Source organism: Vitis vinifera, chromosome 1, assembly GCF_030704535.1.
Source record: "Vitis vinifera cultivar Pinot Noir 40024 chromosome 1, ASM3070453v1".
Lineage (NCBI taxonomy): Eukaryota > Viridiplantae > Streptophyta > Magnoliopsida > Vitales > Vitaceae > Vitis > Vitis vinifera.
The window spans coordinates 22,959,926-23,032,014 of record NC_081805.1 but is presented as its reverse complement, the minus strand read 5'-3'; the positions used below and the strand labels follow the sequence as shown (position 1 = coordinate 23,032,014).

General features: G+C 38.2%; 3 protein-coding genes across 7 annotated transcripts; 1 reads left to right on the top strand and 2 right to left on the bottom strand.

The window, feature by feature from the left end:
• Positions 1–17,158: 17,158 nt before the first annotated feature.
• LOC104878662 (cyclin-L1-1-like) lies at positions 17,159–30,127 on the bottom strand. Of its 4 annotated transcripts, XR_009466725.1 has the most exons (11): positions 29,887–30,126; positions 25,886–26,070; positions 25,683–25,764; positions 25,277–25,417; positions 24,996–25,165; positions 20,043–20,316; positions 19,233–19,662; positions 19,079–19,117; positions 18,855–18,938; positions 17,426–17,650; positions 17,159–17,324 (listed from the first exon to the last, which is right to left on the bottom strand). XR_009466725.1 is itself a non-coding variant. In XM_059740054.1 (10 exons), the coding sequence occupies exons 2-9, from the start codon at positions 26,035–26,037 to the stop codon at positions 18,868–18,870; spliced, it is 1,359 nt and encodes a 452-aa protein (XP_059596037.1). In that variant the 5' UTR covers positions 26,038–26,070; positions 29,887–30,126; the 3' UTR covers positions 17,159–17,700; positions 18,855–18,867. The 4 variants fall into 4 exon arrangements, 3 of the variants coding, with proteins under 3 accessions (XP_059596037.1, XP_059596023.1, XP_059596067.1); XM_059740054.1 differs by having other exon boundaries at positions 17,159–17,700; XM_059740040.1 differs by having other exon boundaries at positions 17,159–17,650.
• On the top strand, positions 29,314–32,572 carry LOC109124176 (uncharacterized acetyltransferase At3g50280-like). Its single transcript, XM_059736946.1, has 3 exons — positions 29,314–29,394; positions 29,981–30,085; positions 32,081–32,572. Exons 1-3 carry the CDS (start codon positions 29,314–29,316, stop codon positions 32,570–32,572), a joined length of 678 nt encoding a protein of 225 aa, XP_059592929.1.
• A 5,048-nt stretch (positions 32,573–37,620) lies between these two features.
• Positions 37,621–69,166, bottom strand: LOC100241074 (putative pentatricopeptide repeat-containing protein At2g02150). Of its 2 annotated transcripts, none has more exons than XM_010656418.3 (3): positions 66,366–69,166; positions 50,510–50,734; positions 37,621–38,900 (listed from the first exon to the last, which is right to left on the bottom strand). In XM_010656418.3, exon 1 carries the CDS (start codon positions 68,969–68,971, stop codon positions 66,704–66,706), a length of 2,268 nt encoding a protein of 755 aa, XP_010654720.1. In that variant the 5' UTR covers positions 68,972–69,166; the 3' UTR covers positions 37,621–38,900; positions 50,510–50,734; positions 66,366–66,703. The 2 variants fall into 2 exon arrangements, with proteins under 2 accessions (XP_010654720.1, XP_010654723.1); XM_010656421.3 differs by having other exon boundaries at positions 50,510–50,730.
• Between the last annotated feature and the right edge of the window lie 2,923 nt (positions 69,167–72,089).

Below are 72,089 nucleotides of genomic sequence, written 5' to 3'. Positions count from 1 at the left end.
TATGGCATCAAAAGTGTGGTAGATAAGAAATTGGGCAATACCAGATCATCAATCATCAAATGTACGATCCTCGTAAGCGGGGATGAGCATGCAACTCTGTGAAAATCTACAAATCTCAACTTAAACCGAATATGCCCCAGTATGGCATCAAATGTGTGGTAGATCAGAAAATCAGGTGACATCAAATCATCAATCTCATCAAATGCGTGATCCTCGTAAGCGAGGATGAGCATGCAACTCCGTGAAAATCTACGAATCTCAATCGAAACGGAATATGCTCCAATATGACATCAAATGTGTGGTAGATCAGAAAATTAGGTGACATTAAATCATCCATCATCAAATGCGTGATCCTCGTAAGCGGGGATGAGCATGCAACTCTGTGAAAATCTACGAATCTCAACCGAAACGGAATATGCCCCAATATGGCATCAAATGTGTGGTAGATCAGAAAATCCGGTGACATCAAATCATCCATCATCAAATGCGTGATCCTCGTAAGCGGGGATGAACATGCAACTCCGTGAAAATCTATGAATCTCAACCGAAATGAAATATGCCCTAGTATGGCATCAAATGTGTGGTAGATTAGAAAATCAGGTGACATCAAATCATCCATCATCAAACATGTGATCCCGGTAATCCAAATCCACAGTTGAATCGAATCCAAACATCAAAAGGACGTCTCCTTAAAGAAGAAGCATGATGATATCCAAATATCAACCAAATCTCAAATACCTGTCCAAGTAGGGGCTGTCGAAGACGACATATGATCCCATGGCCTCAGGGTGGTCTTAAGATATGGGACGTAACGTAGGCTAGGGTGATAAAGTAATAGAAATGAAGGGAAACTAGGCACAAATACCCAATGATGAAAAACCCATGCCCTCATGTATAAAATGCAACATGTATAGAAAAGCTCGTGAGCCATGGACCTGAAGGTGCCCAATATGAATATAATATCAATAATGAGACAATGAAGCGAATCAAACTAATAATGAGATACGCAAAAGTGATGCAAGGGAAATATCAAACCTGTAATAGGTTAGTATAAGAAAAGGACAAGGGAATGAAGCGAATCAGATGAATCACAAACAATGACAAAGATGATAGCGAAACAATGAATATACAAAGAAAAGTGATGATCAACTCAAGTCAAACATAGAATGAAGTCACATCAATAATGAATGTAATGATGGAAAAGACAATAACCCAAAGTCCTTAGGAGAAAGTCATTTATCTCACTCTGAAAGAAGTATGACAAAGCGAATACAAAGAAAAGAGGATATCGGAAAGTTCACATACGAACTCTCAATAACAAACATACTCGATAAAGTGACCCTCGGATATCAACATACACACCCAACAATGGAGAATACAATGCACATACACACATGTGCTTATTTTTCTTTTCTTTTCATTTTCATTCATTCATTTTTAATTTTTTTTTCAGTTTTGTTTTTATTTATTTATTTATTTATTTTACATACATACAAATGCATATACCTTGAACATAAACAAATGAACTCCAAAGATGATACCAATAATAGATAGACACACTCTCAAGTGATAAAGTAACAAAAACTCTCTTCGATGAGATGACCTTCTCAAACTAAGGATCTCTGAATCAATGTCCGTAGGACAGATAATGGAAATGATGTGACTATCCTCCATGCAATGAACTGAGGAGGATCACCACTCAGGGTGGAGAGAATAGGAAGCAAAACAAGCAGTAGATAGAATAAAGAAGAATAGATGAAGAATACAAACAATGAGATATGAAGGAATGCAGTAATGCGATGGTAGGAAAAGAAAATGAGAGAAAGATGCACCCGTAGGCCCAAGGCTCATGAGACTTTCAAACAATGCATGCATATACTAAAATGCCCTCATCCCGGTGTAAAAATGTGAGTAAGGCAATAAGAAAGGAATGTTATAATGCACATGCGAGGCTCAATGGGTTAGCAACGATTTGTATGTCAAAAGGGAATAACAAGGTATATGGCTAACTGAAATTATGGCCACCCATCCTACGATCATGGTCTCAAACATAATACCTCTTTAGCTGATCTACGTTGGTCAGCTCCGAGAATCGGTTTCCATCTAGATCCATCAACCATGTATCGCCCTCAAGGGTCAGCTCCCTAATGAAGTAAGATCTGCTTCAATTGGGTTTGAACTTCCTTCTAGGATCTCTGATCAATCCCCTGATGACCTTTAGAACCAAGTCACCTCTTTATAGCGGTCTAGGCTTGACCCGTTTCTTAAAAGCACGGGCCATCTTTCTCTGATAAGCACGAACATGGTCTGCTGCCCTCAATCTCCTCTCATTTAGGAGATTGAGCTGGTCTAATTGAAGCTGAGCCCGTTCTGCCTCTGGAATCTACTGCTCCAATGCTACTCTCAATGAACCCATCTCTATCTCAATTGGTAGCACCGCTTCCATATCATACACCAAGGAGTAAGGTGTGACTCCTGTAAAAGTGCGAAAAGAAGTCTGATAAGCCCACAATGTGAAAGGGAGCTTCTCTGACCAATCCCGAGAAGTCTCAACCATCCTCCGCAAGATTCTCTTAATATTCTTATTCGCGACCTCTATTGCCCTATTAGTTTGCGGTCTGTACGCAGACGATCTATGATACTGAATACTGTATCTCTGTAATGAAATGTCAACATCTGCTCTAAAATGTACTCCTCTGTCCGAAATCAGCTCATGAAGGACTCCATAACGACAGATAATGTGTGATCTGATGAAACTAGCAACCTCAGATGATGTCAATCTCGCATACGAAGTAACCTCCACCCACTTGGTGAAATAATCGATAGCGACCAAGATGAACTCATGTCCATTGGAAGACTTTGGTGAAATCTTCCCAATAATGTCTGTACCCCATACTGAAAATGGTCATGGCGATGTCAGTGCATGTAACTCCGAAGGGGGTACATAAATGAGGTTCCCATGAATCTGGCACTTTGGACATCTCTGAACAAACTGGCAACAGTCTTTCTCCATGGTCAACCAAAAATAGCCAATCCTCATGATCTTACGGGCTAACATGTGCCTTTCCATGTGTGGTCCACAAACTTCCACATGAACCTCTCATCACTCGATCGGTAGAGGTGCGGTCCAAGTACAATAGCAACATCCCATCAGCTGATTGTTTGTAACATGTGCCCTCCCATGTGTGGTCCACAAACTTCCGCATGAACCTCTCATCACTCGATCGGTAGAGGTGCGGTCCAAGTACAATAGCAACATCCCATCAGTTGATTGTTTGTATAATGTCTCTCCACAGATCATAAATCGAGTGGCCAACTGTCTCAATGCTCTCTTATCCTTGGCCGTGATGGCCTTAGGATATGCGTCAAGTCTCAGAAACCAGTATATGTCATGGTACCAAGGCAAGCCATCATCAAACTCTGCCTCATCAATCAAGCAACAATAGGTAGGAATAGATCTCAACTTAATCAGTAAATGGTGAACAACGGTATTTGCAGGAATATCAATCATGGAAGCTAGAGTAGTTAAGATGTCAACAAACTGGTTCTGCGCTCTAGGCAGATGTGTGTATCTCAAATCATCAAATATCCCAACCAATAGCTCTAAGTATGCATGGTAAGGCCTAAGCTTCACATCTCTAGTCTTCCACTCGCCCTGAATCTGTCTCAATACCAGATTGGAGTCAGCAAACACTTCCATCTGTCTGATCCTGAGCTCAAGAGTTGTCTCTAATCCCAATATGCAAGCCTCATACTCAACAATATTGTTCGTTGCAGGATGTCGATTCGAGAATGCCAAACGAACAGATCTAGGAATGTGGTCACCATGAGGGAATATCAATAAGACACCTATCCCATATCCAGAATGGTTGGCTGCATCATCAAAGTACATGTGCCAACCTGACAGACTAGTCACAACAGCAACATTATCATCAATAACTTTACCATCCGAAACCGGTAGTGAGACTAAGTGATCTGCAACAATGCTCCCTCTAATAGACTTCTGAGTGACATAATGAATGTCAAACTTAGTCAGAAGTACCAACCATTTCATGAGGCGACCGACCAAAGCAAGCCTATCAAACAAATATCTCAAGAGATCTAGATGGGATATCAAGTGCACTGAATATTCGGTCATGTAATGTCTCAATCGGAGAGTGGCCTAAACCAATGCCAAATAGTAATGCTCAATCATGACATATCTCGTCTCATAATCTAGCATCCTCTTACTTAGGTAATAAATGGTTTGGTCTTTACCCGAATCATCGAGCTAAGCTAACATGCAACCCAAAGCTACATTTGAAACCGACAGGTATAAGAGTAAAGGACGGCCTGGTGTAGAAGGCATTAAGACTGGAGGTGACAACAAGTATTCTCCGATCCTCTCAAATGCATGTTGACACTGATCATCCCAAACAGTAGGTTGACTCTTCCTCAAGAATCGGAAAATGGGCTCACATATGTCTATCAATCTGGCAATGAATCTGCTGATGTACTGAAGTCTACCCAAGAAGCCTCTGATATCTATCTGGGTCCTTGGTGCAGGCATGTCAAGGATGGCTCTGATCTTATCCAGATCTGCCTATATACCTCTCTCACTGACCATGTATCCTAAGAGATTCCTAGAAGTCACTCCGAAAGTGCACTTCTTGGGATTCGGTCTCAATCTGAACTGTTTGATCCTCACAAAGAATCTCTCCAAGGCTGCTAGGTGATCTACTCTATCTCGGGATTTCACTATCATGTCGTGTACATAAACTTCGACATCCCGATGCATCATGTCATGGAATAGAGTAGTCGTTGCTCTTTGATAGGTAGTTCCTGCATTCTTCAACCCGAATGGCATGACTCAGTAGCAGTAAGTACCCCACTCAGTAATGAAGGACGTCTTCTCCATGTCATTTCGAGCCATTAAGATCTGATTGTACCCGAAAAATTTGTCCATAAAGGACAACATCGAATAACCTGTCGTATTGTCCACTAGCATGTCAATATGTGGGAGAAGAAAATCATCCTTAGGACTGCCCTTGTTAAGATCTCAGAAATCAACACAAATTCTCATTTTGTCGTCCTTCTTGGGAATAGGGACGACATTGGCCAACCACTCGGGGTACTCAACCACTGATAAAAATCCTACACTGAGTTGCTTCTGAATCTCCTCCTTCACCTGCAAGCTCTAGTGAGGGCGCAATCGTCTCAACTTCTGCTTAACTGGTCTAGCATGGGGCAGGAGTGGTAAACGATGTTGGACAATAGACGGATCAAGGCCTGGCATGTCCAGATACAATCTGAGCAACTGGATGAGGCTTTCTCTCATCTATAGATAAATCTGATCCGATCCTTAACTCCCAAGACTGATCTGTTGTGCCAAAATCAAAAACCTATGTGTCCTCTATAGCAAGTGAAACTCTTTGATCAATGGGGTCCGAATCAGAAGCAAACGACTAGTCACCATCTAAATCATGTTGTGCAATCTCATCGTCTATATTAAATATATGTGATATGGGTGAGGAAGGTGCAGATAAAGTGATCATAAGAGATAGGTAGATACTCGAAAATGCTCAAATCCATAAATGAAGAGTCATGAACATCGTTAGAACGGGAGACAAATCCCAATAAAACATCAAAGGAAAGAGGTGGTCCACAAAGTTGACGCTCCCTCAATTGAGCCAATAGGGTCATTAAACAAAACATCAACTATATCGTCCTTTGTAAACTCTGAAGCAAGAGTAGTTAGGATCTCTTCAACAATCTCGATGGTAGACACCTCAAAGAGATCGAATGGAGTAGCAATCTCAGGCTGAACTATCTCCCTGATCTGGCTCATACTCATCGCGAGCATCTCGTCAATGTACTCATCATGTAGAACAGCTCCATCAACTATGTCTCCGATCTCGAAAAATATCCCGTGCTCATTGATCTCATCTGGGAAATAAAACGTCACAAGGCTCATACGATCAAGAGATGACAAGGTGACCAACATAGATGTCGAAGTGCTAGGAGCTCCGTCACTCAACTGCAGCTGGTGGACAAGACGTTGAAGCTCGGCCTCTTGAATAGTGCCGAGTCTCCCAATGATCCCATTTGAAGGCATCTGTGGCCCTGACGCCCTCACGAAGTAGTCTACCAAACTCATGGTGTACGGGCGAACAGGATAATAAAACGATGTATGAGTCAGTCAAGCCCTCACCCTCTTCTTGTGCAATCTCGCCATGTATCTGTAATCGGCCTCAGTAGGGATGAACTCGAGTCCGAACAGTACATCATGATTTGGGATAGCCATGAACTCACTGGGCCTGTACTGGCGTCGCCCCAATCCCATGCCTAGTAAATAAGACATACTTCTCATCATATCGAGCACCACCGTGCTGTCGTACTGATCAAACGACATGACCACAAAGTCTCAGCAAAAATCCTCCATCTCTAAGGTCTACACCTCGTCGAATGTGAATCAAGTCATAAATAAGTCGACATCACTATGACTAATATGAAGCACTGGCTTAGCAAAAATGAACATATCTCTCGCAAACTGCACTATGACGACCTGACCATCATGAATGAACTTCACCTTCTGATGAATGAAAGAAGGAATGACCCCAGCTCTGTGAATCCAAGGTCGGCCCAAAAGCAGGTTAAAGGATGTAGGGATCCTCAAAACCTGGAACAAAGTAACAAATGTGGCCAGACCTATAAGTAGCTCAATCTCCAGAGTGCCGATGACCTCCCTCCGAGTGTTATCGTATGCTTAAACTGTCTGAGTGGAGGAACCAAAGTCAGAGGGCGCATAGCCAAGGGCGATGGCAGTGGCTAGATGGCAAACATTCAGGGCCGAGCCATTGTCCAAAAGGATAGATAGGACTCGACGGCCTGAACAATCGACAGATATATAAAGTGGACGTGTGTGGTCTGAGCCCTCCAATGGCAAGTCGTCATAAGAGAATACTATGCAATTGGCTCTACAAGTCGTCACCATATGGATCAACCTCTCCGAAGTGGTGGTAGTCTCAACTCCGTTCTGGCTCAAGGCTCGAATCAATGCATCTCTATGAGTGTTGGAAGATGCCAACAAGCTCCAAATGGAAATACGAGCATGTGTGCTCTATAACTGCCTCAGAATCTTGTCATCCTCCCTCTTGACCTTCTCATGGGAGGACATCCCCTCCAAGGGTCTAGCGGTTGTGAGAGGCTGCTGTCGTACCACCCTACCCCCACGAATAACATATTGTATATCAGGAATGTGAACATCATCAACATATGGAGTTCGAACCTCCTCAACATCTGGAATTAAGACAAATGACGTTTGAGCACTGTAATGCGGGAAAGTCAGTGACACAACAGTGGTTGTCTGTATTGACGCTGCCTTAGGAACTAGTCTGAATGGTGTGGGCATCCGATGGCCCAAAGTCACTCGGCCTATCTCATAAATCTCGTCTGATACTATAGGCTCTGGCTTTAACTTATTCCAACTCATCATGTGGATGTGATCGTCAAGCTCAGCAAAGTCGATGAAGTGTATGCTATCAGTCGGAGGGAAAACCGCGTGTGTAGTGTGAGACGATAATGGGTTTGTGGTTACACTTGGCTGACCCATGTGAACCAAACCCTGATCAATCAGATCCTGGATAGCATGTCTCAGAGTAGTATAACGATTTGTCTCATGTCCTGACCCCTGATGATACGCACAGTGTAGATCCATCCTGAATTGAGGTGGGACAAGCTAAGGCAATGGTCTGGGTGTGAGAATCATCAACAATCCGACATCCGTGAGCTTCCGAAGAACCTGGCTCAACAACATACCCAACTGTGAAAACTGTCTCTGTGTCCTCAAAGCAAAAAGAACAAAGGTTTGTTGAGCTTTGGGCCTGGGATAAGATGTTGTAGGTCTCGCGGTAAACTATGTTGCATAGCATGGCTGCCCTGTGGCAGAATATGAAACAGGAGGCCTCTCTATGCTTTATGCGGCGTGGTAAGGCAATGCTAATGTGGAAGGCATGTAGGCCTGATCATATGACCGTGAAGGTACTCGTGGCCTATACTACTGAAGATGATACGAAAGGCGAGTCCCAATGAGCTGTGGAACAGGAAGATAACAATTGGGAGACCTGTGACTGGTAGAACTGATAGCACTCACATTAGACGATCTTTGTCATCTGAATGGTTTCTTCCCCTTAACATCAGTAGGGGAAGAATCTGCCCATAAACATCTAGAAATACCATCTTCAACATCATAAAGGGCTAATACCAGAGAGCCAAGGTCTATGAAGGGTACCCCGACCACATGTCTAGCAATCTTGGGCTGTAGACTCCTAAGAACCATCTGTATCTAATCCCTCTCTAATGGCCTATCAATAATCTCGGCTATCTTCCCGCACCAGTGGGAAATGAATGAAGAAACGAACTTGTCCGATCTCTGTCTCAGAGCCTCAAGCTCTCTCCTCGAAACATCTATGACAGTATTAAGTGAAAACTATCACAAAAACTCTTGGGCCAAATCATCCCATGTCCTGCACTGTGAGGACTCCAAATACACGAACCAACGCTGGGTCACTCCACTCAGAGATAGTGGGAATAAGCTAATCATCTATGACTCGTCCAATTCGTGGGCCCTCATTCCTGTGCTATAGAGCTGAAGATGGATGCGAGGACAACCAATGCCCGTGTACCTCTCAATGTCAAGCATCCTGAACTTGGACGGTAAACTGGCCACTGACATACCCTTTAGATCATCCCAAACAGTCGAACCGTCGGATACTCTCAACTATCTCATACGCTGCTCAATACGGTCCATACGTGTGTGAGCATCATCAATGACCATGGTATGTACTGCTGCAGGTGGGGTAATCTCAGAATGACCAAGCAACAGATAAGGTGAGGCTTGTGGTACTATTAGAACAGGTGGTGGTGGCGAAGGTGGCAACGAGTCATGAGGTGTCTCATCCTGAACTACGGGCGGTCTACTCTGCTGACTGCCTATCTCTTGCCTGAGATTGGCCAAGACCTCCTGAATAGAAGCCATGGCGGCCATGAACTGATCAACCGTGACAACTTACTGATCCATGTCTGATCTCTCTAAAAATCCAACTAATATCCCCTCTACTCTGACCCAATATGATAAATCCAGACTAAGAACCAAGTGTCGATCCTGGAACACGAGAAACGGAATAAAGGTACGACACAGGGAAAACATAGAAGAAATGTTAATCTGAATTGAAATGAGCAAGGCATCAAAGTGTAGACGCACTGTTCGATCGTAACTCAAACTTGTACTGATCTCGACCCACTCTCAACTGTAGACTAAAAGAGGGAGTACTGAATCCAAACTGTGACCAAAGAAGCTTTGAAGGCCCTTAGATATGCACCCACGTGTAGGGAGGGAGTCCTAATCGAAGGATCTATGGCTCAACCTACAAGGTCAAGGTGGCTCTAAAAGCATAAGGGTGGACTTTTAAAAGATCCCTAGCAGAAGCGATCATACCCTCCAGCGGTACGCAACCCTCTGCACGCCTCCAAAGTGACGGGGCGCTTCCATGCAAGGTGTTCATCACCTCCACACATGCACTACCTCGACATCCCAGGGGGTTTCCTATGGCGAAACTCTCAAAGCTCTCAACACTTAATGGTCAACTAGAGTGCACAGTGAGCGGTGTGGGTGCATCCAAAAACCCTATGAAGCTAAAACAAAAGAGGAAACACACTGACCCCGCAAATATCCATGAAACCTAGCTCCGGGCTATACAGGTCTTCAATGATCAGACTCCAATCGACATCAATGTGTCAGTCACCTCCAAAATGCTCCCAAACATCAATATAGCCCGTCGCTAGACCCTACTCCTACCTCTAGCTCGGTCAGAGTAACAAACACACACAATGTCTCACATTTGCAAAAGTGAGAGCCGGAATAAAGGAAATGACCGAAACCAAAGGGTTGGAGGTAAGGGGATAGATGTGCAATCCACACGGACAAACAACATGCAATCACACAAAGGAGGACAATCATGCAACATACATTCAAGCAAAGTACAGATATATCACCCAAGTCCACACAAGTTATGACATTCAAGACGGACAATGACAAAGACAACATGCTCAAAGATGATCAATATAACATACAAGCCAGAGAATCAATATGTCAAGTCAAACGATATACAACAATGAATCTATGCATGCGAGGTGATCAGAACAAACATGGCAAAATCAAAGTCACTATGCTAAGCAAAGCGAAATGATCAATCAATATAATCAGCATGTCAATGTCCCAAATAGATATAGCAATGAAGCATAGAAAGAATCACTACATCAGAAGCCTCAATCAAGATAATCAATCATCATAATTAGCATGTCAATATCTCAAATAAATACAATATCCAAGCATGCATCCAATGATATCGAGAGCTCTCAATGCAATCAAGAGGTAGGTACCTACTGATCGACCAATCAAATGTCACATTTGCTTCATCATAAGTTCAAGCTTGGCCCTCTAAATGATCCCCAGCGGAGTCGCCATTTTGTGGACCCCGCATTTTGCACGATGCATTCCCACTCAATGGTGAACTCGTTTTTTATTTGAAAAATGATCTATTTATTAAGAAAATGACTTGGAGTCGCCACTTATTTTTGTTTTATTTTTAAAGAGTAAACAAAATAAGAAATAAAACCCTAAGTGAAACTTTTTATTTGGAAAATATAGTATGCGAAAAACCAAATTGAGGCTCGAGGGTTAGGTTACTTATTGGGAAGGTACCGTAAATACCGTAGCACTCCTCTAAGTCCCTAAAAACGGGTCTCTACTAATAAAATGAAGCACGTGTGGCAATTGGTTGATTAAACGTGGATACCAAAAGATGATCATACACTGGGAGCCAAAACAAAGCGTAGAGAATGGTCAGAGTGAGAGCGGACACGTACCTTGGCAGCAAGCGAAAATGGGGTTAGTGCACAAGAATGAACGTAAAATATATCACATGCATCACCAAAAAGAATATGAAATCGCCTATGGCACACATGACATTTCACTCAATTTCATTTTTATTTTAAGTAAAACTTCTTTGATGTTGGGCTTCCTACCAAAGCCCAATTTATCTTGCATGAATTGGTCTGACAAATTTCATTATTTCGGAATTATGAAAAATTCATTCTTACTTATGTAAAATCAAGAGAAACAGAAGGTTATTTGAAAACCAAAATGAAATTAAAACTGTTCGAGAGAAAACTAGATTTTTGAAATTTATTTAAAAATTGGAGTCTCAAAAATTATTTGAAAATTGGAGTCTTGGGAATTAAATTTAAGAATTCGAATTTTGGAAATTAAATTTGAAAGAAATTGAAAATTTTAAAATTATTTGAGAATTAGAGTTTTGAAAATTAAACTAAGGAATTGGAACTTTGGAAATTAAACTTGAGATAAATTAGCAAATTATTTGAGAATTAGAGTTTTGAAAATTAAATTTAAGAATTGGAAGTGGAGATTAAATTTGAAAGAAATTAGAATTTTAAAAATTATTTGAGAAGTAGAAACTATGAAAATTAAATTATAAAAATTGGAATCCTGAAAATTATTCGAATGTGGAATTTTTAAAAATAAATAAATAAAATGATGATGATGATAATAATAATAAATAAATAAATGTGAGAATTGGAATTTTGAAATTTGAAATTAAGTTCGAAAATTGGAAAATTCATGTTCATTTATTTAATTATTATTTTCGTTATTATTATTATTCTATTTATTTATTTTCAAAAATTGTAAATTAAATTTAGAAGTCGGAATTTTGAAGAATTGTTTAAAGATGGATTTAAAAATAAATAATAATAATAATAATAATAATAATAATAATAACGAAAATAATAATTAAATAAATGAGCGTGAATATTGGAATTTTTGAAATTGAAAATTAAATTTGAAAAACGGAATTTTGAAAATTTGTTTAAGGATGGAATTTTTAAAATAAATAAATAAAGTAATAATGATAACGGAAAAAAAAAAGTGCTAAAACAAATGAATGTAATAATTGGAATCTTTGGAAATAAATTTGGGATATCGAAAAATTTGAGGGAATGATAAATAAAATAAATAAATAAAATAATGAAATGGATAAAATAAAAAAAAGGTACAATGGTCGGCATTGCAGGCCTGAAGGTGGCTATGCAACGTGTGGGCCCGGGATGGAATATCTTATAACATAATAATAATAATAATAATAATAATAATAATAATAATAATAAATAAATAAATAAATAAATAAATGTGAAGATTGGAATTTTGGAAATTGGAAATTAAATTGAAAAATTGGAAAATTGGAATTTCGAAAATTGGGGGATTAAATGTGGAAATCGGAATTTTGAAGAATTATTTAAAGATGAAATTTTAAAAATAAATAAATAAAATAATAATAATAATAACGAAAATAATAATGATTAAATAAATAAATGTGAAAATTTGAATTTTGGAAAGTGAGAATTAAATTTGGAAATTGAAATTTTGGAGAACTATGTAAAGATAGAAAAAAAAATAAATAAATAAATAGATAAATTGAATAGTAATAATAGGGATTAAATGAATAAATGTAAAAATTAGGATTTTAGAAATTGGGAATTAAACTTAGGAATTGGAATTTTGAATAATTATTTAAAAATGGAAGTTTTAAAAATTAAATTTGAAAATTTGAATTTCGAAAAATTTTGGAAATTAAATTTAAGAAAATAGAATTTGAAAAATTATTTGAGAATGGAATTTAAAAATAAATAAATAAATAAAATAAAAACAATAATAACAACAACAATAATAATAATAATAGTAATTAAAAAAATAAATGTGAAAGTTGGAATTTTGGAAATTGAAAATTAAATTTGAAAATTGAAATTTTAGAAATTAAATGAAAATTGGAATTTTTGGAAATTAAACTTTGATATTAAAATATGAAGAAATAAATAATAATATTAAAAAATAAGTTGTGGTTTTGTTATTAGGAGTGGTTAGATGGCAAACTATCCGGGACCACCATATATTAAAGAGGTTTGGGAGCAAGCATGCATGTGGCTGCATGCATAAGAGAGAGAATGGGACTATGATATGCATGTAAGGGTCTCCAAAAAGCCCGCAGCCCGCGGCCCGCTTTAGGCCCGGCCCGACCCGTAGGCCCGCCCCTTAAAAAAAAAACTACAAAAATAAAAAGTATTAAAAAAAATATTCATTTCAAAATTTTATTCATTGAATGTATAATTACATTTAAAAATGTGGGAAAAGTTTACATCACTACAAAATAAATACATCCCAACTAGGTTGGCACCTATTTATTTGTCAATCATCTGTATTTTTCAACCACAAAAAATAAAAATAAAAATATAATATACATTTAGTCATTATTTTCTGGCGGTGATGGCGAACTATCATGCATCCATGAAGATCTTGATAATTTTAAAGATTTCATATCGGCAAGCATCTCTGTTTCTCGAATGGAATCGAACATCCTTTTATCTGCTATTTCCCAATCTTTCACACATATCCCTGCTTCAATAACATCTGGCGCTAAGTTGCATCGTTTTTTACTAACTACTCTTCCACCTGCACTAAAAGCAGCTTCTGATGCAACTGTACTCACAAGAACTGTTAGTACATCACGAGCAATTATAGAAAGCACAGGATATTTGTGTTGATGTGATTTCCACCATATTAAAATATCAAAATCTTCTTGATCTTCAAATGAAATTATATTAGTATTAAGATATTTATCTAAATCAGATGTATTATTTGAAGAACTATTTGTTGTCTTTTTTCGACTTTTCAACATTTCTAGAGCTCCTTTATAAAAAGATGAGGAGTTTGTAGATGTAGGTGGTAATTTAATACTATTAATATTATTACCATATTTTTCTTTATAATAGTTATATAAATTATATAATAATGAATTTATTTCATTTTTAATTTCTTCAATTTTTATTTGGTCATTAAAATAAATAATTGTTAACCATTCATCCAAAGCTTCAAATTTCAATCTAGGGTCCACAATTAAAGCAATATAAAAAATTAAAGGTATTTCCCCCCAATATTTTCTAAATTTTTCTATCATTGCAAATATTGTATCATTAAATATTTCAAAACTTAAATATTTTTGAAGTACAATAAAAATATTAGTTATTTGCATAATAACTCGATTTGAAGTTGGATAATATACACCACAAAAAATGTTTGTTGAAGTATCAAAAATTTCAAAAAGATCTCTTAAAAGATCTGCAATATGCCAATCATAATCACTTAATGCATAAATATCTGCTTCACAATCATTGTTAAGTAATTGTATTTCATATAATTCGACTACTTTTCTATATTTTGTAATATTTTGTAAAAGTTTATATGTGGAATTCCATCTAATGGCCATATCCAAATTTATATTTTTTCTTTTCATATTTAACATTTTGCAACAATCAAAAAATAATTCATGTTTTGCTTGAGAACTATTAATACTATATGCAATGCCTCTAATTTTTTCCAATGTATCATCAACATTTTTTAATCCATCCTTTACAATTAAATTTAAAATATGTGCACAACAACGCACATGAAATATTTTAGCATAATCTTCTTTTACTTGCCAATATCGTTTTAGTCTATGTATTGCTGTATCATTATTAGCAGCATCATCTAATGTTATTGTCAATATTTTATCACGAATGCCTAAATCTATAATTTCATCATTTATTAAAGATGCTATATTTTTACTACTATGTGGAGCATTTATTAATTTAAATGAAATTATTCTTTTATTTAATTTCCATTCATTATCAATGTAGTGAGCAGTTATACATAAAAAACCAGTGTGAGTTAAAGATGTTCAAATATCAGATGTTAAACAAATATTTCCTTCAAAATTTGCAAAAAAAATTTTTAAAATTTCTTTTTGTGTATAAATTTTTTTTCATAATATCTCTTTTAACTGTATTTCCAGACCAACCTTTAAATTGAGGATTAATACCTCGTTGAATTGTTCCTACAAAATCATGAGTTTCCATCATGTTAAAAGGTTGTTCTGCTCTTATTATATAATCAATCATTTCTTCACGACAGTTAGATTCATCATAAGAAAATGTTTTTAAATTTCCACTTTCATTTTTACCTAATTGCATATAATTTCTAATATCTACATTATTTTTAGTTTTACAATTTTCATGATGTCTTTTTAAATGACTTGTGCCTGCATTTGAGCCACCAGTAAGAAATTTATTACAAATTTTACATTTTGCTTTTATTTCTTTTTTTATTATTTTCTAAAATTATTTCTATTCTATCAAAAAAATTCCATATATTTGAAGTAAATTTTTTGTTTGATGATATTTCATCACATGGACTAGATGAAGAAGCACTTGTCATATTATAATTATTGATCAAATATTATGCCAAAAATAATAAAGTAATAAATATAAAAAAAAAATGTAACAAAAAAATAAAGTAGTAGGGGTGAAGTATATTACTCAATTAGAGAACCGATGCAGAAATTCCGAGCAAATTTGAACTCTTGGAGCCACCAATACTTGTTTTGCACCACCAACAATATTGTATAATTTGAGGGAAAAATAAAAGAATTTGAAATATTGTAGAATGTGAGAGAAATAGAGAGAATTTGATGAAAAAATGAAAAGGAAGAACATGTATTTATAGGAAGGTTAAAAATAAAAAAATAAAAAAATAAAATAAAAAAATTGGTCATGTGACCGTTGGAGGCTTAGCTCCAATGGTCATATGACTCACATGGGCTGGCTAGGCTCCAACGGTCACATGACCGTTGGAGCCTTTAATTTTTTTTTAAAAAATAATATACTTTATTTTTATATATATATAATTAATTCAATTAATAAGCATAAAAGGAATGTAGTTCAGTTGGTTAGAGCCTTGAAATTTAAGCATGAGGGGAGGGGTTCGAATCCCCCCCCCCCCCCCCCTCCCTTCCTTCCTTTCTTTGAAAGCCATTTTGGCTTATTTTAAAAAGCCCGCGGCCCGACCCGCTAGCCCGCGGGCTCATAGGCCGGGCCGCGGGCCTAGCATTTTAGCATGGCCCGGCCCAGCCCGAGCTAGGCCACGGGCCTCCTATTTACGGCCCGGCCCACCCGTTGGAGACCCTTATATGCATGAGAGAGAATGGGAAGATATTTGAGTGGAAGTAAGGGTAAGGAAAAATGGGTTTGCTGGTTGCATACGTATGAGAGAGAATGGGAAGATATTTGAGTGGAGAAAAAGGTAAGGAAAAAAAAAAGGGTATGATAGCTGCATGTAACTGTTGTCTTTCTCTAAGTTTCAAATGCAAAAAGTGCTCGCTACACCAGTTCTTCCATTTCCTAAAGCGCATCTTTGGCAGCGACCGCAAGCTGAACCTTCTCTAAGCCTACCCCACTGACTCTTAACACTTCTTCAATCCACTCGTCTCCAAAGTCGTAGCTCCTTCCAAACACGCTCATCATCACATTGTTCAAAGACCCAAAATGCAACACTTTCTCCACCTTCACCTCACATTTCTTCTCCATCAAAGACCTAAACTCACCCACCATTTTCAACCCAATAGTCCTCCAAAACATCTCGAAGCCAGTTGTTCTCCCTGGATTGAACAAATGGGTGGCCGAAATCCTCCTCAAATTTCTCCAGTACACCCCGAATGGAGCAAAACCCATTGCTCGGTGGAATAAAAAAAACTCATAAGTCGACTCCTTCTCTACTAGGTCTTGTTTTCGCCTTCATTGGCTCTCTGACTCATAAGGTTCTTGCCAAGCTAGCTCGTGTTTCTAAAGCTGCTCCATTGATGGCTTTTTTCGGACTCATAAGTCTTGTTTATCTCCACTGCTCACCTTCCTATTGTCTAAAATATTCAAAAAAAAAAAAAAAAAAAAAAAACCGCATAGAGAGCTAAAAACACCAGATTCGCCTCCTGGGAACACGCCCAACAAAATAGCCAACTTGGCAAACGGTTAACCCAACAAGTGGCCAATCCAACTATGATACTTAGCACCTCAAACACACCAGAAACAAAAGAGGAAAAACAGAAATAGGAGCCATAGCAAAAACGGAGAGAAGGTCAAATAGGAAAACAAGCAAAACAGGAACGTGTAAAGCCTCATTTCAGGTAACATAAATGGGCTAATACAGGTAGAATCCACAAGAAACAAGAGCAGGATCTTTACTCATCAAACTCCAAGAAGGATTAACGCATATTTACCAGAGAAAAATAACGATACCAAAATATAAAGCCAAGACAGAGCATGCATACAAAGAGTAGATCCAACAAAGCAAACGTATGGCCCCTGGAAAGCTCCCCTCAACAAATCAATGCCCAGTAAAATAGCTGAAAATGAGAGTAAATCAATATGGAAATGAGAGATAAGAAGCTCACAATAGTCGTACCCAGAAAGCTCCTTTCAGGTAAAGAATTGCTTGGCTACCCACCTCCACTTTCTCGTCCTCTGTTTTTTTTTTTCTCTTCACCTCAGGAACCTCCTGAGCTTCTCTTCCCTGCTCCTTCTATCCCGCCTCTTTCTTCTCTTCCACGCTTCCACCTATCTCCCTGCTCCAACCATCATCTTCTGAAGTTTCAACCACCACCATGGTAATGGTCACATCCTCCCCCACGTGTCCCACGCTGCTTGCCTCCTCCAACATGAGGTCCCCCCACTTCAAAAACGAGAAATTTTCAAACTCCCAGGTGGTGTCCACAATGGGGTCTATAGATATATTTGAATATTAAACTTAACAAAAATAAATTTCTATGATATTATAATTTACATTATAAGTAAAAACAATTATATTAAAAAAAATCTAATATACACCTCAAAGTATACACAATGTTTACAAGGCAACAAGACCAAAAAGAAAAGGAAGAGCAAAAAATCACCTTCTTACTTACATCTCAACTAATCAATGAAATCGAAAATGGACCACGATGTATAACATACATGCACCATAACCCAATCCGAAAACATGTACAAAAAAAACCGTAAAATAACTTGATTCGCTAATTCAATATCTTCAAAGACTCTTATGTTTCTTTCCTTCCATAAGATCCAAAAAAATCATAAAGAGACTGCATTGCACGCCTTTTTTCCTTTTCTTTTCAACAAAGGAGTCATTCCATCTAAGTATGATTTCCTTGATATAAATTATAATGCATCTGGATGCAAACCACTTAAAAAAAAATGAAATCTCACTCCATGTTTAGCATTATGTAAAAACCATTATAATTTATAATTTAGTAGGTAATTTTTATTTCTTTGTTAATAATATTTATGATTAAAATATTTAAAATCTATAAATAAAAAAATATATATTATTTTATATTGTCAACTATATAATTTAATTTGAAATTAATTCATGGATTACCTATTCAACCTCCTCTTGATAGTTTTAGTCCATTAAGATTATACAAAAACTGCTTTGAATTAAAAATTATAATATTCAAAATTTATAAATAGAAAAACTCCAATTAGCAGCATGAATGAAATACCATAAATGCCTTCTTCACCAATATGACTCCCAAACCCTGATGCTATTCAGCTTAGGAGGAAGAGGAAAGAAAGACAGAATTTTAACATCTGCCATATGAGGCGTATAGGATATGGGACAAGAATTGGATGTATTTTTATTCACTTACTTTTGTTCATTAAAATGAAGATCTAATTAAAAAAAAATTCATTAAAATTTATGATAACATGTGATAACTTAGAAAACAAATATCTCTAAAAAAATGGTTTTACAGCAGCTTGCTTTCAAGAATTAAAATTCCCAAGAAACAAATAACCCCTTCTCTTGAGTGAAGCACATAACATACGTTTATAAGTGTATATCATGCTCTAATAGTTGGGTTAGAAAAAAGGTACACCTTGGCTACTGGTTCAAGAGTAAGGATGATGTCTATGGCGATCCTTCTCCCTTGAAGAATAAGAGGAGCTGTGGTAGTCCCGATCTGTAAATGAGGGAGAGTTAGAATTTATATGCATTAAAAAGCACTAAGCAAAGAAAAAAAATATGTTAAATAAAAATGATTTTCTCATGTTTGAATTTATTAAACTAAACACGACCTTCGTAAGAATGTTAAATGCATACCTCGAGATGAGTGACGCCTTGATTTCTCTGAATGCCCTCCTGCACCAGTAGTGAACATCAAATCCACAGAACAAATATAGTGATAAATGACTACATTTCTGGACTTTCGACCATGTATACATGTAAGGAAAGAAAAGATTACTCTCAAACTAACCTGAATCTTTTCCTCTATCCTTAGACCGATGTTTTCTATCCTTCACCTTCTCCCGGTCCTTGTCAATCTCATCACGCTCCCGTTCCCTATCAGAATCCCTTCCTCTATCACGGTCCCGTGCTTTTGTTCTTTCCCTTTCCCTGTCTCTGTCCCTGTCCCTGTCCCTTTCTCTCTCCCTTTCCCTCTCTTTGTTCCTTTCCCCACTTGCCTCTGTTCTATGCTCAGACTTGGATGGTATGGGCTCTTCTCTACCCTCTCCCTCCACAGCCATGCTCTTGGGATCATCATCACCCTTTTTGGATTCCTTCAACATGTCAAGGGCTTGTTTTACCATTGAATTCTTGGACCCACCTGATTCTGGATTAATCAACGTGGAAGCTGCTTTGGGAGTGACAGTAGCATTATTAGCCGGGCCACTCTGCAAAACTTCCTGCAAAATAACAATTGTCCACATCAATAATATAATTCCATTTTGTTATTTGGAGGGGGTCCTGCAATCAATTAACAGCATCCAATAATGAGTAAAACTTCTGCTACTCTTGCCGTCATTAACCTTTCTCTAGGCACAGGCATAGCTGGCAGGTACAATGGTTCACCAAAAAGAGCAGCACAACTATTCACCTGTTTTTTCTTCATTTTCCTTCAGTCTTTTTTTTTTTTTTTTTTTTGAGAAAATGTCAAAGTAGTGCCTGCCCTACTGATGTATGAAATGCTGTTTGGGAAGTCAGCTCATGCATAAATTGTTGACAGAAAAACATAATTACAATAAGTTAAGCAGATGGAAAATAACAAGGGGAAAATCATAATCACCTTTGAAACTGGCTGAGTTTGTGAATCTCGTGACTTGTTAGAAGATGTGAAAGAATCTCCATCCTTACACACTGGGATATGCTGTGCCTTTGGAAGGCTGTACAGATGAGCCAGGACTCTGCAAACCTCATCAATTGCAGACTTCTCTGCATCAAATACCTCCCACCATGGTTCATTCTCAGGAAGGGGTACTTGAAACCTACGAGCGGCCGCATATACAACCCCACAAGCCACCACCTCACTCTTAAATTGAACACATAAGGTTGTGCGCAAGCTGTTCAAAGGAGAACAAACACATAATTCAAGAAACAGCATATTGAACCGGACTACAACTTCTAGTGAAAGACAAGATACAAACGAGGACAAATACCATTAAAGCACCACAAACCATTCAGGGAATACAACTCGTGTTAGGTTTACCCTATTTTTCCAAATTATTCTAACTCTGAGGATTTATGTGTCCTATTTCATAATTACATTTTACCTAGAGAGTGTAGTTCTGATATGGGCCATCACATCTTTTCTCAATGTTTCATTCCAGATCCTTTTAGCCTTGCCTTCCATAAAGTCTTCATTGAATATTGCACCTCCAATTAAAACCATATCATTCTTTATTGGCGTATGAACATCAGTTTCTATTACACATGATCAAACATGTGTCACATCCTCTCCACCTGAACAAGGTTGAAGCTCCATCTACTTCTAACAAATCTGTTCATGTCTAGTTCAATATTCTCCTGTTTTGCAACAGACTTATTTAAACATTCTATCTTCCTTATGCTCATTTGAGCTATACTTGTTTATCCCTCCTTCAATTGTTCACATGCAGCAACATGCATACAAGTCCACCATGTCTTCATCTGGCACATTTTTGTGCTCTTTACTTTTTCTCACCACAATATTTCTTGAGAGGCTGCATCATATGCTGTCTCCGCAGCTAGAAAGACCAAGAGGAGATCATTCTTCTTCCCCAAAGTTTTTGTTGTCACTTTAAAACTAACTTGAAGCAAGATGACTTTCTAAAAAAATTTTAATCTTATTTCTTTGCGTTAGCCGAGCTCAACTTTTCTATTCTAGAGAATTAAAACAGAACTTGTAATTTTGATGTCTTTACTTTTTTAATATATATATTTTTAAAATTTTTCTTTGTGGGTGGGAGAGCCCAAGGGATCAGAAACAAACAATTCATAAAATGAATTTTTAATTACAGGAAGGACGAGCCATCCTTCAAGGAAAATACAGCATCTAACAAAAGGAATACACATGTCAGAAAAAAGAAATGACAAAAGAAGACACTAAAGGGCTACAACCCAAGGCAGGCATAAAATCCCCTACAAGAGTTGAAGGATTCTAACTGCAAGGCAACACACTGCCAAGACGGGCATGAAACCCTCAAGGTTTGTTCACCAGAAAGAAGAAAATGGAAAAAGAAATTCTATTGAAGCAGTCAAGAGTATTGTGATAATTTTGCAAATCATTTAAAATGAAAGCTAATGTTAGAGGTTATTTGAGTCTTATATAAAATTCAGGAAGTTTTTCCTTGCTAACAATATCTCAGTATAAGTTCTTATACTTCTAAACTTTCAAGTTTCCCTTAATTTACAGTTTAATTTGATTAGAAGTTCCTGTACTTTTTCCAGTGATGAGAGGTTTAGGATTTCTACAAGAGAACAAAATATTGTGTTCTAATAGGCTACTGTATAGAATGTTTTGGTTCTATCGAGTTTTTAGGTTGTTCTAAAGCTTAAAAAACAAACCTAATAATGTAAGACGGAAATAGAATGAATAATAATAATTTTTCTGACTTTGCAACCTTTAATAATGAGATTTTATAGTTTTATCTTTTATGTGAGTATCTTATAAGGTCTTTTTCTTTAATAAGTGAGTAAGAAAATATTGTTAACAAAAGGAATAGAAGCTATACACCACAGTACACAGAACCTATAAAATGGGTGCCACAAGGCAAAAACAAAACAAGGAGAGAAAACAAAAGATCACAGCTCCCACTCTCATCTAGAGCCCATCCAATCTACAAAATAAATTAAATGCATTAAGGCTTCCCCAATGTACAAACTAACCCAAGATACAAGATTACCAAGGAAAGTGCAATTTAGCTCTTGAACCGCCAGCACCTTCCTTTCGAACACCCTTTGGTTCCTTTCCGTGCAAATTGTCTAGACCATATGGGAGTAGCTCTCCAAACCTTCTTATATTTCCTCCCCACAAAGGAGTCATGCCAACTTAAAAGAGTTGGCTTGACTGTAGAAGAAAGGAGCCAAACAATGTCAAACAAAGAAAATAGAATATGCCAAAGAACCCTTAATTCAATGCAATGAAGGAGGATGTGATCTATCGATTTCTCTTCACCTTTGCAAAGGATACATTCGTACACCTACGACCACCCTATCTTTTGAAACTCCCAGGTCAACACCTTGCCCCAACTAGCTTCCTAAACAAAAAAAAAAAAAATTGCTTTTGATTTTTTTCTTTTTTAGGATAAGTAAAGAGGAGCAAATATATTAAAAAGAAGCGTCAAAATAGCAACTCAAGGTATACAAGATAAATACACCCACTCCCACATAGTTGAAACAAAAAAAGCTACCAAAATGGAGGTATAAAAACATCCCCACCCTCATCAAGAGTCCAACCAATCAATGAAACCAATTAGTGTCGAAGAACCATCCTTTATAAACAACTTAGTCTCTGACCAAAGAAAACAAACAAAAGAACTTTTTAATCTTTGGATGGAAAGCACGTCATCTTCAAAAGCAATTCTATTCCTTGCCTTCCAAACTGTGCAAAAGATGCATAAAGAGCTTGCTCTCCAAACTTCCTTTCTCTTTTTGCCCACAAATGACCCATCCCAACCCAAGAGCATTGACCTAGCTGAAGAAGGAAGCACCCACGACACCCCAAAAATAATAAAGAACATCTCTCATAAAGCCCTTGTCTTAACACAATGGAGAAGGATGTGATCTATAGACTTTTCATGCATTTGGCAAAGATAACATCCATTCGCTAAGGTTCATCCTCTTTTCTGGATTTGGTCCAAGGTTAGAGCTTTTCCCCACATTGCTTCCCAAATAAAGAAGCTCACTTTCGGCTGAACTCAAGACTTCCAAATGATTTTCATGGGAAAGAATCTGGAGAACTTGACTCTAAGGCTTTGTAGAGAGACTTAACTAAGAACTTGTCACTTTTTGTCTCCGTCCAAAGCACCCTATCCTCCTTATCCCTCTGCACTATCTTCCCATTCAGACATAATAAGAAACTCTCCACCTCATCCACCTCCCAACCATTGAATGGTCAAAAGAAGAGAAGGCTCCAAATCCCCCCTCCATCGGAAAAACTCCAAACATCCTTAGATACAGCAAGAGCATATAAAGTGGGAAATGAATCACACAAAGGTATAGCCCCACACCTTTTATCCTTCCAAAATTTCACCCTCCACTCATTACCAACCACAAAGGAAAGTCTATTGCTAACCAAGTGTCACTCCTTCCTAATTGTTTCCCATAACCTTACACCATACTCATCCCTTACTTCCCGAGAACACCAAACTCCTTGTTTCTCCCCATAGTCCCTCTTGATCACTTAACTCCAAAAGGCCCCTCTCTCGTTCCAAAAAACTCGCTTTTGATGGGACCCAATAATTCCAAATGATAGCATTTGGGAAAGGAATTGCATGTGCAAACTCTAGAATGGAGTATAAAGACTTAATAGAAATGGCCCCATCCTTGGCATTCATTCATATCACTCTATCCTTCACTACCCTTTTCATTAACTTCCCTTGAAGCCTTGAGATAAATGCCTTTACATCATCAAACTCATAATCATTCAAATGTTTGCCAAAATGAGGATCCCAATGGCCCCCTTACCCAAATCATCCCAAACATCTACCACCCATGCAACTTTGACAAAGCTAAGGCATACAAGGAGGGGAAAAATCATACAAAGGGGTCCACCCCCGCACCACCTATCCTTCTAAGACATCCTCCTCCCATACCCTATAACCAACTAAGTCCGGTTGGCTCCCATTGTTTCTTAATGTTCTTCCAAACTCCTACCCCATACCCCTTCCTCACTTTACAAGAAGAGCAAACCCCCTCCCTTCCATACTTCCCTTGAATGATCCTTTTCCAAAAAGCTTCTCCTTCAAAAGCATATCTCTAGTGCTAATTTCCTATGGACGCCCTATTTTTAGTGAAGAAAGGATTTTGATTCTTAATCGCCCCTTTTTTTATCCCTGCAAACAATCAACCATTTCATTAAATGCATCTTTTTCTTGAAAAGCTCCTCCTCCCAAAATCTCTAAATCTTCACTAGCCTCAATCTGACCTTTCTAAGCATGTCAAATAGACACACAAATAAATAGGCAAACTGGATAAGGTACTCTGAATTAGGGTCAACCTTCCCCCTTTTGAAATATATTATCTTTTACACAATGAAGGTCTTCTACAGAATCTTTCTTCCACGCTATCCCACACTGCCTCTACTCTAAATGGAGCCCCTAAGGTAAGACTCTAAGGTTTATCTATCTTTTTCTTCCCTCTATCTCTCTCTCTCTCTTTTCTTTTCTTTTTTCTTGATTTACATTCTTTACTTCTACCATTTTTTGATAAGTCTAAAGTAATGCAAAAACTTTCTTTACTTCTACCATAAACCCTACCTCCCCACTATTCTTCATTTACTTCCTTTACTTCCCCTATTCTTTCTGTAAAGCCTAAAAAGGTGAAGCCATGTTCCATCTTTTAATTGATGGTAGGTACTTACCATAGGATTGTTTGTTGTTATGCCTAGTTGGGACTCTCTTAATAAAATTCTCTATTTGCCAATTTGAAAATGGAACTCGAATCCAAGAATCACAAATTAGCAGTACATATAAACTAATTATTTACATGGATGAATACAAACACATATTTGTTTTATTTATATACTCTGCTGTGAATGTACCTATCATTTGCAAGATTCCAAGCTTCTTGTCTCAATTCTGGAGGAGTTTTGAGGGTGGCAAGGTAGTTTGATATGAATTTATGAGGATGCTCCACATGACAAATAAAACCCATCTCTTTCAAAATGTGCCTTTCAGTTCTGCTCAAATCAGTCTTCAATTCTGCATATTTCTGTTAACAAAAAGCAAAGATAAGCACACGATTTAGGAAGAAAACACATCAGGACTTCTAATAAATAAAATATACAATCTCAGACTTGTGTAACCAATATAGATTCAAAACCTTAGAAAATGGGTCCAAGTGCACAACGGGTAAGTTCTCCCTCCTGCATTCCATTCTGTGGAAAACAATGAGGACTTGCCTTGCTTTTCTAGGGCTTTCCTCCAGCTTTGATGCTAGCCAAACACAACTAGCAGCAACTCTCTACACAAAGAAAAAAAAAATGAAAGGAACAAAGAATTATGTTCCACACCAGTACTATATTAAGAAAAAATAGAAGAGAAAGCATAAAGATATAGTGTTGTTCTCAATTGAGCTACGCCCTAAAAAATGTAAATTAAACTTTCAAATTTTAGAAATTCCATTACTTGATATCAAAGAAAGCAAAGACCTCTTAAAAATCCAGATGTTTGGTCTAGTGGAGGTCAGTTTCCCTAGAAAAGAAAGATAGTTAGGAGGAGGGATAAACCTTCACATTGAAACGGGCAAATGACTTCTTGCAGTAGAAGCGATGGAACAAAACCTGGCCAGTGGCCATTACTGCTTGAGGTCTGACATGATAAGATTAAGGTAGGCAAACAAGTGGAAAATAAGAGATATGAGAATTGCATGTAACAACTGCATTTTTATAAAAAAATAAAAATAAAAAATAACAAAAATATAACAGGATACAGTCTCAACAAAATGCCGCTTTCTTGGATGAGATCGCAACCATAAATTCTAAGGGTTGTTTCAGTTGCTTCATCTATACCATCTTTCCTAGAAGGTGAGTTCTTTAGCTGCTCATCGGTTAGGTAGAATGTGTCAATTGCCGTGTAAATCATAGTTGATAACTGAGATAGGCAACCTTGAATAAACTGTCACAAAGAACCCATCAAATTTCAATATTTCAATATTTCAATATTTCAATATTTCAATATAAACAAAACACATATAAATTGATAAAAACAAAAAAGGAGGGGGGTGGGGACCATAGTTTTAAAAGGTGCACTTTAAGTGTGCATAGGCTCAAGGCGCAACTACTACCTAGTTATGGTGCATCACTTGCCAAGACATGTAACCTATTGAAGAGGAGTGTCTTATCGACTTTACTCTTCCTTTTTAAATGCTTTTATTCTTGAAATTTTTAATTGTATATTGAAACTTGCATAATTTCATTATTTTTTTATTGAATGCTTCTTTTAAATGTTTGGAATCTAAAATTTTTTATTGATTGGATTAGATTTTGAATCGTATTTTATAAGATTGATATGCATCCCAGGTCACATTTCACTTCAATCAAGAGCACGTCTTGCGTTGCGCCTTGCACCTAAGCTATAAGAGATTTTTGCATCTCAGGTGCGCCTTGTGCCTTTTAAAACTATGGTGGAGAGGGCACCTGTGACTATTTTCCTAGATAATGTCAACAACTCAATATAGCTCAAAGAGAACAGATGATAATTTAACCAGGAAGAGTTCCTTTCTTAGCTGCTCTTGGTTTTTCAATTCAAACAAATTTTCCTTAAAAGTAGATTTTAAAATTTTGAATGGTTTGGGACCAGGAAAAGCAAATTTCCACTCAACTATGCTACAACTATTTGGCTTGGTTAATACAAGTTTCTAAAATTTTTTATATTTGAAAACAACTTAGAACTTAAGGCCTGTTTGGTCCTTGTTTTCAAGAATTGTTTTCTGTTCTTGAAAAACTGTTCTTGAAAACAAAAAACACAAAAAACTTGTTTGGGGAAGAGGGTGTGTTTTTGTTTTTTGTGTTTTCTGTGTTCTCAAAAACCACTTTTTTTAGAACAATAAAAAGATGTTTTCATTGTTTTTTCACTGTTCAAAGAATAAATTGTTTTTCGTATTTTCTTTTCCTTCTTTTTGTGTTTTCTTAGCTGTTTTTTGTGTTTCCACAAAGGTGAGCTCCACCCAACCACCACACCCTCACCCGCAAACCCTTTCTTCTTCCTTAAATTATTGAAATTAATATACTTACACATGGTGACAAAGTCATCATTTGTTTAAGAAAATATAATTGATGTAAAAATTTCAAAATGGAATAATTTTAAAAAAAAATTTAAATGAATTGTGCATATGAAAATTATTTATATATTTATAATATCAAGTTAATGGAAGAAAATACTTTATTAATTAAAAAAATAACTTTCAAACATGTTTTTGGTTTTACTTATTCTAAAAAACTTTTTTATTAACTCAACCAAACATGTTTTTTTTATTTTTGAGAACAAAAACTATTTTTCAGAATTCAGTTCCCAAACACAATTTTTTTTTTAAAACACAAAAAATTGTTCTTAAAACTGTTCTCAAAAACTGTTTTCCAGAACAGTTTTCAAAAATAGCAACCAAACAAGCCTTAAGATTCAAAATTTAGTTAGCGTTTCTTTTCTTGGAAACCAAATAAAGGAATCCCAAAACAGATTTTAGTTGAACTTTAAGACGACAAAATAATTCATTAATTAATGAAATAACGTGCATTAAAGATATTAAATTGTTGTTAATAACTTTTGCTTTGGTTTGTGTGTTCTCGGCTTCAATGAGAAATCCTCTCCTAGAATGGAAATTCAAGGGACTAAAGAAGAAGAAAAGAGCAGTTTGGCATATGGCTCCGATTTACTTATTTGGGGAGAGTGCAACCGAAGAATCTTCAAAGACGAAGAATTGTCATACCAAAGGCTAAGGGTTCTCTTTTTTGGATCCCTTGTGGAATGGTCCAAACAGTTGTTGGATTTGGAGATCCCCTCTCATCTGAATTTTCTAGAGACTATTTATTGTGGCTAGTCTTACTCTTTTCTAGGTTTCTTCTTTCTTTTCTGGTGCTTGGGTTGTTTTTTTTTTTTGTGCAGCTTGTATACATTGGGTGCGCCCCCTTTTTTTGGCACTTCTTATTATAAGCTTTTGTCTATAAAATAAATCAAATAAATAAATAAATAAAAAGATTAAATTGAAAAGACAAGAAAATTGCAAACTCATGACCTCCATAAAACCATATCAAATAAACACCACATAGAATAAAAAACATTACAAGAAAGAACAACAGGTATTCTGATAACAATTATTTAAAAATAAAGAAAGAACGAAAGAAAGACATATATACAATTTATAAGCACCAATATACCTTCCATTTTGTGTTTTGCAATCAGAGGTTCATGGTGCATGCATGATGTAGTTATGTTATTTTTCAGGGTAGACTAATCGGAGCTATTTGGGGTAAGTAATACTAATCCACTTAACATTGTACTATCCAATTTTTGGAGTTGTGTATTTTATCCCAACTATTTGGAATATGATACTAATAGTTTTAAGTGAAAGGCTTTCGAAGGTGTTTTTCAGGCGTGCCTTGAAGCACTGGCGTGGCAAAAACGCCTCAAGGCAATGAAGAAAAACCAAAACTCCAGAAAGGATCTCGCCTTTCGCAGTGTGGCTAAGGCATGCATTAGATGCACCTTTTACGTGCCGAGATCCATAAAAGAAATTCAAAATAAATAAAAAAATTTGATCCACAACATCTATGTTAGCTTTTCTGCCTAAATGCATTCAAAACGATTAGCTTCCTAAATGCATTCAAAACGATTAGCTTTCTAGATGATCCTTCTAGAACATGGTGATTATAAGAATCTTTCTAGTTACTTCACTCTCTATTTCTATTTGAGAGAATCCTGAGGAAAAGCATTTTGTTTCCACCAAGCTAAAACAATATTTTGATGTCTCTAGTAAACCAAAGACATCCTTACTAGCTAGTTTGCTTCAATTGCCCCTCTACAAATACAAACAAACTTAGAATTGAAGATTTAGTTACAATTAGAAATCCACTTTTCTATCTTCATCCATGGATGCTTTACTCACACTCATTCAATTGGAAGTATTGATCCAATTCATAAAAATTATGTTTCGTGATTTTATAATCCAATTTCCAAATTTCATACAAGTCATGAGAATGTGTATTCTTCCTCGAATCCATCATTGAGAGGTAAAGGATTACGCCTCTGTGGGTCTTTGTGACTCAGGTGGCCTAGTTGGAAAAAAACAAAAATTGAAGAAAATATCAAAATTTTAACCGAAAATCCCATGGATAGTGGGTGAGAACTGAGAATAGAGAAAAAATGGAAGAAAAACCTTGGCTTCTCACTCAGACAACACCCTCTTACTCCAGTGACACCGAATCTGCCTCGTCTCAGCAATCTGTACGTTCTCCGTCTCGCCTCTTCCCTTTCTCCTTCATCCTTCCTACTTTCTTCTCTGTCCAAGCCTTCTCCACTACGACCATTTTTTTTTTTTTTATCATTTTCTTGTTTTTACATTTTACCTCTCCATCAGCTTACATCTTGTTTTATTGGGTATTATACTTTAACATATCTATTACAAAAATTAGGGTCTTTTAAAGCTTTGAGGCTTACGCCTCGACTTACCTACCGGATTAGCCTCAATAATGGATAGTTCATATATATATGGAAGCAGTAATTTCAGGTCCCAATTGGGATTTTAGGGATTTCGTTTCTGAATTGCAAATTTCACAAAGGACTTTCAATTTTCCAGCCAAGTTTCGATATGTAACCCATCAAAGAAACTTTAGGGTTTAATCAAGAACAAACAAAGACAATCCAAATAGGAACAAAATCAATAAGAAGAAAAGTAAATCATTTTAGCAAATAGAAAAGGGGAAGTCACAGACTCACATGATGGAAGGAGGCGATTCCGGGAGAGACGTGGCGGACACAATGAACGGCAAAGAAGCCTTGCTGGCTTCGATATGTTTCGTGGGGCAAACAGTCGCAGAGGTGCGACGGTGGCCGGGTTATGACGGCGAGTAGCAGCCAGATGTCAGCGGAAGACGGTGAAGAAAAGGAGCGGAGGAAAGCTGAAGGCAGAAGAAGCGTACGATCGAAATTAGAAGCTGGAGGCAGAACTTCTAAGCTTTGCCAGCTTTCAATTTTATAATATTTTAAATAAAATATTATTATTATTTTATAAAATAATATTGAGCAGTTTTAAAAAATTATTAAAAATAAAATAATATTGTTCATTTTTAAAATTATTAGTGTGAGATTTTAAAATATTATAATTTAAATTTAAAAATATCATTATTCATTTTTTTAAAATATATAATAATAATATTTATTTCAAAAATTAACAATTAAGTTAGATATATGGGTCTATAGAATAGGTAAAAAAAAAAGTCAAATAAAATTATTTTTGAAATTAAAGAAAAAACACTAAGGTGGTGTTTGTTTTTTGGCTTTTTGTTAAAAGTAATTTTGTGGACCCCGCATTTCGACTTGCTCAATGCGTTTTCCACTCGAATGGCGAGCTCGATTTTTATTTGAAAAATTGATTTTTATTGATTATTTGAAAATGACTTGGAGTCGCCACTTATTTTTATTTTATTTTTAAAGGGTAAACAAAATAAGAAAGAAAAACCCTAAGTGTGACTCCTTATTTTGGAAAAGGTGGTCTGTGAAAAACCGGATTGGGTTCGGGGGTCAGGTTACTTATCGGGAAGGTATGGTAAAGACCGTAGCACCCCTCTAAGTCCCTAAAGTCGGGTCTCTACTAATAAATGAAGCCGACGTGACAATCAACGAGAAAATCAAGGAATACTCGAATCAATCATGCACATATGAGAGTCAGAAAATGCATATAGACTAACCAGAGTGGGAATGAGTGTGTACCTGAGCAGTGAGCCACTATGCGCTATCAAGAAAATGAGATTAGTACAAAACAATGATCACAAGATATAGCATACATGTCATTAAACTGAATACAAAATCATCAATAGCACATGTGTCATTTCACTCAATTTTATTTTGATGGAAATTTATTTGATGTTGGGCCCCCACCAAAGCCCTTTTATTTTGCATGAATCAATTCCGTAAATTCCATCACTAGGAATTACAAAATTTGATTCTTGCTTATTTTAAAACATTTTGAAAATAAAGAAAATGCAAAAGTGGCTTGCCGGAAAGAAAATGGCAACCAAATTTTATTGAAAATGGGATGTTGGGTATCTAAAAAAACGAAGGATGAAAAAGTAGAGGAGTCGGGATTATTTGAAAAGCTGAATTTGAAAGGATATTTACAAAATGAGATTTAGAGAAATCATTTAAAAAAACGGAGGATGAGAAAAATGGCAAGTGACTCAAGGTGGCCATGCAAAAATGCTTGAGTGGGGGTGTTGATTGGAGCATGAATTAGCACTGATGGTGGTGATCTTGACACCTGGACTATCATGCAGAGCTACCATTGCATGTGGTGATTGCCTGTTAGGTACTGAACCCATGACCTGATTGTCATCACTTCTTTGCTGACGTTGCACAGATTGGACATGAATCGCTGGGTGGATAGTGTTCCGTGGCTCATTTCATGGCTTGATTTGTTCTCAGGTTCGAAGGCTACCCACACATTGGACTAATTGACCAGAGACCGGAAATGAACCCATTAATGACCTTGAAAACAGAAGATCTCCTTCTGTGACTCCATTAACTGCATCAAACCCTTCCACACTGAGTGCCATGAAAGAGGTAGTTTGAGAACCAGTGTGAGCGGCTCTAGTGGGCATCAATCTTGTATGCTAGACCAAACTTGGTAACTGATCCTGGGCTGGAAGGGCCTGAACAGCAATCGGATTCCTTGTTAGATGTCTTGGTATTGACGCCAATCTTCCATATCATCAAAATCAAGTTGTTCGAGCTTCACAAACATATCAAGATCAGAGGGTGGCCTCGAGACTAAAACTTCCAACCCCACTCTAAGGCTGGCACCATCCAAGACAGATCCAGAGCAAACAAGATGAGAGTCTACTGGCTCATCTGAAACTTAGTTCAGTCTCTGGAGCAGTTGCGGCACATCTTTGAATGATTTATTAAACCAAAGTTCACTTCAGAAGAGACTAAGGAGCCCTGTTACCTGACACCATGGGACTTGGCCATGCTCTTCGTCAATTATATCCGAAAGGGCCTTCTCTTTAGCAAACCACCTGATGTGGATGATCCACAAAACTTCATGGCAACTCTCTTAGACAGGCTCAAGGATTCCCTCGCTCTCACACTCGACCATTTCTGTCCACATGCAGGCCACCTTGCAACAAAGAAGGAGGATAGTTTCCCCTCTTACATGGTATTTGCAGATTATAACAACAGTCCCGGAGCGCAATTCATCCACGCGGCTGCAGACATGACAATATCTGACATCCTTTCATCAATTTATATACCCCAAGTTCTCCAATCATTCTTTGATCATGATAGGGTAATTAATCACGATGGTCACACCTTGTCTTTGCTATCAATTCAAGTCACAGGGCTTGTGGATGGCATCTTCATTGGATGTTCCACAAATCACGGCATGGTTGATGGAACCTCTTTCTAGCATTTCTTCAACGCATGGTCTGAGGTATTCACTCTCTAGGAACTCCCAATGCTTTTAATCCCAATGACAGTCCTTCTGTAGGGCAGCTATTCCAGCTATATGTGGTGCAGCCATGCTAGTTCCGGAGACCATTGCAAACCCTTCTCCAACATAATTGGCCTCATCCGTTCCATTTGGAGACCAGGCAGCCCAAATGAGAGAACCTGGAGCTAGAATATCTAGTTTGAGAAGATCCGCATCTTGGAAGTTGAAATCTCTTATATTGGGTCCCCGAGCAGAAAATAATGCCACCTGAGGTGCTGATTTGTGGAGTATAGGTGTTGGAAAGCTGGCATGGATGGAAGGATTGGATGTGGAGGCAATGGTGGTTGCAGCGGCATATGTGGAATGGGTTGTAACAGGTGGGTGTAATGAATGGAGGTAATGTGATGGATATGTGGGCAGTAGGTATGAGACATGAATTTAAGAGTGAAGATGTGAGTGTGCGGAGTGAACGCATGAGCGTGAGTGGTGATGAGTTTGAGTGGGTTTGGGGTGACGGTGTAGAGAGAGAAAGGTAGTGAAGAAATGGGTATGTTTGCATGGGGTATGAGACCTGGGTATAAGGTGAAATGAATATGACATGGTTATGCATGGCCATGCAATGGCCACACAAGAACATGATGGAAAGGGAGTGACGGATGTATGAATAATGGAGAGCATGAAGAGGTATGGATGGTGAATATGGGCATGAAGGGCACGTCAAAGCGAAGGTGAGCATACACATGGGAGAGCATGGGACATATGTATGAAGGTTATGAGCAGTTTTGGAGGAGCATGAAGGGTATTGACACGAAGCATGATGGAAAGGTGATGACGTGGGGAAATAATGGGCGTGCGTGTGGGATAGTGAGTGAAGGGCAGTGGTTGGCATGTGAGGGTATTAATGGGTCTTAGAAATGGGTTATGAAGGGTATGAGGGAAAGGAGAGATGGATGAATGAATGATGGGTATGGTGGAGTATTGAGACAGTGGTTTTAGAATTAGAATTTTGACAGTTTTCATCTAGCATGACACCATTAGGATCATCCACTTTCTGCTCAAGTTTGGTTTCAGCAATGACAGTTCTCAACCCAACCACCCTTACTATGGAATCTGCAATTATCCCATTTGTCCTCAATCACTATTATACTCTTCACTTTCATTGGTCTTCTGCATACCAATAGAGCAGCTGCCAGGCCATTTGAAGTCAATCCTGTCAAGTGCAAGATAGCCATATTTCTTGCAGAAAAGAACCCATTTCCTTGCAAACTCTGAAGTTTCAGACAGAGCTTCAAATGTCAGCATAGAAGATCCATCATCTAAGACATAGCAAGAAGCTTTGTCGACTGGGTAGTCAACTGCAAGAATAGAGAGGACAGTATTGGCTATAACAAAAGGGAGTTCCTTCAGAGGATCAACAGTGCTGACGAAAATGCCCACAGCAGCCAACTGAGATGACTCTCCTTCTTAGTAGGAACCAATTTCTGAGAGCTTCGTAATGACATCAACTACAGCTGCATGTCGGTCAGATTCTTACCCAATATCAAGACGCACAAAGGGAAGTCTAAATATGGACACTTGTCTCAGAAAATTGAAGAGCCTCATCAGGTTAACCATTCTGAGCATGACCACTAATCAGGGAAGTTCATGATACTGAATCCGATATTGGCATCCCACTGGAAACCTGTCTTGCATTCTAGGAATTCCCACACTTTGTGCACCTGTGAACAAGCGTACTAACTGCGAATGAGGAAGGGTCAAACCCAATTTTCGTCATATACCCATGAACCTGTTTACCTAATTCCTCTGCAGCATGATCTGTACATGCACCAGGAACCCTAGAAAAAGTGAACTTATTGAGCCATATCCCAGATTTCAATAAGTCTAAGAACAGTGCAAATCCCTCTTTCCTCGTTCACTCCTTGAAGTATCTATCAATCATTGTTATCCATGAAACCACATCTCGGTCAACAGTTTCATAAAAAATATGCTAAACTTCCCCTGTACTCCCACATTTCCCATACATATCTGATAATGCGCTCCAAACCATGCCATCTAAATCTAACCATATTCGCAGCATATGCCCATGAATCTCCTTCCCCAAGATGCAAGAATTAAATGACGGCAGAAGCAGCAAAAGCACTAGACATGGTATATTTATCGCATTGAAAGTCCTCGTACTTGCTGTGATTACTGCCAGTAGCTTGTTTCAGTGCCTCTGGGATGCTAAAACTAGTGAAACCAGAATAAATACCCACAATGCCCGGGTCACCATTGAATAGGAAAGCTTCTTTCATAAAATATCCATTCATGCACATTACGTTTCCCTCCTTGGACCTTCATTTCCACAACCAAAAAACTCCAAAATTTCCGCTACCCAAATCGCCAATAAAGAGAGCCACTTCAACAGTAAAATCATTAGATCTGAGATACCCCGTGCCAAATCCTGAAGTAATATCCTCACATCTCTTGGTTGAGTTTAGGTAGTTCTTCAAGCGGAGAACATATTGCTTACTCCCTTGGGCAGAGGTGAGAAAACTAACATGCCCCATAGACGGAGTACCAGGAACAGAGGAAAACAAACAAACAAAGCACCAATGATAGGAGCAAAACAAACTCATACAAGTCTCATTTCATACAATAATCAATGAGCTCATATCAGGGTGGATGAAATCAAACAAGCATCAAATAAAAGATGGAACACGGTTACAGGAATGTCTCATGAAGAAATCAAAACAGGAGCAAACCAAACTACAGGAAAATCATTAGCACAACATGAACATGCCCACCCCCAATCAATAAACATCATCCAAAATCAACAGAAACAGAACAGAAAAATATACCAGTAGAAGCTAATAGGGAACCACAATGAAAGTACCTGAAAATGCTTCTCTTCAGCAACAAATCTCTAGAATCTCTGTCAAAACCATGCTCTCTGGTTCTTCTCTCTGAGCTCTCCTCCAGCTCCCTGCTACTCCCTGAAAGCTTCCTTCCAGCTCAAGAGATCCCTCTCAAGCTAAACCAATCTCCTCCCTCTGGTTCTCTTCAAGCTGTTTTCCCGTGATTTTGAAACTCAACTCACCATAGTTCTCCACTTCCCCTTCTCCTCTGTTTTCTCCTAGTTTCACTCTAAAAAAAATGCTTCGTCTTCCCTCCCGAAACATGCTCTCTTTTCTTTTTTTTTCCAGCTCTCCCTTACACAGCTTCCAAAAATCTCCTTCAACGGCCAGCTCCCCTCCTGCAGCCCCAGGTACCGTCCCCACTACCATGCAGCTGGCAGCCAAAAGCACTCTCTCCTCTGCTCCCCTCAACAACCTGCAGCTTTTGCAGATTCCTCCTTGCCAGGTGTCAATCTCTGATTGACTTTCAAAAACACTGTTCTGATTCCATGATAGCCAATCAGGGATTGACACGTGGCCTCCTAGAAATGCTCCATCTGGCCAAATAAGCTGCAACAAATTCAAAAAGAAAGTGCTCCCAAAATGGGGGTCTACAAATTTGTTTTCAGAATTTAGGTTGTTTATTTTTCTACTTTTTCATGACTTATTATAAATTTTTTATTAAATAGAAAAAATAATATATTGATTTTTTTTACTTTTTAATACTTAATGAAAATAAAATACTATAAAAACAAACAACGTAATATTTAACACTATTAAGCATTAAGGTTCTATTTTGAATTAAGTAAAAAAAACAAACACCACCTTAATCATTGAACCAATTGCTAACCATCTAAATGCCCCCCCCCTCCTCCCATTCCTCTTTTTTTTTTTTTTTTTTTTTTTCATTCAATGCTTTATAGCCAAATAAAAGAAAATATATTATTTTCTAAAAAATAAATAAAAATAATATAATATTTTTAAAAATTATGAAATTAGTTAAAATTAAATAATTAATTTTTTTTATTTTCAATATATTTACATTTAAATATTATACATATTTTATTTAATAAATTTTAAAATATTAATACATTTATATTTATGCTTGATTTAATTTAATAATATAAAAAATAAAAATATTATTGATTTTTATTGTATTTATATATATTTAATTTTTGATAATTATTTTTAATTTTAATAATATATATTTTATATATTTATCACATCACCAATTCAATTCAATTTAACCACCAATCTTATTATTAAACTTATCGAACCGATTTTTAAAACATTGATTTCGCATCAACTCTGAAACCTTATTCAAACAAAATTAGAGGTAAAACTTTCATTTATTTTTTTCTTTTGTCTAGTATATAAAACTTAGGGCTAATTTTTTATTGATTTCGCATAAACAATTTTTTTTTATTGAAGTTAGGGACAAGGATAAGGGTAGGATAAGATTGAAAGATAAAGGGCAAATTGGTTTTGCTTTCTATTGAGATTTATACTTTTGCTCAAATAATTATTTCTTTTAAAATTTTAGTAAAGTAATTTGATTGTAATAACCCACTGTTTCATCTTATATGTATTATAAAAGTGGCACAAATTATCAAAATTTTAACTGAGGTATCTATATTTCTTTTTGTTTTTTTCCATATACAATCCTTGTAATTTCATCAGCTATTAGGCATAGGCATTTAATTTGCCTGAAAGAAAACATGAGAATTTTCCCTTTTCTCTTATCCTATGAGCACCATTTCAATCCACATATTTGAAGATCAGCTCACAATACACACAAACACAACATCAATGTGCTTGGTGGTTCTCAAAATTCTCATGAATAGGGTTTCCCAAGAAAAAAAAGCATAAACATTATAAGAATGACTTCCCAAAGAAATGGAAAGAGACACAGGTATTCCAACCCCATCTTAAAAACTCATCAACTCTATATTCATAAGAAAATATGAGATATTGATACAAAAATTAGTGTTCAATAGGCTTAATGAGACTTGAAATCACAATGGGGAATCCACCCAAGTCCTAGTCCAAGTCCAATCCCAATGTTCAGATTCAAATTCAAACTTAGATCTAATCAGTAATATAGAATCAAATCTCTAGGGAAAAAGAAGGGGGATAAAATGGAGATCATGGTCCAATTAATTGATATCTCATATTGCTTAAGTGAGAATCTTGAGCAGTGTAAGCTTTTAGTCATAAGATTCTGGGAAGGAAAGTGCAGTAAAAAAATACTGGTTACACACCTTTCCAATATGAGGTAAAAAACACAACAGAGACTGGTATCTAAACCCTGAACCTAAAACAAGGATTTCTTTCAGTAGTTTGAGAACAATTGAACTGTGCATAACTTGCAATGGACTGGCCATTAAACTGCCAATGAAACCATATAAAAAGACAAGTTGGTAACATAGAGACTATCTGATAGACAAGCAGTGAGGGACAAGATCACAACTATATTAACTAAAGTCATCATCTTTGCTTTTGTAGGTTCATTGGGTTTGAAGCACAACTGAAGCCAGAACAAACGGCAAGCTCCTGCTAGAGAGCCCTGGGGATTAGAAACCACTCAAAAACATCTGCATGACAAAATGAACCACAAAATGCTACTCCAATATATTTCCAGCTCAGCCTTTAAAGATGCTCTTGCTTGACCCTATGACAGAACTTCCCATGAGTACTGTTGAACCGTTTCAGTATGCTAAGTAGCAATATTTTGCCATGCATTGTCCTCATTGGTTGTTAGAATGGAAATAAGGTTTTCATTTTAAGAAGAATATGACTATCCAAGACTGACTTGTACAAGCAGAGGGAAAAAAAATAGATTCCTAAAGAGGATCAGCAATATTTGAACATGATCGGTGCCATCACGAGTGGTAAAATCATGGTTTGAACTCAGTATGTTTTATCTAAAATAACAGTTTGACCAGTAGGAAGAATAAATTTGTACCCAAATAATGGTAGCTTTGATTTGAAGCTTTTATAAGCATAACAAAGAATATGTCAGTTGGGTCAGTAGAAATATGATAAAACCATAAACGGATCAAAAGGAATTGTGAGAAACTAGAAGTGGCACCAATTGAGGAGAAAGATGAAGAGAGTTTCTTATGATGGTTCAATCATGTGCTTCTACAAAGAAGGTCAACGAATGATGCAGTATGGAGGAGTGATTTGACTCAAGTTAGATGCTCTATCAGCCAAAATGAGGAGACATGATGATACACGGGGGAGGATATTGCTAATAGATAGAGCTGAATGACAGAGAAGGATTCATGCAGCAGACAAATAGCTGGATTAAGTTGACTTGTCTTCTAATGGAAGAGAACCCTCTGGACCACCTCATCCCCTGAATATGTGCCAGACACCTCCAAATTGTTGACATGCCAGTTGCTTGTCTAAATCTTTCTTGAAACCTGTTACATGATTGTGTCAAGTATCTGTTAGTTCACATTTCAACTCTGTAATGAATACCTTATTGGCAAAAAATTGCATTCTACATGTTAGGAAAAGTAAAATAGGTAAAAATGATATTCATTTTCTTAGCTACTATATGTTGTGTCATCATACAAGACAAGGTTCAGCCAGTTTTTGAAGAAAAATAGAAAACTACGATAGAAGAAAGCGAGGAAAATCATACTGGAAGGGCTGCAAAGAAATTAAGCTAGAACAGGTTTTCAATAGCATATTTGCATCATTTAATTGGCCACATGTTGGCTCAAATTTTTAAGGTAAAGCAAGAAAAGTTAACAGGCCGATTTCACTCCAAAATCCCTGACTTGCACAATAAGAAAGCCTACCAATCTGAGCCTTTAAGTACAAGTTCAAAGATATTGCAAATTGGTTGACATCTTAACCAAGTCACAATGCTCAAACACTGAAATTGATACACCTTATTATGAAATTGAATCAAATATACAGCTTTGACTTTGACTGGATAAGGAATGTCAGAAGAGATAACTGTTAGAAGATTGGATTATTTGCATGCTACCAGTCCGCACAAGAAGAACCAGAAGCCTATTATATTATCAAAGATTATGCAGAAACTTTGGTGCCAAAAGATTATGTGGCAAATGTGGGGGACTTCCACTTCACCTTTGGAGTAGAGAGGTGTTCAAGAGAATTGGAGAGAGCTGTGGGGGTTTCATAGCTGTTGATGAGGAAACAACTTTCTTTTCACAGTTGCAGTGGGCTCGTATCTTGGTGAGAGCCTCTGGGAAGAATATGCCAGGTTCATTGCATGTAGTAGCTGGGAATTTTTGCTGGGTGGTTAGTCTATGGTGGGAAACCCTCCCTTGGGTTTCTCAAGTAGTGCCGAGGTCCGCCTGGCATAAAGATGAGGGGCGGGAGGTCAAGGATGAAGGTGGGGGTGATGCACACACTGGTGTTAGCGTGCGGGATTTTCAAATTGGAAACCAGTCTTGGGGGTCAGGTGAGCAGGTTGAGTGTGGCAGAAGGCATAGGGTTGCAGCGGGTGTAGGGGGCAGGCTGGCTAGTGCAGCTGATCTGGACTCAACCGTGAGTGGGCTTGGGCCTAGGACAGTAGGTTGAGAGGCTTACAAAGAAAGAGGCTATATGGACTTAAGTGGTGGAGTGAAATGGCCCAAAGGCCCAATTCCCGTCAGTCCAGTGGAGGCAGGCCTGGGCGACAACTCATTAGGGCCTCTTGGGCCCACTTTTAATAAGGCCCTCACGAGCATATTGAGGAGACCTTCCTCTTCTAGGGCTCTCTCTGAGCCCGCGGGGGGTGTTGTGGGGTTGGAAATGGAGCTCCTAGCCGTTGAAGATGTCGTCGCCAGGGAGTCGCTTCCTAGTCATCTGAAGTTCACTGATGAGGCTCTGTTGGAGGAGGCATCCAGGTATCCCGCTGTTCCCGAAATCTCTTCTTTTTCTTTGGGGCTTCAAGGTTCTTCTTCTTCTACTCGTTTTTTAGGGCCCGACGAAGCCTTAGTGGTGGCGGAGGGGGTTTTGAGTGGAGCAGAAGGGTCAGCGGAAGGGGCAATGGGCCAGATTCTGCTGCAAGTAGTGCAAACTGAAGATGTTTCGGTACTCGATGGTTGGAATGAGCCTCCTTGGGGTTCGATTGACAGTGTTAGTGCGAATGAGCTAGCACTTGTCCTAGTTGGGTCGGATTTTGCGAGTCCTTTAGAGGAAAGGATTGACTATCACTTGGAAGAGGGGGGGCGGGATGAAGGGTGGAGCTCAAGCTGTCTTGTGAAGTTCAGTTGATGCCTGGGTATGCCGATGGAGGTTTTGAAGAGGAAATTTTGTACCTCTTGAGGAGGATGAGGGGGAGAATTGATCAAAAGGGGTAGGACGGGGTGTCTAGGAAGACGAATTTAAAATCCTCAAAATCTAGTAGGGAACTCAAGAAGTTGGAGTAGACAGTAAGCTATAAAAAAACTAAAATGGGTACTAGTGTGGTGTGGGTATTTTTAGAGGGGTTTCTGGATCGGGGTGTAAATGAAAATAAGAATTTTATCGTGGAATGTTAGAGAGGCTAATGACAGAGATAAAAGAAAGATCATTAAGTCAATCATAAAATCCCAGAGAGTGGACGTGGTTTGTTTATAGGAAACTAAAATTAAAGAAATGACTACGGGACTTGTTCGTATTCTAGGGGTGCAGTTGGAGGTATTCTGGTGTTTTGGGATAACAAAATGGTAGAGTTGGTTGATTTGGAAGAAGGGGAATTCTCAATTTCGTGCCAGTTCAAAAATTGTGTGGACGGATTGGTGTGGGTGTTCACTGGTGTATATGGGCCGGTATGCAGCAAGGATAGAGAGGATTTTTGGGAGGAGCTTGGGTCAATAAAAGGTTTATGGAGTGACCCATGGTGTGTGGGAGGGGATTTCAATTTAGTAAGATATCCAGAGGAGGGCTTACTGCTTCAATGAGGTGATTTTCAGAAGTGGTAGAGGATTTGGAGTTGAGGGATTTTCCTTTGAAGGGGGGTCCTTTTACCTGGAGAGTCGGTTTGAATAACCAATCCCAGTATAGGTTTGACCGGTTTTTAGTGACAGACAATTGGTATAGCCTTTTCAATGGGGCTATGCAGGGAGTTCTTCCCAGACCAGTCTCTGATCACTTCCCCATTCTCCTAGAAGGAGGATGTTTGAAGAGGGGGGCCTTCCCCTTTCAGATTTGGGAATATGTGGTTGGAGGAGGAGGGTTTCAAAGACAAGATGAAGACGTGGTGGGGGAGTTTAAATTTTACAAGGACCTCCAACTTTATTTTAGATGCAAAATTGAGAGCCTTAAAAGATATTTTGAAGAAGTGGAATAAAAAAGTGTTTGGTCTCATTGAGACTAAAAAAGGAGAAGTTCTCAGTTAGGTTGTGTATTGGGATGAAAAGGAGAAATGCTCAGCTTTAAATCTGGAAGAGTGTGAAGCAAGAAAAGAGGCTAGGGAGTCTTATAAGTCTTGGGTGTTGAGGGAAGAAATCTCCTGGAGACAAAAGTCTAGGGAATTGTGGCTGAAGGAGGGGGACAATAATACCAAATTTTGTCACAGGATGGTGAATGCTCACAGTAGAAGAAACTAGTTGTCCAAGTTGAAAGTGAATGGTTGTTGGCACTCGGAGGAGAATAATTTAAAAAATAATGTGGTAGGGGTGTTTCATAAGCTATATTCAAAAGAATAGGGGTGGCGCCCTTGTATCAACGGGCTGTCTTTTATGGGGTTAGTCAGCAGTGAGGCTGAGGGGTTGGAGACTCCTTTTTCGAAAGAAGAGGTGTTTGCAGCTCCCTCAGATCTAGGCAAGGACAAAGCCCCCGGACTGGATGGATTTACCATGCTTTTTGGTTTTTTTGTTGGGATGTGGTGAAGGTTGAGATTATGGTTTTTTTTAGAGAATTTCATGAGAGGGGCAGATTTGTAAAGTCTTTGAATGCTACTTTCCTAGTTTTAGTCCCAAAGAAGGGAGGTGCAGAAAATTTGAAAGATTTCAGACCGATTAGCCTTATGGAAAGCCTATACAAGTTGTTGGCCAAGGTGTTGGCAAATAAAATTAAGAAGGTTATGGAGAAAGTGATTTTGAAGTCCCAAAATGCCTTTGTTGAGGGTAGACAAATTTTAGATGCAGTTTTGATTGCAAATGAGGCTGTGGATTCAAAGTTGAAAAGCAATCAAGGGGGGTGTACTGTGTAAGTTGGATATAGAGAAGGCTTATGATCATGTCAACTGGAAGTTCTTGTTGGCAATGCTTAAAAAAATGGGCTTTGGGGAGAAATGGATAAAGTGGATAGAGTGGTGCATCTCTACTATGAAATTTTTGGTTCTAATAAATGGTTCTCCTTCCGGTTTTTTCCAAAGTTCGAGGGGATTGAGACAAGGAGACCCTCTCTCCCCTTATCTGTTTGTGATAGCCATGGAGGTGTTTAGTTGTTTATTGAGAAGGGCTATTAGTGGGGGCTTTTTATCTGGGTGGAAGGTGAGAGGTCGGAGTGGTGAGGGGATTCTGATCTCGCACTTGTTATTTGTGGATGATACTTTGGTGTTTTGTGAGGAGTCTCATGACCAGTTGACATATCTAAACTGACTTCTCATGTGGTTTGAGGCTTGCTCAGGGTTGAGAGTTAATTTGGAGAAGAGTGAGTTAATCCCGGTGAGGAAGGTGCATGATATAGAGGATTTGGCCTTGGAGTTGGGTTGTAAAGTGGGTGGTCTCCCTTCCTGTTTTTTGGGTTTGCCTTTGGGGGCCCCCTTCAAATCAGAGGTGGTTTGGGATGGTGTTGAAGAGCAGTTTCGAAAAAGGCTTGCAATGTGGAAGAGACGGTATATTTCAAAAGGAGGAAGACTCACTCTAATCCGAAACACTCTCTCTAGCATGCCTATTTACTTCATGTCTCTCTTTTATTTGCCCAGAAAAGTAAGGTTGAGATTAGAGAAGATTCAGAGGGATTTTCTATGGGGTGGGGGAGCTCTTATGCAGAGGCCATACCTTTTTAGGTGGAACCTAGTTTGCTTGGAAAAAAGGAAAAGTGGTTTGGGTGTGAGAAATTTAGTTTTGATGAATAAAGCTCTCTTAAGTAATTGGAATTGGCGCTTTGCCATTGAAAAAGACGTTTTTGGAAGCAAGTCATCAATCTCAAATATGGTGAAGAGGAGGGGGGATGGTGCACTCGGGCCATAAGCGAGAGGTATGGTGTCAGGCTTGGGAAAGCAATTAGAAAGGAGTGGTTGTGTCTGAATAGTAGATTAGCCTACCAAGTGGGTTGTGGAAGGAGAGTGAGATTCTAGAAGGACAAGTGGTGTGGAGATGAGCCTCTTTGTGAGTCATTCCCTTCTTTATTTGTCATCTCCTTGGCTAAAGATGTTTGGAGCCCAGACGGTGTTGGGGATGGTTGGACCCCTCTTTTCTCAAGGGCGTTTAATGATTGGGAGATTGAGATGGTGGAACGTTTTATGCTTAAGATCCAAGCCTTTAGGGTGCAAAGGGAGGACGAGGAGAAAGTGGTGTGGACAACATCTAAGAGTGGAGCTTTCTTAGTCAAGTAGCTTTATTCTATTTTGGAGCCCGGAGGTTCTCCTTTGTTCCCATGTGGTGGTATTTGGAGGGCGAATGTGCCTCCTAAAGTAGCATTCTTTGCTTGGGAGGCTTTTTGGGGTAAAATCTTAACTTTGGAGCAACTCCAAAGGAGGGGGTACTCTTTGGCAAATAGGTGTTTTCTATGCCTTTCTGAAGTAGAAACGGTGGATCACCTTTTACTTCATTGTGTAAAGACGCAGGCCTTGTGGAATCTTCTTTTCTCCCTTTTTGGTGTGGCTTGGGTTCTCTCAAGTTCAATGAAGGAAACTCTCCTTGGGTGGCATAGAGCGTTTGTGGGGAAAACCCGTAAAAAGGCTTGGCAAATGGCCCCTTTATGTATTTTTTAGTCAGTCTAGAAGGAAATGAATTTGTTAACTTTTGGGAATGAGGAGCTTTCGCTTTAAAGACTGAAATATTATTTTGTATGTAATTTTTGGTCTTAGGTTAAGGTGTTTATAGTTTTGAGCCCTTCTTCTCTTGTTAGCTTTCTTGATTGGCTAGGCTCAAAGTAAGGGAAGGAGAAGTGTTTTGTTTCTTTCCTCCTCCCTTGGTTTTGAGCCTTTGGGCTGCTTTTGTATACTCCCTGTATACTTAGAGGGCACTGTTTTGGTGCTTCCTCTTTTTGTTTAATATAATTCCCTTTATCTATCAAAAAAAAAAAACATTGCTAAAACAAGTCATTTTTTACAAGTAAAAACTATAAAACAAACACCAAATAGGGGACACATCCCCTCTCTACACAAAATGCATACAAGGAATAGAAAAAGGAAAAATCAAGACTCCTTGTGCCTTAATAATCACCAAGAAGAACAACAATGAAACCTACAAAAAGAGTAACTCCAAGCAGAGGTTTTGAAATGTGATAATACTGGAGATGGTTCAGAGAACAACTGCTGGGCCTCCAAACAACCCAACCCACCTGAGCCACTTCCCACACCACCCACCCTGCTTCCCAAACCAATCAACCCACTTCCCAATAAACCCACAAAGCTTCGGTTTGATACATTACTGCCCTCGGTCAAAACATTGCCCCCTAAACACCCCTCCTCACTAGCCTTCATAGTCCCCACAGCCTGCAACCTTGCAGAACAAGCAGCAGCAAAAGCTGCACCATCCTTCAGAAGATCACCCGGAGGTGACACGTCCTGTACCCCACACTGTGCCTCCACCTGCACCAAACTTTCCTTTGACCTTCCACTGCAGGTAGCGCGTGAATTTCCCTCGTCCTCTTCCCTAGCCACTGTAGTACCACTCACATGGATCCCAAGAGACAGCACCACCTGCACAAACCATGGTGGAAATTCCCACCACAAGAGAATAGAAAAACACCCTGACCCCACTGCAACCTGGGCTGAACTAAGCAAACTTCTTCCATCCAACTTCACCAAGATTCTGGCCCATTGCAGCTCAGTCATACAAGTTGTATCCTCATCCTCTGAAATAAAGCCTTCACAGCCATCTCCGAATTTTTTGAACACCTCGCGGCTCCACAGATGAAGAGGGAGACCCACCACCCTAACCCAAGCCTCATTAGCATGAGATTCCTTCCAAAAACACCCTACTTGCAGATTCCACTTCTCCAAACACAAGAAATTCTCCTGAACCCTCCTTCTTCCTCGAGCAAGGACTCAGCCTCCCACAATGTCTCGAACTCAAACAGCAGCAGCCCTCTACCTAACGCTGAAATTCTCAGTCTCCCCTTTGGTAACCATTGAAGATTCACCCACCTCCTAAGGAAATCTAGCTCTGTAGCAGGAGCCAAGGAATTACCCCACCAGCCCACCAAGCAACGATTCAGCTGTTCCAACCTTCCCTGCGTCTCTCTTGCCCCCACTTCCAACCACACTGAATCACCTGTCCTTTTGGGTTTTGACTTTGCAGCCTCAAAAAAGGACCCTGCGACCACCCCTTCTCCCTCTGTTGAGCTTCTGGGGTGATTGGAGGCTTAGCCCCTCCATACGGTTCCACTCCAAGACCTCTCAATTTCTCCGCCAGAGTGTTCCAACCCCCCCGCAGTCCCTTCCCTTCTGGAACAATAATGCAAAATCTTTTCAACTCTAAAGCTCGAACAGAGCAGAGAAGGAATCTTCCAGCCTCTTTTGAACATCGTTCCAGCTTATATTTCCTTCCCCTCTCCTCCCAGGCAAGGGCCCCCTTCCTATCCCCACTCTCCCTGCAGCAGTCCTTGACTCCACCCAACAAACAACGTAAGCTTGCATCTCCAAACTTGATCCACGATGTGACCCCTCTGCATCTCTCTCAAATGCAACCTCTCAACTTTCCTCCCTCTACCTCAACCAAAAGCTCAAATGATTTAGCCTACACTGAAAACTAACTTCTACCACCCCTGGAAACCTCACTCATCCTCTCCCTTTTCTTTCTTCAGGTGCTATATTACATTTGGGCGAGCTTTAGACCCAAAACATTTTCTTCATAGGTTAAGCAACCATGATTTTTTGGTGGTAGGAACATCCCGAGTATAGAGCAACCATCTGTGCAAAGTCCTCCAACTCTTGTTCAGAAGCAAAGGATAACCCTTATGGCGTCTTATAAAATTAACAAAATAGTAATAATTATTCAAAGTATTAAATATTATACCCCACATCATAAGAAACATCATATTGTTTAGAGAAATTCATCTTGTACAAATGCATATTCTAATTTTCAAAACATCCCAAAAAATATATATGTATACATGTATTATTGAATAGACATCCTAGAGAAGTGTTTAGCATCATCATCATAATCATCACTAAAATTAAAATTGTCAAAACTTCCATCAAGACTTAGATTGATAGCCCTCCATCTCATTATCATGCCCTTCAATATCCTCCAAATTGTTTCCCCCACTCCCCCCTCTTCAAAATCAGGTTGTGAAGTAGTAGTCATTGAACCTCACTTTAATAAAATCTTTGCATTTACTAGGTAACCACTTGCTAGAAGTGAACATCAATCTCAAATTGTGTTTTTGCATGTGGAAACTTTGTAGGGTAAGAAAACATATTCCAAATCAAGTTACGCATGACTCAATTAATTCACGTTCAATGAAATGGCTCTTGTCAAAGTCCTCTTCATTGTAGTTTCTCACTATCTTCTAAAATGAGATCTACGCAATAAGTTGTACAAGATGTCAAATGTGGTTTTTTGCTTCTAAGAACTTCCCAATTTAAATTTTGAACCAAAAAATGATAAATAATAAGTTATAATATAATGTTTAAATGACACAAATAAAACCTAAAGAACTTGATTAAAAAAAAAAAAAACAAAAAAAAATCTTACCCGCTATCACATGATTAGGTCCATCATCAATTTTACTTGGACAATATTCTTCTCCTTAATGCGGTCCATTGAATGGGTTCATGTATAATCATGTGGGTGTGCTAAATATGATGAAAGAGTTCACTAAGAAAATGGAATTGGTTAGGCCAGACGTAACTCAATTTGCTACATGATTTCTTACCTTACAAAATATCCACATGCAAATGCGCAATTTGAGAATAATGTTCACTTTTTTACAAGTGGTTGGCTAGTAAATGGGCAAAGGAAGCAAAGGGAAAACATGTGTCAAAAATTGTTTTAATGCCTTCATTTTGGAACCACATTGTGTACATCCTTAAGGTGGTGAGTCTTCTTGTTAATGTTCTTTGATTTGCAGACAATGAAAGAAAACCAACTATGGGGTACATGTATGAAGCAATAGATGGAATAGGAGTATAAAGAGACCTTCTCTATCATTGAAAAAAGATAGGAATGTCAACTCCACCATCCTTTGCATGCAACAGGTCACTTCTTAAACGTGGAATTTTTCTACGACAACCCTTGTGTGGGAGGATGAAGAAGTGACATTGGGATTATATCATGCATGAATAGATTAGTTTCCAACATTAATTTGCAAGATAAGATCACTCATGAATTGACAACTTATAAGAATGTGAAGGGCCTCTTCGGTATTCCAATAGCCATTAGATTGACAAAGACAGTAGTTTCAAGTATAAAGTACTTTACGAAAGTTTATATTTCTAAATTAGACATTAGATGACTTAGTTTTGCCTACTATTACTCAAATGTTACTTGCTAGCATACTAATTTTTTGTTTACATTTGAAATATTATAGTTGAATGGTGAAAACCATATGGAAAAACAGTCCCAAATTTGCAAGAACTAGCCACAAAGATTCTAAGCTTGACTTGTAGTGCATCGGGTTTTGAATGTGATTAGAGTGTGTTTGAGCATATTGACAATATAATGTGTAAAATAATAATTTTTTTTCTGATAGGTATAAAATTATAAATTTTATAAGTTAAGTTTTTTTTTATCAGAAAATTTTATTAGTTAAGTTGTCATATAATTTGCAATAATAGGAGATGTAAGATGGATTTCATGGTTAGGTGGGCTTCTTAAATCTCAAATTGGACAATAAAAAATACGTAAAGACAAACCAAGGAGAGAAGGTAGGAGTTGGTTTGTAGTGGAATCAAAGGTTTTTGAAATTTTAGTTAAGGATGTTAATAGGAGGCTGAAAGGTAAAATTCTGGAGTGGGGTAGAGGATTTTCCTCCTACATAGGTTTGGAGGGATGAGGTTGACCTGTTTGTTGAGAGGAGTGGAGGCTTGTTGTAGAGATGAAGATCGGAAGAAGTCTTTCAAGGCTTAGGATGAAGAAGGGAGGGTTTTCAGGCTGGTACGCAGTTCCAATGGAGCAGAGAGATTCATTCTTTGTTTTATTAGCTTTGTAGAAGTTAAGAGATATACCCTGATTTCCCTGAAGGTAAGGGTCTTCCTAAGGGGTGGCCCATTCTTACTAAGAAGCTTCAAAAAGTTAGTGTGGTATCCTCTACAAGGACAAGGATTCTCTTTCCCCCAGTTGCCAAGAGGCCTATGAAGGCATGCAACAATTTAGTTTTGTCGGAGAAATGGTCTTTTGTAGACATGGTAAAGAAAGTTCATGGTAGAGGTGACAATTCGTGCTGGTGGGTCATGTAAAAGCCAAGCATTCTACTAAATAGGTCAACCTAAACACGGCAAGAATAATAATCAAGCTAAAAACATAAACTCACATACAACATCATTATTAAATAAGTAACCAGTCGTGTAACCCATTTAACTCATTTAATAATCAGGTTGAGCTCTTACTTCTTGAATAAATCTATATAATTAATGTCCTAATCAAATATATTTATGATTCAATTGACCTATTTATTCAAAAGCTAATTCAAAATGAGTCAAATATGGGTTAAATAGTATAAAATTATAAGTAGGTTTATTAGCACGATTATTAAATGAGTCGATTCAGGTCAAATTTGGGTTATGCAGGTTGACCCAAAAACTACCTATTCATTAAATGGGTTATATAGGATGACACAAATTTGACCCAACATGATTATACTCGATTCAAACTCATGAAAAAGTCTTAGGTTTGAGTCATGTTGGCGAATCATACCAAACTTTGCCACCCCTAACTTACGATATGATGGGTGAAGCAGTTTTAGTTCAGCTAGGGGAGAAGGAGGTGCAGCATAGGAAGGAGCTTTTGAAGCATTGCCTACTTGGGAAGTGGGGGGAGTTCTCATATTCAGCTCAAGATTTAAACTAATTGAGGAGGTGGGTCGCTCAAAAAAGGTCTCTGAAAGATGGAGTGAGGATTTCCTTGTTAGGGGTTGCTCTTCTTTTGTTTGATTTAATACTTTTGATGTAGAGTCGGTGCTTTTTAAAGGTATGAAGAGGCTACAAGACAGGGTTCTGCATTTGGATAGGTGGGTTCTAGAGGTGGGGTGTTTTTGGAAAGGGGTATATGATAAGGAAGTGTGGGTGAGAATGGTGTGGCTTCCATTGCATTTCTGGTGTCAGGTGTTCAAAAAGATAGGGGATTACTGTGGTGGTTCTGTTGTAGTGGACAAAGATACCACTCTTCACCATCACTTGCAATGGGCTTTATGGTGAAATCAGACAGGAGAAAGACACCTGGATCATTTGCAGGTGGTGGTGGGCCTGTCTTGCTATGCAATCTAGCTGTTGCGGGACGTCCCACCATGACTATCACAAGTGCTTCCAAGGAGTGGGAGCAATGGGCTGGAGGGTGAAGCTGAGGTTGTTTCATGCGCTAAAGAGAGAGTGGAGAATCGGTTCCTGTCATCCTGAAAGGACGCAATAGTCATTTCACTGTTCACTTTGAAAAGAAACGGAAAAGGAGTGGAGGCCTCTTCTGCTACCCCTGAAAAGGCCTCTGCTGCAGCATGATGATGGTAGTAAAAGCTACTGTTCTAACTGTGACCTAGATGGTTTATTAGACAAACAGGCAAACATCTTGAAGAATGAAACATGCAAAGTAAAATGTGCTAACTGACTGTAAGAGTTTTTAATTTTGTACAGAAAAGAATTGGAGTTAACTGCTCAAGCTATCTATATATTAATAATAAGGTCAGTTTTCTGATCATTGTGAATAAACAGTAGTCATGAATTCACCCTACTGTAAAACACCTCTGGAGCAAAACTTACTCATATAAGCAGCCATGGTGAGATCCATCTGACTTGAATTTCTTTAACCATAATAAGAATTTCATCCACCATCTCCACATGAAGATAAATTTGGACAAACCATAAATGGTAACTAAGCAAAGGTTTTTTCTCCCCTCTAAACTGTGTTGTACAGTTCCACTTGGCTGATTCCATGCTAACGTGAACCTGAGTCAACATCTTTCTTCCAACTTAGGATCCAACTGGCTGCCAGAAAAATTATACGATTGTAAGCTCACAAAAAACACAGCTAGAAATATAAAAAATAGGAACATTTTGAGGAACTAACAATGATCAATGCTAGTTTATCTGATCCTAAAAATTAAAGTGGACCCCAGTCATAAAAATTCATATGACATGCAATATGTAGCTATAGTGTATAGCAGATACTCAAACATATACAATACACAAAGCATGTGGATAATTTTTATTTTCAATAAAAATAAGTTTTATAAAAATTCTTAAAGACATTTGTTGAAATTTGGCATTCAAAGTTAGGGTTTTAATTTAGGAAAGTATTTTAGGAATAAAAAAGGAGAGATCATTTAGGATGATTCAGTTTCTTAATTTTAGGAGAGAATCAAGCTAGATTGATATTTTCTTATTCAGTCATTTGTGTATATATATGTGTATGGTGTGTACCTAAAAATTAATAAAGGAATTCAGAAATTCTTCATGGTATCAGAGCCAGTTTTCTGAAACCCTAATCCCTTCTGGCCACCTCTTATTCAGGCCATCATTCATTCCGGCCAAATCTCTCTGGCCATCTCTCAATCCGACCATCTCTCTCTCTGGCCATCTCTCATTCCGATCATCAGTCCCTGTTCTCAGAGCCAAGGGAGAAAACGTTTTCCGGTCGGTCGAATCGTCGTCAGAAAACATTCACCGCCGGCAACTTTTCCGGCGAAATTTTCCGGCGATGGTTTTTTCTACACTGCAAGGAGCGCCTGGAGGAGATCTCCAATTTTTCCCAAACCATCGGAGCCAGAAAACCATCCACATGCCAGCCACGCGCGTTTTTCCGGCCGGCGACTGCATCTCACGCGCTGACGCGTGAGGGCGCGTGAGCCACTTTCCGGCGACACGCTTCCTCCTCCAGGCTCTCCTGACGCCGACCAGCCACCCTTCTTACCTGTTTTTGCCATTCGAGCCCTGCACGTGCCTCTTTTGGGGTTCTTTTGCCTCCGTGGGCCCTCCGATCAATTTTTCCGGCGTCCTCCGGCTATTTTTTCTCAACTCCAATCCCTGCACGTGCCTTGGGAAGTGTTCTTCTACCTTTCCATTCCATGACAAAATACGGAATGGCATCATCACAAGTATCCAGCGTCACGTCACCAGAATCAGGGGGCAGATCTGAAATTCCAAACCTTGGTGGTAGTGATTCCTCTCCTATTCTCATCACAGGACACAAATTAAATGGCCATAACTATTTACAGTGGTCACAATCTGTGTTGCTGTTCATTTGCGGGAAAGGAAAGGATGAGTACCTCACTGGAGAAGCAACCATGCCAGAAACTACAGAACCGGGTTTCAGGAAGTGGAAGATTGAAAACAGCATGATCATGTCATGGCTTATCAATTCCATGAACAATGACATAGGTGAAAATTTCTTGCTGTTTGGGACTGCAAAGGACATATGGGATGCAGCCAAAGAAACTCACTCAAGTTCTGAAAATATTTCAGAACTTTTTCAGGTTGAATCAGCCCTACATGACTTCCGCCAAGGAGAGCAGACAGTTACTCAGTATTACAACACACTCACAAGGTATTGGCAGCACCTTGACTTATTTGAGACTCACTCATGGAAATGTTCTGATGATGCAGCAACATACAGGAAAATTGTGGAACAAAAGAGACTGTTCAAGTTTTTCCTAGGACTAAACAGGGAATTGGATGATGTTAGAGGCCGAATCATGGGCATTAAACCCCTTCCAAGTCTCAGGGAGGCTTTTTCAGAGGTTAGGCATGAAGAAAGTAGAAAGAAAGTGATGATGGGATCCAAAGAGCAACCTGCCCCAACATTGGATGCCTCTGCCCTTGTTGCTCGGTCATTTAATAATAGTGGTGGAGCTCGTCAGAAACGGGATAGGCCTTGGTGTGATTATTGTAAGAAACCAGGTCATTATAAGGAGACTTGTTAGAAGCTTCATGGCAAACCGGCTGATTGGAAACCAAAGCCACGGGTTGACAGAGATGGCAGAGCACACGTGGCTACCAACTCTAAGAGCACATCTGTTCCCGAGCCGAGTCCATTCAACAAAGAGCAGATGGAGATGCTACAGAAACTATTAAGCCAAGTTGGCAGTGGCAGTACTACCGGTGTAGCCTTCACTGCTAATCGAGGAGGAATGAAGCCATGGATAGTGGACACAGGTGCTTCTGATCACATGACAGGAGATGCTGCCATTCTTCAAAATTACAAGCCAAGTAATGGTCATTCATCCGTCCATATTGCTGATGGTTCAAAGTCAAAAATTGCCGGGACAAGTTCTATAAAACTTACTAAAGACTTATATCTTGACTCTGTCCTCCATGTTCCAAACTTGGATTGTAATCTTTTGTCCATTAGCAAATTGGCCCGTGATCTCCAATGTGTTACTAAATTCTATCCAAACTCGTGTGTTTTTCAGGACTTGAAATCGGGGAAGATGATTGGCAGTGCTGAACTGTGTTCCGGGCTCTACCTCCTCTCATGTGGCCAATTCTCAAACCAAGTCTCTCAAGCAAGTTGTGTACAGTCTCAGAGTATGTTAGAGTCTTTCAATTCTGTGTCAAATTCTAAGGTCAATAAAGATAGTGAGATTATAATGTTACACTATCGCCTTGGTCATCCTAGCTTTGTTTACCTTGCAAAATTGTTTCCCAAATTATTTATCAATAAAAATCCAGCATCTTATCACTGTGAAATTTGTCAATTTGCAAAGCATACTCGAACAGTATATCCTCAAATCCCATACAAACCTTCGACTGTTTTCTCTCTAGTACATAGTGATGTGTGGGGTCCCTCCCGGATAAAAAATATTTTTAGCACTCGATGGTTTGTGACATTCGTTGATGATCATACACAGGTAACATGGGTTTTCCTTATAAAAGAAAAGTCAGAGGTCGGGCACATTTTTCAAACCTTCAATCTTATGGTTCAAAATCAATTCAATTCCAAAATTCAAGTCCTCAAGTCAGATAATGCAAAGGAATACTTTACTAGTAGTCTCAGTACTTATCTTCAAAATCACGACATTATCCACATAAGTTCTTGCGTTGACACCCCACAACAAAATGGGGTGGCTGAACGCAAGAATAGACATCTCTTGGAGGTTGCCCAGTGCCTTATGTTTTCCTCTAATGTTCCAAACTATTTCTGGGGGGAAGCTATTCTCACAGCTACCTATTTGATTAACCGTATGCCATCCAGAGTTCTTACCTTTCAATCCCCACGTCAACTTCTCTTAAAACAATTTCCTCACACCCATGCAGCCTCTTCTGATTTACCACCCAAAGTATTTGGTTGCACGGCATTCGTTCATGTGTATCCTCAAAATCGTAGCAAATTTGCTCCTCAAGCAAATAAGTGCATTTTCTTAGGGTATTCTCCAACCCAAAAAGGGTACAAATGCTATTCTCCAACCAACAAAAGATTTTACACCACCATGGACGTCTCTTTCTTTGAACATGTCTTCTTCTATCCCAAATCTCATGTTCAGGGGGAGAGCATGAATGAACATCAAGTTTGGGAGTCTCTTCTTGAAGGTGTACCTTCTTTTCACTCAGAGTCACCAAATCCTTCCCAATTCGCGCCCACTGAGTTGTCCACACCCATGCCGTCATCGGTCCAGCCAGCTCAGCACACAAATGTTCCTTCTCCCATGACCATCCAGTCTCCCATGACTATTCAACCTATAGCCCCACAACTTGCTAATGAGAACTTACAAGTTTACATCAGGAGGAGGAAAAGACAAGAATTAGAGCACGGATCACAGTCAGCATGTGGCCAATATATTGACTCCAATTCAAGTCTTCCTGAAGAGAACATAGGTGAGGATAGGGCTGGAGAGGTGTTAATTCCCAACATTGATGATTCTACTCTACCGATTGCATTGAGGAAGGGTGTTAGGAGATGTACAGATCATCCAATTGGGAATTATGTTACGTATGAAGGGCTATCACCATCTTACAGAGCATTTGCTACTTCTCTTGATGATACTCAGGTTCCCAACACAATACAAGAGGCATTAAAAATTTCAGAATGGAAGAAGGCAATACAAGATGAGATTGATGCACTTGAGAAGAATGGAACGTGGACTATCACAGATTTGCCGGTTGGGAAGAGGCCCATGGGGTGCAAGTGGATTTTCACCATAAAATACAAAGCAGATGGATCAGTCGAGAGATTCAAGGCTCATTTGGTAGCTAGAGGGTTTACACAATCCTATGGGATAGACTATCAGGAGACTTTTGCTCCTGTTGCAAAACTGAACACTATCAGGATTCTTCTCTCATTGACTGTCAATCAAGATTGGTGCTTGCAACAACTGGACATAAAAAATGCGTTTCTGAATGGTGACCTAGAAGAGGAAGTCTACATGGAAATACCACCTGGTTTCGAAGAAAGTATGGCAAAGAATCAGGTTTGCAAACTCCAAAAATCCTTGTACGGCCTTAAACAATCTCCCCGAGCCTGGTTTGATAGATTCACAAAAGCAGTCCTGAAGCTGGGCTACAAACAAGGTCAGGCTGATCATACTCTATTTGTCAAGAAGTCTCATGCCGGGAAAATGGCCATATTGATAGTCTATGTCGATGATATTATTCTATCTGGGAATGATATGGAGGAATTACAGAATTTGAAGAAGTATTTGTCAGAAGAGTTTGAAGTTAAAGACCTTGGAAATTTGAAATATTTCCTTGGTATGGAAGTGGCTAGATCAAGGAAGGGAATTGTAATCTCTCAAAGAAAATACATACTCGATCTTCTTAAGGAGACCGGTATGCTTGGATGCAAACCAATTGATACTCCTATGGATAGTCAGAAGAAACTTGGTATCGAGAAAGAAAGTACACCGGTAGACAGGGGGAGATATCAACTGCTTGTCGGGTGCTTGATTTATCTCTCACACACTCGGCCAGATATTGGCTTTGCAGTGAGTGTTGTAAGTCAATTCATGCACAGCCCCACTGAGGAACACATGGAAGCAGTCTACAGGATTCTTAGATATTTAAAAATGACACCAGGGAAAGGTCTATTCTTCAGAAAGACAGAGAACCATGACACTGAAGTATACTCAGATGTGGATTGGGCAGGAAACATCATTGACAGGCGGTCCACTTCTGGATATTGTTCTTTTGTCTGGGGAAATCTTGTTACCTGGAGGAGTAAGAAGCAATCAGTTGTAGCCAGAAGTAGTGCAGAAGCTGAGTACAGAGCTCTTGCACAGGAAATCTGTGAAGGGATTTGGATAAAAAGGGTTCTTAGTGAACTGGGACAAACGAGTTCATCTCCAATTCTGATGATGTGTGATAATCAGGCAGCTATAAGCATAGCAAAGAACCCCGTGCATCATGACAGGACCAAGCATGTTGAGATTGACAGACACTTCATCACAAAGAAGGTGACTAGTGAGACGGTTAAATTGAACTATGTTCCTACCAAGCACCAAACCGCAGACATCCTCACCAAAGCTTTACCTAGGCCTAACTTCGAAGACTTAACTTGCAAGCTGGGATTATATGATATATATTCTCTAGCTTAAGGGGGAGTGTTGAAATTTGGCATTCAAAGTTAGGGTTTTAATTTAGGAAAGTATTTTAGGAATAAAAAAGGAGAGATCATTTAGGATGATTCAGTTTCCTAATTTTAGGAGAGAATCAAGCTAGATTGATATTTTCTTATTCAGTCATTTGTGTATATATATGTGTATGGTGTGTACCTAAAAATCAATAAAGGAATTCAGAAATTCTTCAACATTACAACTTGTTTAAAAATAAAAAATAAAAAGAAAGATAACCGGGGCTTTCTCTATGCCTTCTTTCTTGTGTTTAAGTTTTTTAGGATAATTTTTATTTTTCCCCTCTTCCATGTATATAAAAATTCTTTGCTCTAAACAGCCCCAAATTCGATATTAGGATAATTGCTAAATTTTTGAAGAACTTGATCTATTTTATGTTAGATTTCATTATGATCTCAATCTCAACCAAGATATTAAAGTAAAATTGGGTTGCATAGGACCGCTAAGAGAATGTGCTTAACTATTCAAGAGAGGATAAGATAGATCTGAAAAGCATAGAAATTTCCAAAAGTTGACAGTGTCATTGGCCTATATATGAGTGTATGACCCCTATCACAAGAAACAAGAAGCAACAAGGTACAACTTATAAACTAAGAATTCATAAATTGCATGCATTTTAATTTTTTTTCAAATAAAAAAGAATATATGTATTAAAAATGGACAAGAAGTATATGAGAAAGCTGATGAATCCACACCAAATTTACAAAACCTAATAAAAAATGTATAAGTAAACTCCTCCAATATACTAAGGAGACCTTTACATCAGTATAATATTATATGAGGATATACATATAGAGCATCTCATCACTCTATGAGGGTTAACATTTCCTTACAATATAAACCTAATCAATCCTCCTCTCCTTACTATCCAAACCCTCTTGATCTACACACCAAATACTAGTCAAGCTGAACAGCATTGAGAAGAGTGCCTCCTTAAATGTTATGGTGCAAGAGGCCTAGAAAGAGAAACAGAAATGAATTCCTATATTGTCTCTGAATTCCTCCATTTGCCCTAAAAAATCATAGCATTTCTTTCTCACCACACAATCCAAATCAATATGAGACAAGCAGTTTGCCAAAGGACCTTGCCTCCACTACTGCTTCTCAAGCCCCTATATGAGATGGTCATCTAGGAGGAACCCAATTAACTAGCTAGTCTATATAGTTTGTGTCATTTCACAAAATGCAATAGTTAGCACTACGGGCTATGTAAGATCTCAATTGTTGTTTGCCTTCTTGTGTGCCACTAGCCAAACAAAAGTCTTGACCTTAGATGGAACTTTAGATTTCTACAAAAATTTAGTTGGATAGAAAACAACTAAATCTGATAGATTGAAAGAGAATAAAAGGAAGGACTCTACCGTAAGTAAGCCAAAAGAATATAGCAACCAAGCCCTCACATCTGAGATGGATGGAGACAAGTACACACAAGTGAAAGAGAACATGAGTCTTTCAAGGTTCTTTATCTCCAAGTAAGTGAAATTATGACATAAATTAAGGTTCTAAGAAAAATGGGAAGAGATGTCGAAGGATATATGAATAGAAAGATTTCTAACTATGACAACTGACAACTTTAAAAAGACTTGAAAATTATGAATATAAATGTCGATCCCCCTACCATAAATCCTCCTATAAATAGACTCTTACCTCATCACTCACCACAAAGCAAATGTGTTTGGAAAATTTCTAAAAAACTTGTGCAATGGTTTCATAAGAAAAGTTCCTTGGGAAATATGAATGGTTTCATAAATGACACTTTCGACATGCCCTGATAAAACTTTAGCTATGATCTTATACAAACTATTGACCATGCTGATAGATTTGAAATCTAAAATTTTGTTAGTCTAACTCTCTTTTTCGATACAAGCATATTACAAATTTGTATTCTACACTATTGTGTCATTTGAACTTGAATATATCATATGATAGCACAATATGATAGGAGAGTCATGACAATGGTTGAAAAGAGCTTAGCACACATCTTATCACACGCATTCTTAGAAACACAACCGACTCAAGCAACAAGAAATCAATACACTAGTTTATGTGAAGTTCAACATCAACTTGGATTTACATCACCTTAAAGGACAAGATAAGGGTGATAAAGATGATCAAATTCGTCCATTAAATATGGAATTCAATGACAAATGGATTAGTAAAAAAGAACTCATGCCTATTCAAAGATACCTTACAAAGAGGCATCCATATATGTTTTCAAAAAGAATGTACTATAAAAGGAAAGCAAGATATAATTTACATTATATCTAATTGTTCATATTTTAAAATATTTTTTATATCCGTTACTTGATAACTTTATACAGTCACAACATAAATTCTTAATGTTTTTTTTTATCCACTCTCTATATTATACCTTCAAGATAGGAAGTTCAATTCCTTTTCCAATGGGTATAGTTTGGAATTCCTAGGTCCCATCTATAGTAAGTTTTTTTTAAATTTTATCTTTTATTATTTATTTATTTATTTTTACTTGGAAAGACCACTTGGGATTGGAGTTGACTTTAGATTAACTTTAAAGCAAAGGGTAGTCATCGATAAATAGATGCTTTTTCACATCCGCCTTCACTATGCCAATACAAGGGTTTTATGGTGCAAATTAGGTGCTATCTTCCACAGTCAAAAAGAGTCTTTTAGGTTAGTATTCTCTTTTGTAGGCATAAGAAGGTTTGGAGAACTATCCCTTGTGTATTTTCTGAACAATACAAAAGGAAAGGAATCAAAGATCATTTGAAAATAAGGAGCGATTTGACTAAATATTGAAAAGCGCTTTCCTTAGTAATCTTTTCTTATGGGCTAAGTTATGGATAGAAGAAGGTTCAATGCCTTTAATTGATTTTGTAGATTGGTTGGGTTCTCGCTAAAGGAGGGAGTAGTTTTTTGTGTTCTTTCTTTTTTGGCTATACCTTTTGGTGCCCCTTGCACAAGTCATTGTTACTTTGGCCTTTGTTTATAAAATCATTTTATTTTCCCATAAAAAGTAATATAATTCTTAATGTTTCTAAATTCTAACAAAGAAATTCTTCTTCTAAGACCAAGAAACTTTTTTTTTTTATAAGTGAGCACAAATTATATTAAAGGGCAAAAAGCCACAAAGCATACAGGGAGTATACAACGCAGCCTAACCCAAAAATAAGAGAAGCAAGTAGCCTCACCGGCCCTTAAGTAGCCACTAGCCACTCCAAAAAGACTAAAAGCGAAGAGGACTCCTCTCCCATGTACACTCTAACCCAACTCCACAAGTTACAAACAAAAGAATTTTTGAGTTTCTGTATATCAAAAGAACCCCCCCTAAAAGCTAATCTATTTCTTTCCTTCCATACTGTCCAAAAAATACACAACGGGATGGAATACCAGATTTTTTTCCTCTTTCTCCCTACAAAAGGATCCCTCCAACTAAGTAACACCTCTTTGACTGTCTCTAGGAACACCCAATGAACCCCAAACAAGGCAAGGACAATTTCCCAGAGGACCCTAACCACTATATAGTGTAAAAGAATGTGATTTATATTTTCCTCTTCACAACCACACAAAAAACAGCAATTAGGAAACTGTCACCCTCGTTTTTTAAGCCTATCCAAGGTGAGGATCTTCCCCCACGTAGCCTCCCAAGCAAAAAAGGCAGCTTTAGTTGGGACTGTCCACCCAAATGCATCTAACCGGGAAGGCGAGGGTATTGGGAGCAACCAGCAAATTGTAAGCATCTCTGACTCCAAAGGTGCCTTGACCCCCACCTTTCCATAACACCGAGTCCTCTTCTTGGGAGATCTTGAAGTCCCTCAGCATATTAAACAAAGCTCCTATTAAATCCAGCTCCCAATCATTTGAATCTCTAGCAAATCTGAGATTCCAGCCCCCTTGACCGAGGCTAGAGTCCCACACCTCATTAACCGTTGCATTCCTATGCACCGCCGAAGCAAATAACTGAGGAAAAATTCGGGACAGCGCCGCGTTACCACACCAGTGATCAGTCCAGAATTTTACCTTAGTCCCCTTACCCACCTTAAACATCATGTTATCCCAAGACCAATTTGCCTCCTTCAAAATCTCCTTCCACACCCCCACTCCAAATGCCCCGCGAGCTTCATTAGTCCACCAACCAAAAGCCCTCTTAACCATACTTCACCTCGATCATTTTCTTCCAAAGGATATCCTTTTCAAAGGCAAACCTCCAGATCCACTTGCCCAGTAAGGCTTTGTTAAGGAGATCAATCTTCCATATACCTAGACCTCCTTTCTTCTTTTGAGTACACATTACCTCCCAATTGATTAAGTGGATTTTCCTTTCCATTCTTGCCCCTCCCCAAAGAAAGTCTATTTGTAATTTTTCAAGCCTTCTTGCCACTATCTTGGGACATTCAAAAAAAGGACAATTGATAAATAGGAATGCTTTCCAAAGTGCTCTTGATGAGGGTAATTCTCCCACCCTTAGAAATATATTGTCTTTTCCAAAGGGCTAATCTTCTCCTCATTCTTTCTTCCACCCCATCCCACATAGATATGACCTTGTGGTGGGCTCCAAGGGGCAGCCCCAGATAAACTGAAGGAAGAGTCCCCACTTTGCACCCAAGCTCCACTACCATTTCCTCAATTTCTTCTACCTCCCTAATAGGAATTAATTCGCTTTTAGCTAGGTTTATTCTTAGCCCAAAAGCCGCCTCAAACCAAGCCAAAATCCAGCTTAAAGAGGTTAGATACTCTTTCCTTGCTTCACAAAAGATGATTGTGTCATCAGCAAAGAGTAGATGAGAGACATCCATCTCCATCCTCCCTCTTCCCTGAAGGTTGCAACATGAGATGAAACCCCTAACAACAGCCCTTCTTATGAGTGCACTTAGCACTTCCATACCCAGGACAAAGAGGTAAGGAGATAGAAGATCTCCTTGATGCAGCCCCTTGGAATTTGAGAAGAAGCCTGCCGGCACCCCATTGACCAGGATAAAAAATTTGGCAGTTGAAATGCACCACCAAATCCACCCTATCCACCGAGACCCAAAACCCATCTTGTGCAAGACCTTCATGAGAAAATTCCAATTGATGCTATCGTAGGCTTTTTCAATGTCCAATTTGCAAATCAACCCTTTCTCCTTACGCTTATGCCAGAAGTCGATCACCTCATTAGCTATGAGCGAGGCATCCAAAATCTGTCTACCCCTCACAAAGGCATTCTGGTCCACAGAAACCACCTTTCCTAGGACCTTCTTCAGCCTATTCGCCAACACCTTGGCCAAGAGCTTGTACAGCCCCCCTAATAGGCTGATAGGCCGAAAGTCCCCAAGGTCCTCAGCCCCCCCTTTCTTTGGAATTAGGATCAGGAAAGTGGTGTTGAGGCTTTTGGCAAAAGATCTTTGTTCATAAAACTCCTTAAACAGATCCACAATCTCCTCCTTCACAAAGTCCCAACAAAATTGCCAAAAGGCCACTGTAAACCCATCCGGTCCAGGAGCTTTGTCACCATTCATTTCCAACAGGGCAGAGTGGATTTCTTCCTCAGTGAATGGCAACTCCTAGCCTTCAGCTTCACTGGAATTTAGACTTTGAAGGTGCAGCCCCTCAATATTAGCTTGCCAGCCTGGCTCTTCAGAGAGCAGTTGCTGAAAAGCGTTCACAATCCCCTCCCTCACTTCCTGCTCCTCAGTCCTCCACACCCCGTTAATTTTAGTTCTATCCCAGGAATTGTTTCTTCGGTGGGCATTGGTCATCCGGTGAAAGAATCCTGTATTCTTGTCCCCTTCCTTCAACCACAACTCCCTCGACACTTGTCTCCAATGGGTTTCTTCCAGCAGAACCCACTTTTTGAAAGTTTCCTTAGCTTCTTTTTTCATCTCTGTTTCACTTTCTGAGAGGCTCCTTTCACTTTCCACCCTATCCTAGAACTCGACCTACTGGAGAGCCAAGTTTTTGTTAACTTCCAGCCTTCCAAACACATCCCTATTCCAGTCTTTGATTTTCTGTTTTAGCACCTTTAGCTTAGTGGCCAATCTAAAACTGGCCCTCCCACTCACCCCAGACCCTTGCCACCATCCCCGAAGAAGGTCCTTAAACCCATCCACTTTCAGCCACATGTTTTCAAACCTAAACGGAGAGGGGCCTCGTCTTAACCCACCACCTTTCAACAAGATGGGAAAGTGGTCAGAAGTGGGCCTCGGCAGCCTGCTTTGGACAACCCCACAGAATTGATCAAGCCAGGTCACAAGGAATCTATCCAGTCTAGCCCAAGACTGGTTGTTCCTACCCCCGCTCCAGGAAAACACACCACCTTGCAATGGAAGATCTAGAAGCTCTAACTCATCAAGAACCTGGGCAAATCTTCTCATTGCACCACTTATCCTTCCCTGACTGCTCCTTTCTCTTTGGGAAATGGTGACATTAAAATCGCCCCCTAAACACCAGGGGTCATTCCAGATGCCTCTAATTGCCCCTAGCTCCTCCCATAAAGCTTCCTTGTCCTCCCTAGAGAACGGCCCATATACTCCTGTGAAAATCCAGACGAACCCATCTTCCACATTCCTAAGCCTACAGGAAATTGAGAAGTGTCCCACCTCCATCTCAAGCACCTCCAGGGTCCTTTTGTCCCAACAGATCAAAATTCCAACCGCAGATCCATGAGCAACCATGGCACCCCAGTCCAAGAACCTCCCAGAGCCCAGACTCCTCACCACACCCTCAAACATTGTTTGAATTTTTGTCTCCTGGAGACAAAACAAATCCACCCTTTGATTCCTAATCATGGCCTTAATCACCTTTCTTTTGGAGCTATCATTAGCTCCCCACGCATTCCAGCTTAGCAACCTTAATTTCATTATTCCTCCAAAATTTGGCCCCCTCTTTCTTGCGTACCACTCTTTTGCCTCTTCCACCCCTTGTAGTTAATGAAGCATTCTAGTCTTTTCAATTCCCTTTCAAATTTCGATTTGTCCAGAAGAACTTTGCTATGGACTCTTTCCCTCCTTTTTCTGATCATGACCAAGAAATCCAAAATGTCCTTCTCCAAGCCTTTTGTCGAAAACCCCAGGAACTTGCTAAATCTAGCCAGCTCACTATCCTCCCAATTGACCTCCTCCCATCCTTTAGCTTCATGTGGCACTGTACGGACCAAGCATAACTCCTCTCCACATTCTCCATTGTTGCCATTGTTAACCTCCATCAGCTCCCAACTAGTAACAGTCTTCTGCTCTATAGACCCTGGGCCATTGACAATGCAACACGGAGTTTCCCCCTGGGCTATCTCCCAACCAGCCCCAGAAAAGTCGTAATACTCCCTCAAAGGAGTCCGACCAAAAATAGAAGAGGGAGAAGAAGGGGGAACAGGAACCAACAATCTAAAAGGGTTAGAGGCGGTCCCATACCTCAGAGCTTCCTCCAATAAGGCGCCATCAGTCTTCGAAATCTCCACAGATCGTGGCTCCTCCTCCACCTGCTTTCTCGAGTCGTCCTTCATCCAGAAAGAGATCCAGAGTCCGGGCCCTCCAGAAGGCATGGGCCAGTCAAAACCAAGGGGCGGGTGCACAAGGTAGAAGCGGGCCTTGGCGTTCCGGCCCAGTCACCACTAAGGGCTCCTTGGCCTTGGCCCACCCAGAACTCTTCCTAGGCGACGGCCCAGACGACCCAGAGCGAGACAGCCTAGCCTCAAGACCAGCTGGGATAGGCCCAGAAGGCCCAGGGGCCATATCAGAGCTCCAAAGGGTCAGAGCAAGGCCCACCCAAGCAAAGCTCCACAGGCTGCCCCAACCCGCATGTCTGCCCCCACGTCCCATTGGCAGACGGCGATAGGGCCTCGAGCCTAGAGACACTGACCTCCTCCATCACACCCTTACTCGCGCGTGCATAAGACTCACCCCCAACCTTGCCTGCTGCTACAGTCTTCAACCCTCTCTTTCCTACCGGTCCCCTTTCAAGACTAGCCTAACCTCCCACCAGAGGGTTAACACGTAGCAGAAATCTTCAATCCATATTTCCACCACGTTGGGAAGCTCTTCTCCGTTCATCTTCACCAGAATCCGTGCCCACTGCAACTCCTCCAGCTTCTCTGTTTGGGAGTCGACTGCAAGGAACCCCCCACACTCCTCCCCTATCCTTCTCAGAATGGCCTGATCCCATAAGGAGACGGGTAGGCCCACGATTCGCACCCATGCCTCACGCATTTTCTCCCCTTTCAACAGGCACCCCGTCTCGAGACTCCATTTTTCCAGGCGAAGAAGGATCCCCCCCACCAAAATGCTTCCGAGGCTTAGGGCTTTCTCAGCTTCTGCCAATAGTTCAAATTCTAGCAGAATCCTACCCCTCTCCAGTTTTGCAAGTCCTTAGTTATCCTTCAGTCCCCAAGATTTTGCCAAAAGGGTCCCCCAACTCTTCAGGTCATCCCCCCTCCCTGAATTAGGGTTCCAGGACCCAACCAAACAGTGAACCAGTTTATTCAAGTTTCGGCTTAGCTCCTTCTCTCTGACCTCCACCTTGATCACTGCTCTTCCTTTGCTCATCGGCTGTTTGATCACTTCCACAAAGGCTTTCGTCATAATAGGCTTCAGCAACATCACTTCATCCTTCTGGCCTTCCTTCCCTACATTAACAATACCCAGACGCCGTAGCTTCTCCACCATTGAAGTCCAGCCCCTCACTGCTCCTCTCCCTTTAGGGATAAAAATGTTGAAACTTTGATTCTCCAAGTCCACAACTCCTAATCAAATGAAGCACCCACCTTTGTTTTCATCGCGCAACATTGAATAGGCCCTCCCATTTTCCTTCCACTTTCTTCCCCATTTTCCAACACTCGTATCCTTACTGCAATGAACCAGACCTTCAAGAAAGAGCCCTAGGCTCTCTGGTCCCAGTCTTATCCACGACGACATCCCTCTTTTCCTCTCCACGATCGTAGCTTGCATTTTGCCTTTCTTTTCTTCTACCTCAATCTCAAAGGTCTTCAACTCCACACTAAATCTACCCTTCCTTGAGCTATTCCGAGACCCCGAGTGGACAAATCCCTCTACACTCTCACTCAGGCGCAGAAGCCCTCACTCTCCTCCATCGCTTTCACTCAGGCGCAGAAGCCCTCGCTCTCCTCCATCGCTCTCAGTCTCTCTCACTCTAGCCCCCCTCTCTCTCTCTCCTCCATCCAGTTCCAAAATGTATGGGACATTAAGCACCTTTTACTCTAAGACCAAGGAACTTAAATGTCAAATATTAGGCCAGTAGGAGGGAAAAGGCATATTAGAAGGAAGGAGAAGTTGAAATGATTGAAATTGAACACAATGGAGAGAAAGATCATGTAAATTATCATATGCACATGGAAAACAATGAGGACCATTTGAACATTGAACTTGAGGATGACAATGAATGAAGAATGAAGATTCTTACTTAGTAAGTCCATGGTCTAGAGTTCGTATATGTACATAGTTCAATAAATAATTATGGTTGTACATGTCATAGTTTTCCCATGAGTATCTTGGATAAGGACTAGATTGAACTTAAAACTGTTGGTATAATAGTACATATTAGTTGCATATTTGGAAATTAACACTTCAAGTTAAACACAGGAAAGTTATTTGAGGATGTTATGATGAATCCATGCATTAAAGTGTCATAGTTTTGTTAACTTGATTTCATCATCCTACATGTTTAATCTTTATGTATAACATTGAACAATGAATATATATGACTCTTTTACTCTTGCACTTTTAATGAAGTTGGTTATATATTACGTTATCATTCATTTATGTAATGTATGTTCACACGTATAAATGTATGTATGTATTTTATTTAAGTGTGATATGTGGATGGGTGTGTGTTCAATTAAGTTTGTGCTATGTGGATTAGTGTTTGTGTATTTTTGTATTATATATTTCCTCTTATCAGCTTTTATTTGTAACCATTTTTTTTATCTATTTTCCCAATAAGAAAAAAAGACTCAATATATGACAGGAGAAAAAGGAAAATAGTACATGATGTGAGATATGAGTTGTCAACAATAAAACTTAGCAATATTTAAAGCTTCCCATTTTCTATTTGCAGATTTTGAAGAATTCAATGCCCGTATTACTGACCTTGTAAGCAGTTGAATAGGTTTGTGTGGCAGAGATATAAAATTCCATCTATTGATAGTGACACGAATGCTCAGGAGTAAGAACTTGCTCTAGCAGATTTTGCATTATGAGATCACTAAGGATTTTTAACAAGTGTCCATAGGTATCCAAGGACAGCTCATATCAGCAAATCATCATCGACAATATGCTAGCAACAAGTCTTTCACATCCATCCGGTATTTTTGTATTTCATGAACCCTGTTTCTTCTCAATGAAAATAAAATGAATCATTTTCATCTCGCTAGTTGAAAATTTCAACACAGAACCAACAAATTGAGATGTGCAAGCACTTACACCTCTTAAGTTTGCACACTAGGAACAGCATGATCACTAAGACCAGTAATCATACCCCTCTTTGCCATTTCATTCTGCAGTTCTAGAGCTTCATCCACTTTCCCTAGTGCATAATACTTCTTTATCAAACACATATAAACAACCTCATCAGGAAGCACACCCTTTCCAATCATCTCATCAAGCAAATTCCTTGCTTTTTGCACTTGACCACTGTGAGACAGTCCCCAAATCAGGGCAGTGTAAGCATGCAGATCAAGCTCCATTCCAATTTCAATCATCCTGTCTCGCAAATTCAAGGCTTCCTGAAGATTGCCATGCTTCATGTTCCCATCAATCAAAGCAGTGTAAGCAATTTTATCTGGCATCATACCTTTGTCCAGCATTTCGTCAAACAGCTTCTTGGCCACTTCAAAGCAATTATTTTTACACAAGCCATCAACTAAAGCAGTATAAACTGCAACATTGGGTTGCAAACCAATTTCTGACATCCTACCAAAATGGTGCATTGCTTCCTGCACTAATCCTGATTTGCACAAGCCATCAATTAATGCACAATAAGTCACTTCTGTGGCGATTAAACCCAAGTCCAGCATTTCTTCTAACAGAGTGAGTGCTTCAGTGGCTTGACCTGACTTGAAATAGGCATCCATAAGAGTTGTATAAATGACAGCATTTGTATTTATACCACTTTCCTTAATTTCGCCAATTAAAAGCTTTGCTTCCTCAAGTCTGCTTTCATTGCAAAGGCCCCACAAAATCGTTCCATAGAGCAACAAGTCTGGTTTGATGCATTTTTCTTTCATTTCTTTTAAAATATCCTTGGCATACTCCATTTCTTTAGCTTTAATAAAGCCATGAACAAGGGCAGTATAGGTTTCCTGGTTAGGGGCCACCCCAGCATTCAGCATTGCCCTAAACACTTCCTCTGCTTCCTTCATCCTCCCTTCTTCACAAAGACCATCCAACAATGCCGTATAAGTAACAACATTCAACTTAATTCCTGCTTGCAATATCTCCTCAACCAGCTTCAAAGCTTCAGCCAAGTTACCTGCTTTACAATTCGCATCAATCAAAGACGTATATGTGAATTCATTAGGAGTGAGTGCAACTCGCCTCATGTCAACAAAAAACTTTATTGCCTCTTGCAACATCCCTTCCTTGCAAAAAGCATCAATAAATGTGCTATATGTTACAACATTTGGTTTCAACCCATTTGCCTTCATCTCATGGAGAAACTCAAAGGCCTTTGGCATCCTTTCAAATTTACAAAAACAGTTTATTAAAGCATTATATGTTATAACATCAGGATCACAATCTGCATCCTTCATTTGTTCAAATATACATATACACTCATCCAATAGCCCCAACTTTCCATGCCCATCAATAAGAGAATTGTAAGTTACAATATCCGGCGTGAAACCTGCCTCTTTCATCTGTGTAAACAAGCTTCTCGCCATTTCCAAATCCCCTTCTTTGCACAAATAGTCTATCATTATATTATAAGTAAAGACCGACCGTTTGATCCCCGCTGCACCCATATCTTTAAAAAACTTCCTAGACAAATCCCCTCTCCCTACCTTTGAAAGCCTATGTAAAAGAGCATTGCAAGACCTAGGCTTCGGAAACACCCTAAACTTCCTCATCTTCAAAAAACACTCACTCGCTTCTTCAAGCATCCCCAACTCAATCAAAGCACTAAACAAAGCATCAAAAACGCCAAAACCCGGAACACAAACATTCCTCGTGGCCCACAATAAATCAAACACATCCCAACTGGGCAAAACCCGCCTCAAACAAATCAATTCTTTCAAGACCGCATTGGCATCGGAGTAAAATCTAGCACAAAACAATATGTGAACTAGAATACAGTAGGCCTCCGAAGTATGCTGAAACCCAATCCTACCCTTGGCCCATTCGAAAAACCTCAATGCCAGCCTCGCGTCCTGGCACAATTCCACCAAAACCCTAGAAGCCCAAATCGGCGCCAAAGCCGAATCAAACAAACTCACAATCCGAAAATCGTCCCAGCGCTGTTCCCGAACGATTTCTCGGACAGAATCCTTGTCAAAACAGTCAAAATTGTGAAAATGCCGGTTGCTAACAAAGGGAAAGCGAATCAAGCAGATGAAACAGCTCAACCAAATGAAAGGAGAAACTAGAGATGGAGATGAAGAACAAGTGTTGGAGATGTGATTAGGGTTATGGGAGAAGGCGGTGAGACGATGAGAGGTTCTGCGTCCGATGCCGAAGAGACTGCGCAAGAAAATTAACATCTTTTAAGAGGAAAGAAAAGGCTGCGATGAGCTAGGGTTAGCTCCATGATTTGTGTTTGAAACTAGAGGAAAAGGAAGGGTGACTGATCATGGTTTGGTTTCCAGCAAAACAAATGGTTTTTTTTTTTGCCTTTTTAGTCAGTCTTTTTTGTTGGGTTAGGGTTTATGGGGAGCGAGCAAGGTTTTGCGAGTATGAATTACTTGTTAAAGAATCGCACGTGAAGTGTCAAAGCAATAATTTATATTTATCACCTCCAAATATTAAAAAAATTATTTGATTAAAATGTACAAAATAATTTTGATATTATAAAAGTAATTTAATCTACTTTTAAGGTAAATAGTATGTAAATAGTCTTAAAAAAAACCTTAATATTCATTATTTAATGACTTAAATTTAATTTAATTAAATTATCAATTTAAAATTTATTATTTCTTATTTGTTTTAAATATTAAAATTATTTGATAAATTGAATTTATTTTTTTAAATCACCAAATTAATACACTTACCTCGTTAATTTTAGCTAATATCTATTTTTATTTTTTTTAACTCATGTTTATTTTCCTTAATTTTAAGCAATGAATTTATTTATAAAAACATCTATATTTAAAGTATTATAAATATATAAGATAATCATAAAATATTTATTATAAAAAAAATTATTGATATGAAATCATAATTTTAAAATATACTCTCACCGGTGTGAGCAAATGAGATAGAAGGGTTTTAAGATTAAAAATAAGTTAATTACTTTGACTTAATACGTTAAAGTTATTTTTAACTTTAAGTTGTAATATTAACCGATATTTGGTAAAACTTATTATTTATTACTCAATAACTTAAATTGACTTTAAGTTAAATTGTCATTAAATTATTAACTTAAAATTTATTACTTATTTTTTACTTTAACTATTAAAGTTGTTTGGTAAAATTAACTTAAAATTTATATGAAACTATCAAATTGACATATTTATAATTAATATTTATTTTTATTAATCATAATTAATAAATTTTTTTATTAATCATCCATGTTTAAAGTATTGTAAATATATAAGATAATCTTAAAATATATTTACTATAAAAAATGAGTCATGGATATGGAGTCGTGATGGTTAAATATACTTTCATAAGATATGGTTAAATAAAACAAAAAAGATTTAAAATTAAAAATAAATTAACTATTTTTATTTAATACTTGAAGTTATTTTTAACTTTAAGTTGTAATATCAAGTTATTTTATCATACTTAATGTACTTAATAACTTAAATTAAGTTATTAAGTCATTAAGTTGATATACCAAACGCCCTAACTTATTACTTATTTTTTTACTTTAAGTATTAAAATTATTCGATAAAATTAACTTAAAACTTATTTTAAGTTATCAAAATGACATATTCACCCTCATTAGTTCTAGTTAATTATTAGCATTATTAATTTTAATTTATATTTATTTTCATTAATTTTAAGTAATAAATTTATTTATTAAACATTTATATTTAAAGTATTGTGAACATAGAAGGCAACCTTAAAAGATTTACAATAAAAAAAAAACTTGAAATTAAGAATAAATTAACTATTTTGACTTAATATAAGTCATTTTTAACTTTAAGTTGTAATATTAAATTATTTTATTAAACATGTTTAATCTACTTAATAACTTAAATTAAATCATTAAATTATATTAAGTCATTAAGTTGATTTACCAAACATCCTCTTAATATTATAAAATTGGTCTTCAAAGAAAAGAGTTGCAAAAATGGATGTCAAAGATCATGGTTGGTTATGGAGATTGAGATCGCTGGACAATTATGTTTGGAGGGTCATCGAAGATGATAGTTGTAACTACAATAATTTTGGGCCCAAATAGAGATTGGTGGTTGTTTCTTCCTCTTGAGTGGTTGTAATAGCTTGCCTTCATTCCCAAAAAAAAAAATGTTTCTTATCTACAAGTGAAAGAAAACAAAGAGAAGTTGGTGTTGAGGGGAAAATACGGAGGACATTTACGCTTAAAAGAAATGCGTTTTCAAGTTAAAACATTGAAAAAATTATTTTTATAATATAAGATTTATTTTATCTCTTTTAATCAAATTACTCATATTAAAATTCATTAAAAACTCCTCTATAAAAATAAATAAAAAATACAAAAAGTGTTATACAAGAATGGTAGAGAGAACTTTCTCTTCTTGAAGAATGTCTCACACAAGAAAACTAACTTTTTCTTTCTTTCTTGAAGAAAGTATGGGGACACCTTTTATAGGGTTACAAAATGGCTTCCACTACTCACCTTCAAAGTTGAGTAAATGGAAGTGCATAAAGCAAATTCAATGAAGTGGTGATTTACTCCTTCGATTGTCATATCATTTGTAACACTCTTGAGAATATGTCTCATTAAAACATTACTAGTAAAAAACCTATGATAATATTTGTTTAAAAGACAAAATCTTGGATAACATATCATATTCACAAGCAATAATTTGCCCTATCTATTATCTAGCCTATATCACTTTACATAAGATGTGATAATCTTAAATTATATACATATTCATAAATTTATTCTTTTGGCATAGTTTCTTCATTTTTAAATTTTTTTACATTATTTGTTTTAAAAAAAATTAAAATTATAGTCTAAAAAATAAATAAATTAAAAATATAAAAATATTAATATATGTATTATTTAACATATAAAAAATGTTTTTATATATTTAACAAGATAATATAGTATAAATATTAAATCTTTATTTGTGAATATTATTAATAAAGAAATAAAAATTTGCTTACTAAATGAAAAATTATAAAGTAGTCTTTAAATAATATTAAATATGAACAAATTTTCATATATTTTATTTTTTAATAGCAAATTTTGAGATGTAATATAATTCTTATTGTAAATAAATATTGAATGAAGTATAACAAGTTTTCCATTCCATCTTTTATTCCTTATACAAACCAAATATGATCATGGTATAATATATTTTAATAGATATAATATCTAAGGATATCATATGTCACTAGAAATAAAATGCTAAGATATGCATATCCCATTAGAAATGATATCTTATAATATGTATATTATATTACATCTTATCCTACCAACCAAATGTAGCCTACAAGGAAAAACCT

Bases quoted from the DNA above. Each gene is read 5' to 3' on its own strand.
- LOC100241074 (XM_010656418.3), bottom strand. From the start codon at position 68,971: ATGTTAATTTTCTTGCGCAGTCTCTTCGGCATCGGACGCAGAACCTCT.
- LOC104878662 (XM_059740054.1), bottom strand. From the start codon at position 26,037: ATGATTTACACGGCAATTGACACATTCTACCTAACCGATGAGCAGCTA. The intron at 25,418-25,682 runs GTTTATCCCTCC...TTCTTTGTGTAG, and splicing joins TTGCCCGTTTCAATGTGAAG to AGAGTTGCTGCTAGTTGTGT. The intron at 25,166-25,276 runs GTTTTGAATCTA...TTTTGTTAACAG, and splicing joins ACTTGGACCCATTTTCTAAG to AAATATGCAGAATTGAAGAC.
- LOC109124176 (XM_059736946.1), top strand. From the start codon at position 29,314: ATGGAAGAAAAACCTTGGCTTCTCACTCAGACAACACCCTCTTACTCC. The intron at 29,395-29,980 runs GTACGTTCTCCG...TGGGGCAAACAG, and splicing joins CTGCCTCGTCTCAGCAATCT to TCGCAGAGGTGCGACGGTGG. The intron at 30,086-32,080 runs GTACGATCGAAA...ATTAAACCAAAG, and splicing joins AAGCTGAAGGCAGAAGAAGC to TTCACTTCAGAAGAGACTAA.